Source organism: Sinohyriopsis cumingii, unplaced genomic scaffold (assembly GCF_028554795.1).
Source record: "Sinohyriopsis cumingii isolate HCF-2022 unplaced genomic scaffold, ASM2855479v2 utg001149l, whole genome shotgun sequence".
Classification (NCBI taxonomy): domain Eukaryota; kingdom Metazoa; phylum Mollusca; class Bivalvia; order Unionida; family Unionidae; genus Sinohyriopsis; species Sinohyriopsis cumingii.
This window is the reverse complement of record NW_028315964.1, coordinates 53,509-125,597: the sequence shown is the minus strand read 5'-3', so window position 1 is coordinate 125,597 and position 72,089 is coordinate 53,509. Positions and strand designations below refer to the sequence as shown.

General features: G+C 36.1%; 1 protein-coding gene across 2 annotated transcripts; it reads right to left on the bottom strand.

Annotated features, from left to right (window-relative positions):
- Nucleotides 1–29,814: 29,814 nt before the first annotated feature.
- Nucleotides 29,815–62,742, bottom strand: LOC149772826 (uncharacterized). 2 transcript variants are annotated; one of them, XM_089947233.1, is made up of 9 exons: nt 62,543–62,742; nt 57,652–57,841; nt 45,520–45,689; nt 38,706–38,805; nt 37,772–37,887; nt 35,706–35,829; nt 34,968–35,116; nt 30,709–30,826; nt 29,815–30,341 (listed from the first exon to the last, which is right to left on the bottom strand). In XM_089947233.1, exons 1-9 carry the CDS (start codon nt 62,625–62,627, stop codon nt 30,098–30,100), a joined length of 1,296 nt encoding a protein of 431 aa, XP_089803359.1. In that variant the 5' UTR covers nt 62,628–62,742; the 3' UTR covers nt 29,815–30,097. The 2 variants fall into 2 exon arrangements, with proteins under 2 accessions (XP_089803359.1, XP_089803361.1); XM_089947235.1 differs by having other exon boundaries at nt 57,652–57,838; nt 62,543–62,740.
- Between the last annotated feature and the right edge of the window lie 9,347 nt (nt 62,743–72,089).

Genomic DNA, 72,089 nt, shown 5'->3' with positions numbered 1-72,089 from the left:
ACCAATACCGTCCTTGCACGAGATCCAACAAAATTCTACGACTCCACGTCACATAAAAGCTCAACAGCTAATGATTGCACCAGCAAAAGTGGAAAGCTTCCTGAAAAACTCGCTGCATTGTGATAAGACGACAATAATGTTCTCCATAAACACCCTTTTTGCGGTGAAAGCCAACATCCATAAAATTTGTTGTAATCGGGTTTGTCACTGCAGGCACTTTGCTTTCTCTAGACTCCTTCTCCTCCTCCTCCACTTTCTCTTCTCTCGACTTCAACTGTCTCGGCTATAGTGTCAATTCCGTCCCCAACTCTTGAAGACTTGGGACCCAGTGGAACCGGAAGTTCCCTGTTCTCTTAAAAGCTTCCTTTTGGAAGCTTTGTCTTTCCTTAGAAACTACTTCTAAGTTCTGCGCCAGATTATGAGTGGCTTCTTTTCTTGGAGTAAAGCCTATTGATCTGCAACCCATCCAGGATAATACTAAATTACGCTTTACGACTTTGACAGGTATCATTCGGGTCTGATTTGTAATCACGCATCTATCTCAATTTTTGATTGGATATCGCACTTGACCGATCCAATCAAACGTAGTGGACAATATGCCTCTCGCAGTCTGTCAATATGGTGATGGATAACGATATTGCTGGCGCATTGCATACGTGGCACCGATTCTACCGTGTTGCATCCATATTTAATCACTTTTTATTGACAAATCATGAAAATTCTCTCACGAGGTACCAGGCGCACGTTTTCATCGTCTCGTTGTCTTTGATTATAAAGGTGGCAGAGTTACACAAAACCTATAGGATGCTATGTAACTCCTAGAAATATACTTTGTCGTGTCACTAAAGTTACCAAGTACTCACTCTAAATGAATTTAAACCGAATCTCACATGCTTGGTGGGATCAAAATGTTTTTTTATGCTGGCTCCCGGTACATTTACAACTTAACTTAGCGAAGGGCATAAAAGATGCTCTCAATTAATTCGTATACTCATGATAATTTCTGTATGTTATGAATAATCCTAGATGAAATTAAATACCTCCTTGACCAGAAAGTAACAATAACATGGAAGTCGAACATTTAAGAAGGTTCTGAATTGAAATGAAGAACCTTAAACGTGAAAATAACAAAGCCACATAATTATCGACGATTCGCATAAATCCTTTTTTGTGTCTCGACTATTCTGGAAACACGAACACACTGGCGCAATCACGATCATGTGGAAACAGCAAATTGGCAAATGCAACGCGTGGAAAAATTTGGTTGCTTTCTTGGGCGTAATTTCGTCCGAAATTCGCTACAACTGGATCATGACCAACGTTTCCACTTTTGCTCACCAGTCTCAGAAGTATCCATTTCCGATCGAGAACCACACATATGAGTAGCCGTATTGGACAAAAGGTGGTTCAATCATAACGTTGAAGTTGAAGTTTTAATGTCATATTTCCAGAGTTCCAATTTCATGTGTTGTATCAAAAATGCTTGACCTTAAAATTCCATTTTCTAGGTCAAGATTTTAGATTGTATCTGTTGAATTAAGCAGTAGTGGTTGAAAGTTATATTTTCTATGTCGAGGATTTAGATTGTGTCGTTTGAAGTACACGGCGGTGGTTGAAATTGCAACGTCTAGAATTCCTAATTTAGGTATTGGTTCAAAGAGTGTATGTTGAATGTTCCATTGCATATGTTGAATATTTAGATTTCATTAGATGAGTTACACAGCGCGGGTTGAAAACTGGATGTTCAATGTCGTGTGTTTAGATTGCGTCTTCTGATATACACGGTGGTTGTTGAAATTTTTTAATGTCACATGTCGAGAGTTTCAATTTAACATGTAGAAGTTCATTGATTGTGCTGAAAGTTCCATTACGTATGTTTAGTATAGATTATGAGAATTCACAATTTTTAGGATCGTGTTACCATTATGAGAAGTTTGACGATTCTCTAGTACTTTAAAAGTAACTTTACGTGTGTGTTCAGAAATGACATATGCGTGTTTTCTACGCATAGGTATTCAGTAATGTAGCAATTGTTGCATGCGGAAACATTTGATGGTTGCATTTAACTGAATAAAGTAATAAATTAAAGAGCTATAACACGTCAAATCAGTAACTAAAATTTCGCTTCATTACATCTTCAGACTCGATTCAAAATGTTTATGGTATTAAATCATTAGTTTGCGAGGATATTAGATCAACATTAAAAACAAAGGCGTTCTAGCTACAGTTTTACGCAGTATTCTAGGTGCATAAATAGTACAGAAATATCAGACATAAAAGTATACAAACGTACACATTCTCCCCTATTACAGATATAAATAGAAACGTGTTTATCTTGATATCCGAGATTTATCTAGGATATCAAGACACACACATTTCTTTTGATATATATATAATAGGAGAACATGTGTATATAAATAGGACAGTTTTATATTCCTTCCAATAGCATAATTTATTGATTGCAATGAATTTATCAATTAATGAAGTTTATTTATAATCTTAGAATTGAAACCTTTCATATTGACGATATGTACACACATAATCTGACCTATTTCCTTTGATTGACGTTCCCTTCCAGAATCGATATCGCTTATGAAAATATTGGACAAATGTTTCTTTCACACGCTTGATGCAACTTCTCTTGTGACAATGTGTGCACTTAACTATTTGCAATTTAATTAAACTTGAGCTTGAAAATATTCATTTCAATTCGGTAATGCTAATTATATGTAAAGATTAATGCTGATAAGTGGAGTATAATGGCTCCCTCATAAATATATTTATTCTTGGGATAATTAGAAGCTGACTTACCGTGTAAATGCCCTTTAAAATTAGATGCATGGCTAAGATGTCCGCATGATATATTTATGATGTGAAATATTTCTTTGAAAACTTTTCGACTGCGTTATATTTTCAAGTAAATTACATCCTTCAGTCAAATTTACCATCACAGTGTCAACAAACAGAATATTCTTTTTGACGTACATGTTGAAAACGAGTGTACCAATTCATCAATTAGTTTACACGTTAAAAACAAAAATGGTCATAGATATGTTTAATATTCGTCGTGTCATCCGAAATCCTGTAAATACAGAACACAGTACAGTCCAGGGACCTGATACAGAAAGTGTGGTTCTAATGATGGTATACACCGAAAGTAGCTAGCAAAATAACGGAAATTTTTGTTTTCAGACAAATTATCCAGCAGATGTTATTAATACTGCTCTTGAAAAGTCATGCCTTCTTACAGAGTAAGATGAACTGAAGCGTAAAATTAGGAAACTACAATTCCTTTCATTGTTGAATATAATTCTATTTTGCCTCATCTAGAAAGGATTGTAAATAATTATAAGGACATTGGGCAAGTGTTCACTCACTTTACAAAACTAAGCCTACACTTGCTGGGAAACGAACTAGATTCAAAGATTTAACTCTATTCTAAATTAACCGAATAACTATTTACAAACTTTTCATCATACAATATCTGTAATAAACGGTGCTTGTCTCACCTTCTTTTGTTAACGAAACCTTATTTCGGTAGCAGCAACGTTAACGAAAAATATTAGACGTGTGATGATACGAACTGTGCAGCTTCAGATGTTACCTATTTGGCAGCTTGTTAAATGATTGGCACACATTTCAGAAACTCGTCATGAAGTATCTAAACGGTTGAATGAACATAAATGCCAATAAATATAGCGCCCCGTCATTTTTCATCTCATGTTGCCACACGTTTTACTGTTGGCTTAAATTTGTGGCAAGGATTTTTTTCTCTCATGCCACTTGATATTAATAATACTGAAATAGAACGTCTTTGAACGGAAAAATACTAGTTCAACCGTTTGCACCGTCAATCCAAAATATTTTAATGCTATGAATATATATAAAGTTCATCTATCGACAAATTATTGGGGGTCCCAGGTGGCGAGTCATCTAAAGCGCTCACCTTTACCTACAACTACCTCACCTCTGTTCTCATTAGGTTCGCGTTTCGGGCTCGAATAGCGTGGACATATGAGAAGCTTTCCAGAAGTCTCGCGGTTCTCCATCTGCCAGTTGTACGGGCAGCAACGCATAGTCAGTCATGTGCTCACAAATGTTATTAAACCCAAAAGGGCAATTTAAAGTTTCTAGTACTATAGCAGTTAATGGGGGCTGTTTATCGTCAATGGAAATCCCAGTCAAAAAGGTCGTGTGCACGTACATCATCAAGACTTTACTGACTCCCAAGGCACGTTTAGAGTCAAAGGAAATTTAACATGTGAAATGTTGAGTCTGTAGAGCGACAAGGGAATGTTGTATTGTTGTATATGGACAAGATGAATTGAAAAGGCAATTTGACGTCACGGTACTGGAGATTGATAACAATGTAGCAGGGTGCTGACCTCAATTTGGTGGAACACTGCTAACAATGTTGCAAGTGGCTGACCTGAATACGCGTTACCCTAGGTAGAGCCAAATATAGTGGAGACAGACAAAGACACACAAACACACATATATTGGAAAGAGAGTAAATACCTTTTCGAGGCATATGAGTTTCCCTGAAAAGGGCCTTTGTGTTTTATTTTTGTGAACATCATTCCGTTGACACAGAAGGCATCGCATTGGTCTCCTTCTCTTCCTAAAAGTTCTTCTGACTTCTGGACCGTAGATGAGGACTCTTTTTAAATAGCCTTGTCTCTCCACATACATTTTTCTTTCCCAAACGATCTTATCAGTGATCCGGATGATTGTCCATGATGACCTGACATAGATGGGTAAGTACGTACGGAACAGCATTAACGATACGAGGGTAGGTGACTCAATGTTAGTCCACACCTTGTCACGAGAACAGGTGAATGAAATGTCGTGAACCGCTCTTAGTTATAGTGGAAGAGCGGATAGAAACCGATTGAATATTTTTTAACCAGTCCTAATACACATTGCAAAATTCAATCACACTGTGGAGTCTGTCTTCCATTCCGAAGAGAGCTGCATGTGACGTCACATTCCCTGCATAGATGCTCTAGCGTCTGTGCTCAGTGAATCAATGAGACAAAGTTTTCAAACATGACAGAAACTCAGACGAAGATGAATTGGGCTGCACCGGCCGTAGAGACGCGAAGCGATGACATAGCAGCGGCTACCAAAGTCAACACAGACTTACTTCCAGAAGAGACCGACTTTAATTGGGATTTAGTAGATATTCTATCTTCGCAAGAATTTGTTTCAGTGTCAGCACCTTCGCCACCCTGTCCTTTTTTATCACACGTTGAATATTTTAAACATAGACAGAAGAATTAGAAATTTTTTACTTTCGCAGAAAGGCGCAGAACAAGCTATCCTTCAGCACTAAAGCAACAGCAAGAAAAAGAGACATGAAGAAGGAAACGACAGGAATAAGAATCAGCAGCAGAGAAGAAACAAAGTCTATGAGAGAAGGACGACAGTAGAAGTCAAACGGTGACGGCAGTCTTAGACATTTTGGCAGAGTTAAGGAGCCTGAAGCAAATCTATTAGACTTCTTTATTACGATCCAAACAATGGATATAAGTATAACTACTGTTAGAGCAAGCTGGGTTATCCAAAGACACCCCGTGTGGCATTCAAGAAATGCAAGTATGTAAGATGTCTTGGCTCTACGTTACACCTTGAAGGTGCATTCTCAAGAAGTGCGTGGAAAATACATTCTCAGCTATCACCACGATGAACATTTCGATGCAATTACCATTATCACCATATTCCTGGAATACAGTTATTACTGTGAGAAATGTGAATATGGCTATAACAATCGAGAACAGCACAGGCATTGTGGATCGAAATGTGAGGGATGTTTGGCCTCTCAACACTGTCTTCACGAACGACAAGAACGGGTGCATTGCATTGCTTGGTAGCGCTCTTTTGTCAGCACTGCCTGATATCAAAATATCTAAAGATGCAATGTTCACAGAAGAAAAGTGCTTGTCAGCTAGTGAGATTGTGCCATACTTGGTGACAAAGCATACGTACCAACAGTACGAAGTAACTTTTCAGCGGTGCTTGAAGTTAGAACAACAAGGATACCAAGTGGTGGATATGTGGGAACACGAGTACGATCAACCTTTGAAAACCGATCCTGAGGTTAATAGCATCGTGGAAAGTTACAAACTTGTGTACCCACTGAACCCGAGGGACAGTTCGTATGGGGAGGAAATAATGCCACCTATTTTGAGAAAGGAGAAGAAATGAAATACTTGTTCGTGTGTTCGTTGTATCCTTACGTGTGCAAGTATTGTCACTTTTCCGCAGGGCACCAGCAGTTGCTGACGGAACACATCGATCTGGCCAACATTCGACAATACGAAGGATTGATCAAGTGCAAGGTATAACCGCCAACAGACTTGTACCATCCCGTTTTACATCACCATTGCCAAGGAAAACTGATGTCTTCCTTGTGCCTTACTTTCGCGAAACGTGCAGCCAAGACCGACTATGTCACCACACCCAGGAACAGTGCGCTCTAACGGGAACGTGGGTCAGCGTGGAATGAATTAAAGCTCTGGACCTGGGATAGCTACTGCTAGATGTGTACGAAATGTACCATATCGACAAGACAGAAAATACCACAAGGGCAAAGAAACTCAGAAAGGCAGTTTCTCAGACTACCTGGATGCATTTTTGAGACTAAAACAAGAAGCCAGTGACTATCTGTCCTGGTGCCACAGTCCCGAAGACCAAAATAAATTCAAAGAGAAATAATAGTATCAGGAAGGTATAATTTTAGACCACGTGGAGAAAAACGAAAGAAGGCGATCGTTGGCCAAAGTGATGTTAAATTGATTGTGGATCAAAATGACACAAAGACCGTGTTTCCCAAAGACGGAGTATTTGACAGACCATTTTCGCTACTTCCATATGATTCACGACAAAACTAAATAAGTGAAACCCGTTGACGTCCTTCGTGAGGACTTGAGTTTAGTAATTATGAAGAAGTACTAGTTTTTCTTGAAGCCTACGAATTTGAAAATGTGATTATTACGGATTACATGACAGCTCACGCTCGCTGAAAATTGTAAAACATTTTAGAACTGTTAGGAGATAACGTACTTTACTTTAACACAGACAGTTTCATATACATCGATAGCCTAGTTCACTGTTACTCTAAAATTGAAGGAGACACACCGATATTGGTCAGCATATAAAGAGGAATCGTCCAAAACCGACACTTAATTGAAACTAACAACATCAATAGAGAAAGGTAAAGACTTTTAAGCAGACCTCATTGAAGTTCGGTGATTTTCAAGTGGAGTGCAATGCTATGCCTTGCAACTCCAGGGATGCCGTACGCTGTGACCTTAGGAATTCATTACCACATTACGGGAACTTTGCTATGAGTACGACTACTACCATAGGTACCAGGAAAGTGATGATGTGATTGTCAATCCTGACGGATGCAAAAGTGATGCCACTCATTGATGAACACCTTATCACTTTATTGCTTTTCATTGCCAATGTCATCCTCCCCTCGAGACCATGCAGCTACCAACCTACGGATGTCATTTAACCCTAAGTAAACTCCTACGGATTTCACCGTACCCTCATCAAAATGAGCATGTGAAAAACTATTATTCGTTTCCTGTGCGTTTGTCTGAATACTGCAACTATGAAAGTCGATCCCAAATCTTCAAAAGAAAATGGCCAAACTATTTGGAAGTACCTACCCCCGAATAATTAGCCATTGTCAGATTTATCTCCTTGGGCGAAGGGGATAAAAACAAGGGCTTCATATGCTGACGGCTCTGGTGGCCTAGTGGTTAGAGCGTCTTCCTCGGATGCGGGCGGTCGTTGGGTCGATCCAAGGCCGAGTCATATCAAAGACTTACAAAAATGGTATTATCACCTGCCTCGCTTGGCACTCAGCATTAAAAGGTTAGTGTTAGGACTGGTCGGCCTGGTGTTAGGATAATGTGACTTGCTGGGACATCATGCTACATATCTTCGACGTGATGTCCAAGTGATAGACATCACTATAAAATGTCACACTGCAGATACCGTAGCGATATGATTGAATTTGTTTTAAAGTTACGTTAAAAATCCAAATCACACACTCACACACTGCTTCAGTTGCGGTGTGTCACTTCACGAGTGGGAGCAGATAGATTCGTCTTACGTGAAACGTGCTGTATGGTATCTGAATTGTCACTACCTACCTTTAGTGGAACTACCTCAGTATTCTCGTGATGGATATGTTACCAGAGAACATTTATCGTTTTCGCTGTGGAGAATGCATTTACCGAGATTTGGTCAAAATACAATTGAAATGCAAACTCAAAATCATGTCTCCATGTTTAAGCTATGCTCTTTTCCAAAGTAAACGGAGACTGATCATGGGAGGACACTGCGAGACTGTAAAAGCATTACGAATTGTTCCTAGGAAACCTTTGTTACCAAAAACATATTGTACAGTGACTTTGTGAAACCCATCTGGTCATCTTCGAATACATGTCAGCAGAAGACGAAGAAGAAATTAAACTGTGAATGTCCGCCTGACACTAAATCTGTTGGCTGTTTGCTATTTTAATAAAATTGTTGTGTTTTGAAAACATGTATCTGTCGTTTGTTTTCAATATTTATCATTATACATGTTCTTTGAATTCTCTCTCACCCTAAAATCAACTCTGTAGTATTCGGACCCAACAAAATATCGTAAGGATGTTCTCAAGTCCGCGCTTGAACCATATAAAGCACGGCAGTCTCCATTCTGACCATCCTTTGTTGACTCGTTCACCTATGTGTGTGTGTGTGTGTGTGTGTGTGTGTGTGTGTGTGTGTGTGTGTGATCTGGAATTTTAACGGAGCCATAACAATTTTTCAGTCACACCACTATAATGTCTGCAGTGTGACAATTTATAGTGATGTTTAGCACAGACATGTAGTACGATGTACTACCCAGTCACATTATCCTGACACCAGGCCGATCAGTCCTAACACTTACCTGTTAATGCGGAGCGCCAAGCGAGGCAGCTGTAAGTACGATTTTTGTAAGTCTTTGGTATGACTCGGCCTGGGACTGAACCCACGACCTCCCGCATCCAAGTCGGACGCTCTAACCTCTAGGTCACCGGAGCGGTCGTTCGTTCACCTATGAAGATGCCTTCTAATTTAGCTAAACTAAACGAAGCCTACTTGCATTGGCATCGTGTCAGGCAAAGCCTGACACCCACACATGAAGAGGTAGAGAATATCAAGATGCTGAATGTGCCCGAAAGTCTGAGAGATGAGGTCTTCAGAGTGGAAACTCGACGGAGAAGTACAGACGTCAGAGGCACAGAGATCACCAGCAAGAACAGCAGGAAGCAGACAGAGGTTTTGTCGACTGGCGTGTGGACACAAAAGAGGTCTCCTTCTCATTCTGAACAAGAAGACCCTATCTTGTGGGAAAGCCTCCAGCCAGACGTGGACGCAATCTTAGACGATAAGAGATTCCCATAACTCCCCGTCCACACAAACAGCCCTTTCCAAGGCTACCCCAATACTCTTGAAAAAAAGACTATTCAAATTGCCAATTGGTATGACTATAAACACTCACTCCTTTACTGAAATTTGTGTGTGCCTGTTTGTGTGAGTGTGTAATTGTGTGCTTGTATGCGTTCGCGTACGTTTGTGTGGATAGTAGAGTGTGTTTGTTTCTCTTCCTGTGTGTGGATATTATATTTTTATTGTTATTTTTCCTTCTTCATCCCATGTGTGGATAGTATATTTTGGGTTTGTATGCGTTCGCGTACGTTTGTGTGGATAGTATATTTGGGGTTTGTATGCGTTCGCGTACGCTTGTGTCGATAGTATATTTGGGGTTTGTATGCGTTCGCGTATGTTTGTGTGGATAGTAGAGTGTGTGTTTATGTGGATGTTTGTAAGCGTTCGATACGTTTGTGTGGATAATAGATATTGTGTTTGTTTTTCCCCTTCCAGTGTGTGGATAGTATATTTGGGGTTTGTTTTTTGCTCCTTCCCGTGTGTAGATAGCAGATATTGTGTTTGTTTTTTCTCTCCTTCTCAAGTGTTGATAGTATATTTGGGTTTTGTATGAAAAGAGAAGAAACCCAAATACCCTTTTTAAGGATCACTCATATGCCCCGAGATGATTTGCTTTCTTTTGCCTTAATTTTGTTTAGTCTGTTGCATAGTTGTTTGTGTGATAGCTTGATGTTCATCAATCTATATCTATGTATGTATATGTCTATGTCTCTACTGTATTTGTCTCTACCTAGGGTGCACATATTCAGCTCAGCCACTTGCAGCATTGTTGCCAGTGTACCGCCCAATTGAGTTCAGCCCCTTGTTACATCGTTACCAATCTCCAGTACTGCGACTTCACCTCACATGTTACATTCCTATTGTCCCTATACAACAACCAAACTTTCCCTTGGCGCTATAGAGGTCCAATATTCCCATGTTAATTTTCCCTTGACGTAAAACGTGCCTAGGAGGTCAGTAAAAGTCTTGACGCTGAACGTGCCCACGACCTCTTTGACTGGGATTTCCATTGACGCTAAACAATCCCCATTAACTACTTAAGATAAAGCACGTTTTTGCTAATTTTTATCTATACCAGTGATATAGAAAAGATATTAACTCTCTTATGAGGTCATTGGTGAATGACACTTCTCTTCGAGTTTCTTTACAGTTACAAAATATTATAAACTTTATATAATGCACGGGTAAACTAATGTCTTGCTACTTTTAATAATGTGCTTCGAAATCGGATCTTCTATTATCTACTGTTTAAAAAATAGCTCTTATTGTTGCAACTTCTCTTTTATATTAATAAATTGTTTCCTGTTAAAAGACATATACACTTGGGACTAACACCATCTTCTGATTCCCAATGGACTAAACATATGAGCGTGATTATTCAGAACGCATCTAATTATTTATGTTGTACGCAGCTAGAAAAAATCATTGGACAGAACAACTCCAGCTAAAATCTATAGACTATTTTTTACGTCCAGTTTTGGAATGTGTCTGCAAAGTCTGGGATAACAGCTAAAAGTAAGATTCGGAAAGATTGGGTAACTTAAAATCGAAATTTTACGAATCGTCTACAGGCCTACTCAATGTTTTACGCGTAAACGGCGTGAAAACACGACAAAATGAATGAAAAATGAGAGATTGTTAATAATTTATTCGATTATAAATAACCGAGTATTTAACTATTTAAGTTATGTTGTACAAAGGCAGTACGTAACATCTCAAGATTGTCTACACAATTAGTAAAGCATTACACCAATCCTCTGGAGATTTTTATATTTTTTCTACGTCTTTTTTCACATCTATAACTGTATTTTTGGAACTCTAATGATATCCCAAAGGGGTCTAATCTCTCTAGTGTCATTAAACGTATGTCTAATCCAACTAACAGCTACTGGTAACATCACCTTAATATTATGCACACCAAACTCCTAACTGCACGAAACCCTTTTCATGTACAGTAAGCTTAATTACTCTCCGACGTGTGCAGCTGATTACCATAATAAAGAAATTGAAAACTTATTTTTCTATTTCCTGTTTTTAACACACAAAGAATAAGTTTCTTCGGTTTACTTTGAAATGTTTATCTTTTAATATATGTAATTTTGACCTTGCACATTTTTAAGTTTATTTTTCTCCCCATTTGTTTATCTTTTGTAAAACGATTTTCAGCTTTGGATCATTTTTGTTTTGTGAAAGGAATAAGATGTAATTAGTCACCTTGGTTTAATCCTACATTGTTGACTAAAAATGACAGTATAATGTCTTTAAAATAAAAATAGTAATAATTCTAAAACGTCATCGCAAATGACTCATCCAGGTATTGTGGAATTTTGATGATATCAAGGCGGTAAAGAAGCCTGAGGTTATGAAGGGTGTGACACATTTATTTACTACCCATAAAATTGGCAGGTGGGGAACAAATGACATATTATATTCGACATTTTCATTATGGGGAGGCACGGTAAAAAGCTGACAATAATTGGAGTCGTTAGGTTCTCAAATCGCAGAACGTACATTTTTGTTGTCTTCTTGTTTCAAAGGCGTCAAGAAATATGAAGATTATTTTTATTACACACGGATTGTAAAGTTTACAACATAGGAGATATAGAAGAAAAAGGCTTAAAAATAGTGTGTGACATCATAACATAATGATTAACAGGGAAGAAAAAATTCGGAAAACACAATCTTCGAACCTGCGAATATATTTCTAGATTCGTATGTTACATTAGTTCATTAATGGTTTTATATTTATATAACGTTAGTTCTAAAAATCTGCATATGAGGTACATAATTTAGTATTTGAAAATAAGAACAGGAATGGGGATCGTTATTTTCATCACCTATTAGTTGCGCCCGACATAATGTACCGTATCTTTCTTTACAGGAAACATTAGTCCATTTGCCAGTTTCAACAAGGAACCTATGACCTGCTGTTTTAAATTTAAAAAGCTTATCTTGTTTGTAGTATTGAGAGATATCTTTTCGAGGTCCAAACTAGTTTCAAATAACCTGTGAGACCTTCAGATGACGTATTGACGTCAGATAATCAAGTGTGGCTGTCTATATCTTGTACACGTGGGTCTGGCTTCAGGGAGAGAATATTTACATTAGTAATAATAGGACTAAGAAAGCTTTGCATTAATTTAGTATAGCGTTAGAAGGACGTGCATCAGGTGTTGCAATTACAATATGGCATGGCTCTGTCCGGGAACATTATCATATCAATATATACTAAGATCATAGTTTTCCTTCAATGTATTATTTAACCTGAATTACATATTCAACTGAGTTAAATAGGCCTGGCTCAAGAAAAGTTATTATGGTCGACTTCGGTAACAGATACGACTTTTTCATTAAAGAGAATTACGTACGTTTTTTCTTGGCACGTTTTTCTTACATCTTTACGTAATCTACGGCCCCATGCAAACGTAAGTGCAAAGTTTTTGTCTTAAGTTTGTTTATGGAGACCTAGAGTCACAGAGCAGTTTTTTTTTATAGATGCATCCTGACATTCCAATATATATGTATACATACCGTACAGTGGATCTTTCTCGAACAAAGTCATTTTAAAGCATTTTTGCATGTTCTTCGTAAAAGAATAACATGTAAACATTCATATGCGTAATCGTATATTTTACTTTGTTGATTATTACGAAAAATATAAGCAAGTGAGATATTAAATAACACATTTTAAAGAAATTCCATTAAACATAACGGCAGAAAAATGACCTTTTATATACGGTATGTCTGAGCCAGGAAGTGCTGATATTCAGAGAGGTAATCCTTTCAATGTGATATAAAACATGGGTGTATAACCATTTTATGCGTAGGACCAAGTTGCAGTTATTTTTTTCCTCACTCACGGGACCGATGTAGTGCCGGATTACCAAATAGGCCAGTGATTCTCAAACTGTGTGCCGCGCCACACTAGTGTGCCGCGAGAGATTTGCAGGTGTGCCGTGGGAGTTTTGAAAAATATTTAAAATTGCTAGCGTTTTGAAACCTTGAACATATCGAAAAATTAAATGGTAAATCAATGTCGCAAAAATTAAAAAAGCAACATATATAAAAAGGCAATCTCTGTCAGTCTGCCATTCGTTGGTTCCTTTCGTCACGCGAGACTTGTGCGAGATCTCGGGAGAATTCGATCGCTCTAATTATAATAATAGTCTAATAATAAATACATGCAACGATAAAGTTTTTCAGTCAACATTTCCCGAAAAGAGCCTGGATGAGTTTTGGATCTCAATCAAGAAGTCATATCCTGCAATCAGTTCGAAAGCAATCAAAGCAATTCTGCCATTTGTGTCTTCGTGGTTTTGTGAGTTTGGATTTTAAGCATTGACTGAAATCAAATCGAGAGAGAGAGAGAGAGAGAGAGAGAGAGAGAGAGAGAGACTTCTTAAAATCGACGATGAAATGCGTGCTTGTTTGTCGACTTTGGAGCCTCGCTTCAATCTGATTTGCTCTCGAAAGCAGGCACATCCTTCACATTAAATTTAAAATTAAATATATATGTAAAAACAAATAAGTTCTCCACCACAAAAATTGTTAAATTTTTCAGGTGTGACGTTAAATTGTTTAGATCGTTTTGGTGCGCCGCAAGACAAAAAAGTTTGAGAAACACTGAAATAGGCAGAGTAGGTACCGGCCAAGGGGCCACTTGGCATCGGATCAAAATTATATTGATAAAGCGTAAAAGGAAATAATTTGTGAGGGGGACCCCGGTATTTCGACTGTCTAAGGGTTTAATCCAGCACTGCGCCGGTAAGCAAATTCCGATTGGTAAAGCATTAGAAGGCATATGCTAAGTCATGAGTTATGAAAGTTGGCAGGCCGTGGGCCATATGGTGGACAACGCAGATACAAAATGTATTGATACTTGTAAAGAGATGCATTAAGACGAGGAAAATTCTAAACTAAAAACTATTATTTTTCTCCATGACTGATATTTCTAATATGGACACATTTTGTTGCATGTTGTTTTGATGACAATATTCAAACTCCTTACGGAACTAGATAGTAGCTATCTTTAATAAATCAAATGGAAACAGTAAAAACATTCCTGACTATAATACAGTGTTTCTCCGCACGCCGTTGACATAAAACTTTCTGATATCAAAACTAACCTAGACACAATTAAAAAAAATTGGAAGATGTCGTAAGTGGAATTCCTGATATCGTTAACAAAATTAGTCTGATTAAAATTCCAGCCGGAATAACTCCCGGGCATATTACCAACATAGTATGCACGGTGTCATCTGGATTCGCAACATGGTCACAGCAAAATAAAACTATTAAATATACCGCAACAGTCACTGGCGTGTACAGGCTGTCTGTGTTTAGTGCTGCAAAATTCGAGATTTTTACAACATACCCATGGCGTCATTCCACCGACAAGTTTTCTGGAGTTATGTCTATCATATTAAATAGCGGAAACGTAGAAATATTTATTCTGGAAGCAGCTGATAAGAAATCAACCGCAGCATCTTTCTGGTGGTGTCTAGAATTTGTAGCTGAAACACCTCAATTGGTTACTGTATAAAATATAATGAGTACCTCAGCATCGCAACATTACAGGTACAATCAAGCACGTGAATGGCAAACGAACTTAAAAAATCGAGTCGAACAATATACGGTAAAAATAAAGAAATATCGACGACGACTAGTTATCGTCAACGTAATCATTTATTCAGTATCCGCTGTTGTTGTGTCCACTGGCGTATTATTATCAACGATAACAATGATGGCGCCAGTAGCCGTAACAATTTGTATTTCAGCTACAACATCAATTGCAGATGTGCTCAATATCATTGCAAAAAAGATAAGTACTTGCACGAATAAAAAATTATCCGATTGCATGATAAAGTTGCGCACGGCGACGGTAGCATACTCGAAGTTATCTTCGTTGTTATCAACAGGTCTTAATGATGGAATAATTTATGATTTTGAGTTTACAGAAATGATTAAAATATACAACTGTGCTGGTATTAAAGGCACAAATATATTAAATAATGACATCACTAGAGCTACTCCAGCAGATCGTGACAAACACAACTCCGCTGAAAACAGCGATGATCTCAGTAAGTTCGACTAATACTGAATTTAACGTTAGTTTTCCAACTGCGATTCCAGTAAAAGAAATTGCACTAGCACAATTACGAGTATATCACAGTTGGCCAAATATCAGATCGAAATTATTTAATGGTACACCAGCAAATAATTCGCTTGTATTTGCTAATAAAAATAAAGGTGATGGAACACCTGATTGGGTCGTTGTTGGAATACCAACTATCAGTTATGAGATTGAAGAGATCAATGAAGGTTTTGCGAATGAAATTGATGGGTGGTTGGTACTTAAAATTGTGCAAATCAATCAGATTGTTTGTTTTGATGGGGTGGTTGGTACTCAAAAGCATGCAAATCAATCAGATTGTTTGTTTTGATGGGGTGGTTGGTACTCAAAAGCGTGCAAATCAATCAGATTGTTGATTTTGATGGGGTGGTTTGTACTTAAAATTGTGCAAATTGTAATAATTATTATAATCTGAAATATTTTATTCTGAAATAATTATTATAATCTGAAATATTTTATTCAGAAATATTTTATTTATTCAGAAATTGATGGGGTAAATGGTACTTGAAATCATGTAAATCAATCAGTTTGTTAATTCTGATAGGGTGGTTGGTACTTAAAATCATTTATTTCAATCAGGTTGTTAATTCTGATGGGGTGGTTGGTACTTAAAATCATGTAAATCAATCAGTTTGTTAATTCTGATGGGGTGGTTGGTACTCAAATCGATAGATTCTACGATAAATAAAAAATATTTCAGAATAAAAAAAATTCAGAATAAATATATATATATATATATATATATATATATATATATATATATATATATATATATATATTTCAGAATAAATAAATTTTAACAAAAATAAACAGTAGCAATGATGAGCGGTTATCAATTTTATGGATTTTCCTGCACTGGCCTGTGTGTCTCCATGGGATCCTTTGTTTGAGACTTTTGTCTCCATTTGAGACTTTCGTCTTCATTTGAGACTTTTGTCCCGAGACTCTGTCTCGGTTGAGACCTTTCTTATGGTCTTTTCTCGGAATCCCATGATCGCTTCTTTTAGCCAAACATTCTTTCTAAATGTTTTTTTTGTGGGTACCCATTTGACTTATACTTATACATCCACGCTACTGTTTATTTTGGGGGCGGCATAGACATATATCCGGAGAATTTTTCTAACCGAAACGAAATGTTAGAATAGTCAGAAGATTGTCTATGCGCCATGTACACACACCAGGAGAAAACCCGGGGTTGCTAAAACACACCCACACTACGTGGTTTTCGTAGTGTGAGATCTACATGGGCTGCTGCCGCCCCCACTTTTATAGAGAAAAAACCCTACCATAGGTACCGTCGACAGTATGTCCGTTACGAGATTCGAACCGCCGACCCCCAGAATGAGAGTCAGCTGCGCTACCACTTGCGCCATGGTTCATAATCTGCTTGTATACGCTTTAGAAGTTATTATATAGTTAGCCATTCGCTGTAGAAATCAGTATTGGGCATTTTTCCCCAAATACAACTGATTTTTCAGTTCTGAACACAGATAAAACGTATAAGTCAGACTTAAAAAGTTAGTTGTTTTTCGGGATAATATATGTACCTGAAAAGCGATTTGAAAAACGGCCTGGCTACTTGCTATTATCGCAGAAGACAATCAGTGCTAGACATCACTATAAACTGCCACACTGTAGACATCGAACGAATTTAATAAAATAAAAAAAGTATATTGTTTGTGCTAAATGCAGTCACTGATATAAAATAAGGGAGATAATTGATACTATTCCTGTAAGACAACGGAAAATAACTGATATTCTTCCCGTTAGCCAGCTCTAGACAAATCAAAATTAAATAAGTACGGTTTGTCGAACTCAACTGACTTTAGAAATACACAGAAAAAATATTATTTACAAGTTTATATTTATGTGCAACAATTTTCCGCTTACCATCGTAAACACGTCTGTGTGGTCAAAGGGAAGCAACTCAATTACATGAGTATGCTCAACGGAGTTTTCCCCCTTCTTCAGGTAAGTAGTGTACGAGTACACTACAGACCCAAATATTAAAAAATAGTTAATAAATATAATTCGAGGTAATTACTTACTGACTTGACTATTTATCTCCATGATTGATATTGGAAGATGACTCTTTGTTCATATTTGTTAGAGAAGGCTGATTTGGTTATATTTTCTGCATCGTATTGTACCACACGCGGGTTAATATCAAAATACTTCGCAGCTGAATTTATTGATTGAAACGTTCTCTCTTCGCAAGTCTGTGTATTGAAGGATTTAATCGCTCTAGGGATTTTTGGGTATTTACCCGTTCTTCCCCGTGCAGAGTTCTCGCTTTGTGTAATAGCTTGAAGATTAGATAAATTATTATTAAGTTTATTTCCGTCAATATGATCGATCACAAGACCGTCTTTGATCAACCCCTTGCGATACTCGTATACGAATCGATGACAATAATAAGTTTTCTTCTCAGCAGTAAACATTAAATAACCGGTATTATTAACAGTTCCAACTGGTCTTTTCAACCGACAGTGTGTGATAAGACCATCAGGATTTGATTCATAGTTTGTTATTATATAATGCTTCATAAATTCTTGGCTCATTTATATAATAATAGTATTTGTTTAAATCATAATTTGCCTGAAAACTTAGTTAGATAGTCCTCTACGGATTTTATAGATCTGTCACTGTCATTATTTTTTTATCATAATATCTTTAAAGTTCTCTGTATCTTTTTTCACAACAGCGTGCACACAACTGTGTTTTACCTCGTACTCCAACACCACATCGCAGGCACGGTATTGGTCCTAAGCTTCCACGGTGAACGCTCTGCCAGTGTTGTCCGCAGAATTCTTTTTTACAGGATTTATTACAGGGAGTCAATGAACCGATCATCAACCATTAGCATCGAGACAATGAATATAATATTTTTCATTTAAATACTTGTTTGAAATATAATATGAGCGAGTTCGATAGATTGCCCCGAATCAAACCCTGGAGCTCAGATAAATTTAATCTCGACAGAATATCTCCCGACCTACCGATGCGAGATCTGGTTGATCCGAAAAATAAAAGCTTGATTAGTAAAATTCACGGCGCCAAGAAAGAATTTCACACAAATGGTGCATCTCATGTATGGTCAACGTTCAAGATTATACGCAACGGTGTTATCGACGCTACGATGAATGACGAACGAGCCGCAACTATCATTAACTACATTGATAATCGCAAATATCTTTTCGGAATAAAATTTGTCGTGCTAACAGAAACAGGTAATTGGATTATCCGTGAAAAATATGATCCTGTACACAAGGGTGAAAATACTGTCGTACTAAGTAAAGATTCCAAACCAGGTCTATTGACTGGCAGTGACAAATCTTATTATGAGCGAGCGTATCCTGTGACCGCGATTATTTATGGAATCTATGTGATAAATGAAAAAACCAACGTTCATAAACTGGCGCCGATGAAATTTTCAAAAATAAACTGTGTGGCTGAACGAGTAACAGAACATTTTACCGTTTCGACTCTTATAAACGGTCTAACGAATAAAAGACGCAAAATAATAAACACGTGGGGAGAAATGGTTAAAGATACAGATACGTCAATCAAAGATGTGACTGAGTTAGGAAAAAAACTAATGTTCCCAATAACCGTAGCGACGATAACAGGAGAAATATTGTTTGAATCAAAATATAAATCAAAAGGAGCTTCGATCGAAATTATTGATCTTAACGCACACGCGTGGACTAGCACAGTAACAGTGTTTCCACGAAATCGAACTGTTAAAATTTACCGCGGAGATATGTTTGATTTTATTAACGAAATAAGTAAAATCGATCCTGGGTCAATATGGTTATTTCAGAGTTCTAGCGACGAATCATGCATGGAAGAAAAAAATAAATTTGATCAGTTTGTACAACCTAATGGCGTTATTTATCGAAAAGATCTTCTCCACGAGAAAATGAAAAATCTTGCACTGCAATATACTGATGATACGGACGAACTACTGAGCAACTGTTTTACTGTTCCGTCAGTTGCGTCTCATTTTGCTAGAAAGAAAAATTCGTGAACCAACTAGATTTGATTTTCTCAATGATATAATATCCAATTGTGTCGAATACGGACACGGTGGATTATGGAATACTAAATACGATCACAGAGATGTTATTTCGGCTGATATGGTCGCGTGTTACCCCGGAGGTTTTCTCGGGTACGGAGATTGTTCTGTATACTTTGAGCGATTCGGTCATCCGACGCACGAGATGACACGAGCATCGATAAATGGATCATTACCGGATTTTGACCTGACTGGATTCGCTCGTATCGAGTCATTCGAGTTTGCTATGGGACTTCATCCAATTTGTTATATTTGGTTTGGAAAACAGTTTTCAGATAAAATGTGGGTACCAATAGTACTGTTACGGTATATGCTTGATTGTGCGATGTCAATATCGTTGACGATCAGCGAAGCAATCATATCATATCGGAAACAAACCGAAGTTTGGTTACCACAACAAAAACAGTATTCTGATGATGAAAACCCGGATAAAACAGATTACGAGAATAAAATTACGAAAGATCTTGGCAGAAAAATAATTGGCAAGTTCACTCAAGGAGGATCATACGATCATAAACGACATTGTGCAAGATTGATCATGGACGATGCTGAGTTAGATTTTATAATCGCTGATACAACGAATAAAAGGACGTTTATAAGTCGAGAAATAGCTTTCTTGTCAAATGGAACTAAACTAGGTACAATTGTGAGCTACATGGACGGTGAGTCACCTCAGCATAGTCATTTAAGATCATCGATGCTCGCATATGTTTCGATAAATCTGTTATCGATGATAAATAAGGTTTCTAAGTTTGCTGTCAGAGTTGCCACGGACTCGTTTTATATCAATAAAGAATATTCAGGATTGTTAGAACAACTACATATCGATACTTGTGCACAGTGCGGTTCGTGGAGAATAAAAAAAGAAAACATGCTCGATTATTCCGAATCCGCTGATGTTGCGATTAACGATATTTACTGTAAAAAATATCAAACATTAAAGCTATCTTCTGCACCATCGGTGTACGATTCAATAACCAGACACAAGACCGTTTATCTTAACGGACCAGGCGGTTCTGGTAAGACGACTCGAGCAATCGAATTATTTCAGAATTCAGATATGATCGTTTTAACTCCTACACATAGACTCGCGCGAGAGATGAAACAACGAGGAGTACAATCGTGTACTTATCACAGCTTCTTCCGATGGAAGGGTGATGCATGGACTTCTTCAAGGATGGGTGAAAAATGTATTTCGAGGATTATCTTTTGGGATGAAATATGTACAGTACCGTTAGAAACATTAAAAACGTTACTTGATCGGCTATTAACAAAAAATACTGCTGTGATAATGTGTGGCGATCATGGTCAACCACCACCGTTTGTTGGACCATCTCCACATGATTGGCTGAAAGATTTTGTTGACCACTTCGAAGAAGTGGCTGATGATCATAGAGCACTTGATCCAGAATTAAGGGAGTTTAAAAAATTAACCAGACTACGACCAAATAAAATTCAATGTGAAGTAATGAGTGAAGTGATTTCAGAAACACCCATGAACGACCTTTTGCGCGCATGGAGACCAAACGATTTGATAGTTGCAAGTAGAAAGATAGTCAGAGACACACTTCAACAGCGGTTGTTTCAGTTACAACGAGAAAAGCTTCCAACGTTGCCAGTTCCGTTATGTTATCGACCAGCAGATACACGACGACAAAATATTGACTTTGATATACCAGGACAGACCGAGAAACAAAATCTTGTGTTGAATGATATTGTCACAGTTGATGTCAATGTTGTTGAGGATGTGCTAAAAACAAATAAATCCCCGTGGACGCTAGGATACGCGATGACGATTCATTCATCTCAAGGACTAACTATCTCTGATACAGTTGTTTGGATCGTCGATGATCGTATCGAGTGGTCAAATTTGGTTTATCTCGCAGTATCTCGAGTCAGAAGAATATCTCAACTACGAAGGATTATCCTGGACGAGTCAGTGATCAATGATGATGATGATGACGGTGACATAATAAGAAAAAAATAGCTGGTTATAAACAGTCTGATAAAAAAACTAAACGCGATTTTGATCTTGACGTTGAATTTATTAACACGCTGAAACAGCAGCAGAATAATCACTGTGCGAGTTGTAATTGCATAATGTTATGGCGGTATCTGAAAAATGATCCAAGACAATTTACCGTAGATAGGAAAGATAACCATCTTGGCTATACACGAGAAAACACGATGTTGACCTGTCTTGAATGTAATCGACGTAGGGGTGCTAGTTAAGTGATTGCGGTGGTAATTGTGTATCTTCATGAATCACCTGCAATTGTTCACGTGTAAAACCACGTTGAGGAGCAGCTGAATCCAGTCTGTAGATTGCGGGTCTACCAGTAGATCTTGTTACGCTAGCTATCTTGTGTGTCGTAATACTCCAAATAGGATCAGTCGCTCCTTTTTTACCACCTTCAAGTTCACCTCGTTCATATAAATATCTTACAGTGGTATTACCCAGTACTGGCTGTGTTGAAAAATCACGTCGTTGTACAGGTATATTTTTTTTTTGGTAATTGCGTTAATAGGTTTCATATTGGTTGTTCGAGTAATCTCATTATTTAACGCGGCCATCACACTTGGTAATCTTGCAACCCATTCGCGAGATCTTTTATCTTGAATGAATTCCTTCGCGCATTGATATCCAAATAACCGCTCAGCAAGTGTTCAATTAAATCATTCAACAATTGCCTGATCACGATGAATTGCAGTGTGTCCTCGTCTGATTTTGACATTATGTTGCTTCATCAACGATGATACTGGACCAAGAAATTCTTTGCCAGGATCAACCTGTAATAGTTATGGCCATCGTAATGGTCCTCGTTGATAAATTCGTTCAAACGCATCGGCTACTTCAGATGATGTTTTCGTTGATAATGGTTCCGCTTCTTTATATCTACTTGCAACGTCAATGACAGTTAACGCGTATTTGTATGTTATTTGACGTCTACGTACTTTAATCGTATCATAAGGTAAAAACAGAATATCTGCTTGATGAACTTCATTAGGAGCACTAACATCGTAATACGCGTACTGAATTCGTTTCGGTCATGGTAGGTAAATTTGCCATATTGCTTGTTTGGATAACCACGCTTTAGCAGTAGACTGTTTAACCGCTGCTGCATCAGCGAGTTTACGAATTGCTGCTTTACCCCTCCAATATCCCCTTGGACTATAATAAATTGATTCCATTTATAATTAATTACCAGCCCCTAATACGAGTTTACCTTTCATTGCAGATTTTACTAACCAATTAGCTAATGATTCTCTGATATTTTTATTTTTTATAGAATCTAGCGAATGAATCAACTTCACATCTGCAATATGCCTATGTTGTAGATCTTTATTTTTATAAGCCACATCATGAACGTGACACGCTTTATCAATATCATTTATGGGATTCTCACCTGGTTTTGGTTGATCCTGATTGTCAAGCCTGATATCAAGTCGAGTACCAGGACCACAATAATTATATCCTGGTAGATGTTTTTCTCCAGGGTATTTAGCCCATGGGGTTCCTGGGAACTTTGACATTAAATTTAGCAATATCACCACCATCTTTTCTGGGTAAAAAAGAAAACTTTTTTTCTGTTACATACTGCACACCTTCCACCATATGCTATTCTCGCATTTTTTGTTGTAACCGTAGTAAGATCATTAGTTGGAGTTTTAACTCTACAACGTAAACAATATAGATTCATATTATTTATATATGGATATAATTGATTTCTCAGCGAGACGAAAACAAGAGCCAGTTAAGCACCATCCTGCGTTGCCAAATTCGATCAGAATGATAATAATAGGTCCATCTGGATCGGGTAAGACGCAATTATTACTTAATCTGATAATGAGATGGCTAAAATGGGATAAGTTGTATTTAGTAGCACTATCAGTTGATGATCAACGATGTTATGATGTACTTAAAGATTTTAATGAAAACGCAAGATTACTGGACGAAGATAACGATGTTATAGAGTTTGTAACCGATATTGATCAAGCTCCGAGCGTTGATGTTTTAGACGGATTTATTAATAATTTTGTTGTATACGATGATGTGATGCTGGACAAACAATCAAATCCTGCCAGAATTTTTTCACGTGGCAGACATAAAAACACTGGTGTGATTTATGTTACTCAGAGATACGCATAAATACCAAAAGTAATCAGAGATAACTGTAATATTTTAGTTATGTTTAATGGAGTTGATACGCACACGTTGCGAAATATTCAACAAACTTGGTGTAGCGGTGACATGGATATAATTAAACTCAGAAATTTCTTTTCACAAGCACAATCAACCCAGCACGGGTTTATAACAATAAATTTACATGATCCTAGAACAAGATATCGTATTGGACTTGATAAAATGTTTGGATAAATTGATAGCAGCAGAGGGGGCGGGACCTCCGGTATGTAAACACATCGATAAAAACTCTCGGTCACGTTAGCAGTGACCTTATTTTTTTTTATTTCGGAAGAAGCTTATATGTTAAGCAAATTAGGTTTCAGACAAGTGGTCTGTTCGCCCCCTCTGCTGCTAAACCACGAAGACACAAATGGCAGAACTGCTTTGATTGCTTTTGAACTGATTGCAGGATATGACTTCTTGATTGAGATCCAAAACTCATCCAGGCTCTTTTCGGGAATGTTGACTGAAAAACTTTATCGTTGCATGTATTTATTATTAGACTATTATTATAATTAGAGCGATCGAGTTCTCCCGAGATCTCGCACAAGTCTCGCGTGACGAAAGGAACCAATGAATGACAGACTGACAGAAATTGCCTTTTAATATATGTTGCTTTTTTAATTTTTGCGACATTGATTTACCATTTAATTTTTCGATATGTTCAAGGTTTCAAAACGCTAGCAATTTTAAATATTTTTCAAAACTCCCACGGCACACCTGCAAATCTCTCGCGGCACACTAGTGTGCCGCGGCACACAGTTTGAGAATCACTGCTATAATAGCACATCAACATCATTGTCATCGTCATCGTCATCATCACATATCATTATCATCAGGAAACTTGAATTAATGTTTAATATTGAATAATAAGAATTCTTTCATGCAAATCCTGTCAACAAAAACAAGAAAATAGTATTAAAGGTTGATAGGTTTTAATTTAAGAACATACAAAATGGAAACTTTAAAAAAAAAAACAACTGGTACGATCCACAACATATTTAAAGGGTTGATTCCCAAGTGGACGTTGTACAATATTTAATTTTCACGCAATAATTCGATATTGTCTAGTACACAGTCGCAACTGTTTTATTATGTTTCCAATTAATTCGAATAATTCGAATAATTTAAACCGAATATTAAAATCACAATTTACCAAGTTCAAAAGGGTACACATACATCCGCTAATACTCATCGTCGAACAACAGGGTAATCATTCGAATAGCTGCGGCATATTAGCAGCCAAGTGAACACATAAGATGTTAAAATTTTAAAAACTGTAATTATATTTAAAATTTTAAATTGTACTTTTCTTCAGGCCTATTTTTTCGGGTTTGTAGCTGTCTGGAGAAGAATTTCGTTCTTTCCTTCACCTAAATAAATTTCATTAGCGTAATAAATTTCCTGTACAGGTTTGAATATTTAATACAAGTCTGTCTGTCCGTATACTTTTGAATCAGGTAATTCAGACATATCCAAACAGTAGCTCTCGGCTCTATCCTTAATTGATTGAACTTTATTAATGTATGTGATTTGACTGTAGGTTTTCTTCAAGTGCATCAATTTACGAAGATCATTTAAAAAAATACAACGCAACAGGAAAAAAAATACATAAAAGAAGAAACGAAAAGTGCATCTTACAAGGCATTTAAGTAAATAAAATAATATATTTTGTACAAAATAAAAGCTAGAAATGATTATCGTTTTCTGAGAACTGTTTCCCTGCTGTTCTTTCCTTTTTCTCAGGACGATAAAAGTACCATAGTTTCATGATTGTAAAGGAATGAGTTTATGTAATTTATACACTGTCTTTCCAATTATGTCAACATCCTTGAATTTAAATTTTAACTTGTTAGTATTTCATTTAATTTGACTGACATTTCTGTCAATCTGAGTTAAATAGCAGTTGCTGTGAAAATACAGTATATCGTTGATGGCTGGTGTTCAATGTGTGCAAAGCGACATACTAATATTTGAGCCCATATACTGAGTATTGCAGACAGGGTGTAATAAATAATTTTGTCGTCATCGTTGTCATTCAGCAAATTAAGTTATGTATAAAGTCAACAACATATGTATTTGCAGTCTGTCTCTCTGTCTGTCTCTCTCTCTCACAAACATAGTGGCGGGTTTCCGATTAGACTGTATTTTTTGTTATTAACGTTTTGTTTTGGGCAAGATGGTGGTGGTGGTGGTGGGGTTTGCTGCCACTCTGACAGCGCTTACGTATAGCATAATACAATCCGTCATCGAGCGCGCGCACACACACACACACACACACATACGCACACACACATAGCATCCTACCTTCCTGTATTAGTAATAATACCTATAAATCATACAATATAGCCAAAAGATCAAGCCCTTTTTCGCCCGATATTTTGTTTGGGTTTTCAAGTTATTGTTGTTTTTGCCGTAATCTCCGTCTCTGTACGTGGTAAATATCTTGTAGGTGCCTCCTTAAATTTGATAGCGTTATTACATACCTCTATACGAAAGAGCAGCTAACGCAAAATGTTTCCTTCGACGTATGAAATTTTCCTACGGATATCTTTCTGAAATGTACTCACGAAATAGCCTAAGTTTATTACGCTTGAAACTTGCAAAAATTCTGTGCGTAAACTTCTCTCACATGTAAGGGCAAAGGCCGTTTCAGGAAGCAACGAAAGTCTAAGTACATAATTTTTGTATAAAACGAATAAAATCTTGTTATTAAATATAAACCCCATGAGGTAGTACAATTACATTTCTTTCCTTATATATAAGACCTGACTAAATTTGCAGACAATTTCCATGAATTTGTTTGTTTATTTAATTATTTAGTTTGTATGCATGTAAGGAACGTTTGGACTTCTAATTTATGATTGCAAGCCTTGTTAGAAGGATTAAACAAAAACCATTTGAGATCAAGAAAGGAAAGCAAATATTTCGATTTTCCCCATTTTCTATTTGAAAATGAAGCTCAGACAATAAATATATAATAAACAATAATACAAAATAGTAAATACAATAGAGATAAGTTTCCCTCAAGATCGATCTCGAGACATAAAAGTTCCGTGGAAAAGAGAATCATTCCAATTTTCTATTTTGAACAGTACTTAAACACCCCTTCACTTGGATGTGAAGTAATACGCGCTTTTCTTTTTCTTCTTTCTTCTTGTGTCTTGTTGTTTTGTTTCGTATCTCCCATGAAAACGTTCAATTGTTTGAGATTTTATTTCTTAACATTGACAAAACTGTTAAAAGCAATACTTAACGTACAAATTTGTTGACTGACTTATCAGCCATCCATTTAGAATTTAATTTTTGTTTTACCTGTGATACCATTAGTGCCTATGTACAAGAGCATCTACAGAGATAATCCATAAAAAGGAACTAAAACTCATATACAATCTGTATTAAAAAGTTTTTGTCTTTTAATTTCAACACCTATTTCACACTTGAATGAAAACAAATCTTCCTCTTCTCGAGCAAATGTAGACTATATATTTTATATTACGTTTTATTTGGTGACGCCAGCGACAACTGTCAGTACGATAGCGGAAGTAGAATTTGTTTTGAATTATGGAGTGGACGAAATTCTTGCCACCACCGAAACTGTGGAGCTCTCAGACAATACAGAAAATCAAGCACATGAAGAATTCACAATAAGCTCTAGATCTTGCGAATTCTTTCTTAAAACGTATAGGACATATTTTGTTCTTGTTAATAAGTCATAAAAAGGTAAATGCAGACATACTGAGAAGTAGTTCGGTTTTAAAATAACAAATTAATTATGCAGAAGATCTCAAAGGGGCAATGATTTAATAGAGAATTTATGAAACAAGTTGAATAATGTCCAGCTTTTGTGAGCATTGGCGAGCAAAAGCATATTATTTAACGAGGTTCTTAAATTTAATGTTTAATAACTACCCAATTGGGATTCTGTTTATAACGTAGTTTTCTTAATCGACATTTTTAGAGAGAAAAACAGAAGGAATAATTTCGGTTATTCTGACTGAGATGCTGCAACTTTCATTTGTCGTGCGTTAAAAATAGTCCCAGATGCAAAATACAACCATTGATATTTAAAAGTAGATTTCATTTAGAAATGATCAATCAAAAAACAAGTGTTCTTCCGAATAAACAGAACATTTTACACAGACAAAATCACCGCTCTGTGGCCGAGTGGTTAGAGCGTCCGCATCTGATGCGGGAGGTCGTGGGTTCGATCCCCGGTCGAGCCACACAAAATATTTACAGAAATGGTCCTAATAGCTGCATTAAGAGGTTAGTGTTAGGACTGGTCGGCCTGGTGTCAGGATAATGTGACTTGGTGGGACATGATGCTACATGTCTGCGGCACTGAGGTATGTTAGTCTTTCTACAAGATATTCCACTGTTGAGATATTCGTGTGAATGGACTGGATGCAGAACATCCAGATTTACTGTAATGTGTTTCTAACCGGATGTTAGCATTATTAGATTTGGAACGGTATATTACAGAAAACATAAAAAATTGGGTAAGAATTGCACCACGTGAGACACATTCCTGCAACTCGTTTTGAACTATTTTACCGCGTAAATATGTTGTGGTTGGGTAAAGTTCTCAAAGATGGGAGACCGGTTGATGTCCACATTCGTATGTAAATGAAAGTGAGTTTATTTACTTCTAAAGTAAACATTTAAACCATTCTTGTATATAGGGTGGACTCCATGTTTCGTGTATACCGCCCATCCCTCCCCTTATACCCGCTAAAAAGTGAACAATACCCTTTATTTGTTGTTGTTGTTCTTGTCAAGGGTTTATAGCCATTTTTCCTAGCATGATATGCTATACATGACGTAAGGAGCCCCTGCATGGTAAACTGGCCATATTCTGAGAGACGTGACCATTTCCCCCCAATTACCTTTCGGGAATGAAGTCGAAAATTGACCGCCCAAATGTTTATAGTATTTGCAAAAGAAAAAGTTTTAGAAAGCGGGATTAAGACAATTTTCCCAAGATTACAGCCATACACTAAATATAATACTACGCAAAAGTTTATTTGGACCTGTCAAAATCTCACCTGTGAACAAATGGTCCTCGTAACTAACACAGCTCTCACTTGTGAACAAATGGTCCTCGTAACTAACAAAGCTCTCACTCGTACGCACATGATCCTCGTAACTAACAAAGCTCTTATAAGCACATGGTCCTCGTAACTAGCAAAGCTCTCATTTGTAGGAACATGGTACTCGTAACTAACAAAGCTCTCACTTGTAAGCACATGGTCCTTGTAACAAGCAAAGCTCTCATTTGTATGTACATCATCCCTGTAACTAACAAAGCACTCACTCGTGAGCAAATGGTTCTCGTAATTAACAAAGCTCTCATTTGTAGACACATGGTCCTTGTAACTAACAAGGTTCTCACTTGTAAGCACATGGTTCTCGTAACTTGCAAAGGTCTGACTTGTGAACAAATGGTCCTCGTAACTAAGAAAGCTCTCACTCGTAAGCACATGGTCCTCGTAACTAGCAAAGCTCTCATTTGTAAGCACATCATCCCTGTAACTAACAAAGCACTCGCTTGTGAGCAAAGTTTTCTCTTAACTAACAAAGATCTCACTTGTGAGCAAATGGTCCTTGTAATTAATAAAGCTCTCAGTTGTAAGCACATTGTCTTTTAACTAACAAAGCTCTCACTTGTGAGCAAATGGTCCTCGTAACAAACAAAGTACTACTTCATTTAAAAAGCAAATACAAGGCCGTACATTTATTGATTAGTATACAGCTCTTCCTATGCAAACACAAGATCACACAGCACTGTGTAAGGATTTGAAATTTCATTTTGATCAATAAGGCATTCAACGAAAACTATGGACAATATTGTATTCTTCTGCAATTATGTATATACTAAAATGACTATGATGTAACCCCCACCCCCCAATTTTATTTGTAAAAAAAACTCCCCGCCCCAACGAAAAGAAGAAAGGACAAATGATATAAAACTCACACGTTGCTTGATACAAATTATTGTGTGAAATATTACATTTTTATCTGTGGGTGTGTTATCATCTGTTCTTGAACACAAGCATTCACATTCTGCACAATTAGAATTCTTTCAATCAGCAATGAAATAAATAAAAACGTTCTTCATTGAGTCAACGTCTTTTTTCCATCTCATAACAGATACTCAAGAAATTAAAAACGTTCTTCATTGAGTCATCGTCTTTTTTCCATCTCATAACAGATACTCAAGAAATAATATTCTGTTTCCAGGCAGAAATGCAAGGGACACAATGGCCAGTATGAACAACTGGATGTAAGTAGGCAGATTCACTAAGGCACTGCCTCTGAGCGGCAATAAGCAGTCCTCTTCCAACGTAAAGAAAACTCTTTGCCATTTATTCAAGAAGTCAGATACTTCCCGACCACATTTCACTCCAACTGTATTTGATATACACCTAGCTGCAGCTCTGTTAACGCTAAATGGGACAAAATAATAATAAATTGTTATTCCATGGTATGTTAATGTTGTAACTTGTGTAACAAATATAAGCAAAACCGACTCATTGAAATAAATCTCAAATGAAACAAAAACAGGTCTAGTTCTGTAGGCACGAATTGAATTAGGTTTGAAGAAACTAACGTCTTACTAACTTTAGATATAAAAATCATTGATGAGTCCTTTATCATAACTTATATATTGCAACGATATCTACTAATGTTTAGCAAATTTCTTCTCTCTCTTTGCACACACACACACACACACACTATATATATATATATATATATATATATATATATATATATATATATATATATATATTCATACCAATCTGAAATATATACCTGCAATTTGTTTGTTCAGATACGTTGACGGGGTATTTTCCAATATTAGTTCTGTAACAGTTTATGAACTCTTCTCCGTTTAATGTAGCATTCAAACAATCCATCTTTGACTTTACAGCTAAAAAAAAAGAGAAAAGAAATCGGTTGGAGTGAACTGCAGCTACAAAAGATATATATCAATTTACTGTTTAACAACGAAAAATTCCTTGCTGTTATAGATGACTGTTAAAACACTTGCTACATATAAATATAAGACATGTGAAGGTGGAGTTGTAGTATTTCCCTTTTTAATAAGTATATTTCTTCTATCTGTCATTGGTTGTTATCGATTGATGTTTGTTTTCATTGTTTGAATTTCTACAGACTTCACATGTCGTTTCTTTGCTTTATTTTGTTTTGTTTATGAGGCTTTTGCCATTTTTATTATTTTGTGAAAAGGTAAAACATATTGCGTCAGATTACCAATTAGAAATTATTATCTTCACTCCATTACATTTAATGCACTAATTACAACTCATTCGAGAATAATTATCGAAAATATAGTTTCGCTAGGAGGTATTCTTTCTAGAATGTAATATTTTGTCAAAATTTAAATGTATATATTGATAAAATACGGCATAAAGACACGACGATAATGTGGATGCGCAAATTACACGTGCATGTGATAGGTGTTTCCTCTTTCATCGTTAGGACGAATAACATAATCCACTTTACAAGGAGGGACTCACTGCAAAGGAACAGCATTGTTTCCCATAATATTGTACTTGACTACGTCATAGTGTATTAACATCAAACTGTGTGTTTTTTTTAAATTAAAATGGGCATCAGAATTCATAAAATATATGATGATGTATGTGTTTTCACTCAGAATATCGAATAGACGTGTGGAACACTTGATAGGTAGCGCTTTAGACGATTAGAGAATGGATGGTATTCGAATAGTACACTTTTGTTGGTTTTATCGAACAACTTTCGAAACTGAACGTTGAAAACATTTCGAATCCTGTCGACGAGATGTCGATCATTACAATAATATCCGCGGGGCTTTTTATGTCATATACAATCATTCGGATATTTCCTGCCTCTGGTGCTTCAAAATTAATCCCAAATTTGTGATAATAAGTCCAAAAACAACGATTGTTACGCATGTATTCCAATATAATTAAACATCCTGATGTATCATAATGATACAGTCAAGAATGTCTTTGACTGAAGTATCCATAACTATAAAAAAAACAAAAACGGGTTAATCGAGAGTCAGCGAGGACGTGTAGTTCCAATTAATAGTTAAAATAATTATTTCCTCTATATTTATATCTAAAAACAATAGTAAATTCTTATAAAAAAGATCCACACTGACTGTCCTAAAAACAGCGACAAATTATTTGTTTATCAAGACCCTATTTACATACATTTTCACTTGACCTATAACTTAATAAATAATGTAAGATTTTCAACACAAAAGATTGTTCTAACTGTAGACAAGACCGACTTTGAATTCATGCTACGTAAACATGGTTTTGCAACTTATATTCATGGACAAAAGCTAGCAATCTAAAAATCTGGTTTTCTCTATTTAATGTACAACTTACAATCATGGGAAAAAATGAAGCACTCAATTAAATATGAATAACAATAGCATACGGTAATTTTACCCCAAACCAACATAGCGGCTTACTGCTGGGAAACACATTCAGAAGACTGTCGGTTGGTAAAGAAAAAAAGATGATTGGTCATAGCTGAATTGTTCTTGTCTCATGAGGTGAAAAGATGATTTTTCAGAGGCTGACAAATATTGCTGTTAGATTTGATTTTTTAGTGGAGGTTACTGTTCCTGTTTTTGATTTTGCCCTCGCCAGTTTTTATATATTTAAGCGAGAGATAGAGGAGAAGATAAACAATACAACTGCTTAGTAAAATGATTAACCTATATTTATCGTCCTGTTAAAACTGAAGTCCACTACTTTACTTCTTTGTTTTACATCCAACCCTTTCACGTATGCCTGTAGGTATGAGTGTATGGTGATTTGTAAACATCGGTAAAGATCAGTAAGACTGTATTTTGGATAGGTGGTTTAAGGTGTTGGTTAGTGAATGTGGGTGTTGGTCATTCAGTACGTGCTTGGGAGTATGTGTGGGCAATAGTCAGTAAGATTGCATTTCAGCCAGTAAGTGTGCATAGTGGTGGGTAGGTGTATTTGCTGGCAAGTATATGTAGGTGCTGATCAGTGATACAATATCACTGATGAGGAAGCGTGGATGCAGGTTTATGCATGGCTGTGATAGTTAGCTGTTATTAATCAGTAACTGAGGATGCTGGTTAGTCAGACTAGGTATTGGTCAATTGTTGTGGACGTTTGTCAGTACGCATATGTTAAATCTGTACCTATATATTGTTCAAAACGCTCGCGTAATACTAAATTACCCTCATACAACAAGTAACATTTTCCAAAAATGTTTTATCGATACAAAGGAAATATAACGTTAAAGACTAATGCTATTTTTTAGTTGTACCCCATATATAAACCAACACATGTATGTTACATTTCTTTTGTACCCCAAGTGACATATTTGCGCACCTTGTGACATACTATATTGTCCATATTATTTTCTTTTGCACCAGTTTGATTTAGGATAATTTTACCATTGTGATCAAAGTTTGGATTCAGATAATTTTGAATCACATATCTTTGAGCCCCATTTTTGCCGATAGATCTGATGTTAAGTTCGCAATGGCGTTTGTTTAGCTTGTTATGTTTGAAGCAAAATATGCGTGCAGATGTTGCAAATAGGTTGGAATTGAACGGAGGTACAAGACCCGCGAAATATGGGAGCAGTAGCCTCTGCACGATATTTAGATAGAAATCCTGGATTGCATTTCGGTCAAATATTGCGTAAGATATAAACAAATTATACGAAGGGTATTTTAAATGAATATTTTTTTTTTAACTGTATTTTTATTTTTCAATAAAATTTTTGCCGGTCAATATAATAACGTTCGACAAAATGGTTTGCAGTTGCACGTACAAAACACAAGACATATACAGATACATGCTTGTGACGTATCATAGGTAAATGTAAGTAACGTAACAGTATTGGAAAAAGAGAATGCTAATTTACGTAGAGCACACCGTAAAATCCGGGCGCTCTTAAAGTTGCCTGACTTTAACAAGGAGGACACGGAAAACGTTAACAGATGCAATTCTTTTTCAAATTCTACAATTACGAGGTTTTCTCATCGTTTCAAAGATGGTTGCGAAATGCATGACAGTTGACCCATGTTCTGAAAGACGGTTGCATGGTTTAAATCGCCAAACATGTTCTCGCTAAATTTGGAACGAGGGGCCAAAGACGTTTTCATATTTTTGTTACAGGTGATGAAACATTGGTTATCTCCTTGGAAAACACCTTCAGATGAATCAATACAGATGGGATCGGAGACAAATAGCAGAGACGACGAATTGCTCGACGTAGCCTGACATTCAAAAGAGTGCTATACGCATTATATTTTGATATAAATGTCTCGGTTATCCATGTACCTGTGACACTGGACATTTTTATTCCAGCGAAGTGTTTCCAAAAGTATTGAAACACTACCTAACCATGCATCTGCGTGCCGGTAACCCGGGTATAAATCTACTACAGGACGATTCCCCGGCGCATAAATCCGCCATCATGACATATCTACCAAAGGAGTACAGCATGATAACTTTGCCACATCCTCCATACAGTTCCCCTTTACATTCAAAGTATTTTTTTAGATGAATCCCGTTATCAAAGTCTAACTAGGGACAATTGATTTGAAAGCCGTAATGCTGTTGGAACCTTTCTCCCCCCCCCCCCACCCCCCGACAACAAATAACTTACCAAAACAAAAGAATGCTAAATGGCATTTAATAATTTGATATTCAGACAGAGAATGTGTTCAGAGGCATATTGGGGCCAGGGCTGAGTAGTAATTTTAGGAAATGTTCCAAAGTACAATTTATTAATTACAATCTTCGCCATACGGCGCAAAGATAGTTAGAACCCTTTAAATACACTTCTTAGACATACGTAATGAAATGTAATATGCCAGACATGAGAGAAGAAACCTCTGCGAGAGTTTCACTGTCTGCGTGAAACCAGGTTGATTTCTAAAGACCAATATATTCAGAAAGGAAAGGTTGAACAACACTTAGATGCAAAAGCTATATGAGTCCACGCAACCATTTGTACCACTTAACATCTCTCAATCCGAGATTTCTTTTCTAACTCACCACTGATATCGTCACAACCCACTCTCAGGAGATTTATCAGGACATCGTTTTGTAGGTAGGCGATGCTATTTTGATGTGAACTGTATTTCTGATAAATCGGACAACCTTGTATACCTTCCAACATACACTGGACAACTTTCCGACCCGATCTGAAAGTAAACCGATTTAGGCATGGATACCTTATGTGCTATTTAGATTTTCTATGGGGATTGCGGGTAGTCACATAACTATGTATTGTACATTATTCTTCGGTATTGGAATTATTATATTAACAGTTATATTGCTATTATTAGCATATATGGTTTACATCTTCGTTTCTTTCGTATTCAACGCGAATGTTCCCCATTACGAAGACTAGTCAAACGAAAGATACATTTAAGGTTGAGTCTGAAAATATTTTTAAAATGAGCTGAAAAAAGTAGAACTGAAGCTATTTTATAAAGGAAAATGTATTTTTAGTTTAAGATAAGCAATGTATCTCTCAATGGAAATAGAAAAAGGTACAGATCCTAAAATTACAGCTATATTTAGAATCTATATCTGAGCAAAAACCATTGAGAAACGAAAACTAAGTAAACAATTTGTCACAATATTTCCAAACATATTCCTAAAGACATACTCTGAAATGTTTGTACCATTTAGAAACAATACGTGAATCATGAACAAAGCATCTAAATGTTGAGAGAAAAAACAAAGATAAAAAGAACAAAACAAAACAAACAAACCACGCAAACATACCCACATAAGTAAGCAAGTCTCTGGGCAATTAGTAAAAAATTGTCCTGTACGTCTGGCATGTTAAACAATGGCTGATCGCTTCGATACATTTTCTCACATTCATGATGCTTGATCAGACAGGTGTCTGCAAGCAGAAAATGACATGTGCAAATGATGAACTACTGACAGTTTCAAAGTAAAGATATGTTCATTCTAAGCGTCACAAGAGACATCATCTTGGCCTTTATATCACATGCAAAATGAACAATAAATGAAAAGCTTCGTAAAAAAAAAAAAACATTAAAGACATGGTTTACAAGCCGGTCCCTTAAGACTGTACGTGTGAAATAGCAGTTTTTGCCTTTCAAGGTAATCATACATTTTACTGACCAATCAGACGCCTACCTCAATGCCTGTTCAATTTCAGGTTTTCTTTTCTTTTCTTCATTCTACAGTCATAAAGGGGGACAATATGGGTTAATTTCTCTTTGACTCAATCGGAATTAACATTAAGGCCATCATAGTGAAAATGATGCCACTATGGGCAAATGGGACTTTAACATTAGTCCAATTGTTTAAAATGAATGGCCAGTATAGAATTTTTCATTATCGACCTGTTTAGGGCCTAACAGAAAATGTTCACAACGCATAGCGTGCACACAGTGGGCGGTAATGGTACTATGGAATTGAACGTTAATGATCAGTACTCATTCAGACTGATCAAACCCACATCTGTTTAACAAACATTCATACCTACTGACCAACACAATATTTACATATCATCGTCTTCTCCTACGCAATAGCACTCAGACCTACTGTCCAGAACCTATATATACTGACCAACACATATACATGCAGGACACTAACTGAGTCAGATTGATACGATATCGAAACTGTTTGAAGAATCAGTTATTGTTGTCGGTGCATTATGTTGAGGGAGGTATGTGCTACAACGGAGAATAGCAAAATACCTTTTAAGAACAAGTAAAACATGTAACGGACAGCGTTTATCCAGCATAAAGTTCCTTTTTAGACCATGTGAAGGTGGATCGTACTCAATCAGTACATTTCGGTTTATTGTGTCAATTGCATTGCAAAACTAATGGATGAATACATTCCCAATAGTATCGACAAGATTTTGAACTTTAAAACGTGCCTTGTAAGAATTCTCATGTCCTACACATTCAGTCGGGTACTGACTACCGCATGTGCGTCTGGTTACGTAATATCCGATGTAATTTTTGTATAAGTGTTCTAGTATTTGTTCGCTGTATATTTCTAAGAGAAAAGTAGTGGCGTGGGCGCTGATCAGTAACACTGGCTGCTGGGAAAATGAGTGGGAGATGGTCAGTAGGTGTATCTGCGGGTTTTAAGATGCGGGTGGTGGTCAGTAAGGCTTAGTGTTGGTTAATAGATGTAGATGCCGATGAGTAGGTGATGCTGAAGGTCATTGTGTATTGATAAGTAGATATTGGCATTCATGATGGGCAGTTCAGTCGATAATAAATATGTCAAAGTCCATTTGTTGCTGCTCACCATGTAAAACGAATATACGTTTTCCACATGACATTTCCATTAAACTAAATATAGGCCCACCATGTAATACTAATTGACGAGTTAGCAAGCAACTTACTCCATACCGGCCAATAATGTTAAAGCTATGGACTGATGATGAATTCCTACTGACTCTATCTTGTCGTTCTTGTTAAGATGGTTCTCGTAATGTTAACTCCCTTAGACTTTAGCAGGTCAACTGAAGTCCACATCATCCCCCATTAGTACTTAGGACATATCACTTTTGATTTTTTTATATAAAAGATCATTACCACTGTGTGGTATTTATATCTATCAGTCTTGATTTCAAATAAATTCCACTCGATTCGTACAGAGAGAATATCCCGATAGATATCAACAAGGTCTGGACAAATCAGACAGACAGACAGACAAACGGGTGGATAGCTAGCTAGCTAGCTAGTTAGCTAGATAGATAGATAGATAGATAGATATATAGATAGATAGATAGATAGATAGATAGATAGATAGATAGATAGATAGATAGATTAGCGTAAGACAAATATAATGCCTACCAAACTTGCAAGTATGATGACTCATTAGCTGCAAAATATGTATGTAGATATCGACGAGGTTTGGGCAAACCTGATCCAGTATACTTATGCTGCAGATCCAGATGTTTGCCTCAGGACTGAAACGGAAACAATATAATCATGGCAATGTTTCTCTATATTTATCATGCATACACATTGTTCATTTATAATCGTAAAGAAAGAAAGAAAGAAAGAAAGAAAGAAAGAATGAATGAAAGGAAGAAAGAAAGAAAGAAAGAAAGAAAGAAAGAAAGAAAGAAAGAAAGAAAGAAAAAAAGAAAGAAAGAAAGAAAACAAAACAACAACAGTTGCCATGGTGTTTATATCCTGCATGCAAACACAAAGTATTGTATATAAAAGGATGTACTGAGGAAGTGCAACAGCGAAAATTTCATAACATACATGCAACTGAAATTCTAACCTACTCTAACTAATACAACCCACTCCCAGATCTCACTATGATCAAACAGAGATGCCTTTAAGCCGTCGAGTAAGCAACACACCCAATAATATCAGATACAACTTGGTTTGATTTAAGGAAAAAAGGACAAGAAAACTACTCGTTTATTCAAACAGGGCTGGACCAGATCAAGTGCTGGGTGGGGTGGTGGTTTTCAAAATTTCAAAAGGGCCCTGACTGTCCTCAAAACGGTGTCAAAGCAAACGTTTATGTTTCTATTTACTCAAAGCGTGCGAAACACCCAACAGACGTGCGCAGGGATAAAATAATGGTCAAATTTCAAGTAACAAGTGACTGCACTTTTATGTGTGAGTACGTTTTCCTAGCAGGGAGGGGGTCTGGAGATCCTGCAACCCACAATCCCGAATCAGGCCCTGGCACAATCGTTTCACATTGTGATAATTCGTTTTGATGATTAAATTATAATTTAACCTGTATTGCATATAATTTACTTACTTGCACTCTTTGGAGAGCCTCACTTGGTTGAGATTAGGACAGTAAAAAAGTTGTCCGGAGGTAATCACATGGTCTGCGCATGACACTTCCCTCTCGAGACCTGTAACAATGTACACATTTCCTTAAATACGATCATGAATACTGGAGTTAGAGTAATAAGTTTAAAATCTGTCAGTAGACACAAAATCCTTTGCATTTGAGAATCTATTTATAATCGGTCGAGATACTGAAAGCTGCGTAAAATATCTGAGGTTTGTACAGGGCGTATATTAAACATTATTCCTCTGAAACCAAGACAGGAAAACAACAATAAACCTTCGTACGAACGGTTGGTGGCCACTAATCCGTAAAACAATTGTGGTATTGTATAATTGTAAGCAACAGTCAAGTATTCATTTTCTTAATAAAAACACAAAAGGTGGGTAACGTGTTTGTTACTGATCCCCAATAAGCACATCAATAAATACCGCAATGCCCCCACCCCGGAAAAACATGAAAACGATAAACAAGACATTAATAAAAACTAAAGCTATTCTGATGATTCAAAAAGAAGTTACCAATGTTGGTTGAGGACGCAACATGCATTTGTATAAGTTTCGATTCTATGTGCTATGTATCAAAATTGTGCAAAACCTTTAAGATTTTTCAAATTAATAATCATGTATTCTAGCCTCCCCCGTCCCGGCCCACTCAAGCATTCGCAGAAAAAAAGCAAAGCCTTGATAATAGGCGTCTTCGGAAACTTTGCCATTATTCAAACAGTACCATTTTAATCACTAATTTCCTAGTATACAACAAACTCTAATTAGATCTAATTAGATGAGTTCAATATTTAAAGGAACAAGTGATTACATATATTTTCCTCCGAGTTCAAACACACATACACAAACTCACACAGACACAAGAACATACTAGTATGAAATAAAATGCGGTATTGATTATTTTATAGTTAGAAAGATGAATCACTACATTTGAATATCCTACAAATCGTTTTGGCAAACATAGACACATATATATGATATATTTTCTTTTTTAACATAGAGAGCAATATCGATATACTTGTTTATTAATGGGTAGTCCAACGTTCATAACAAATTATACTGGGAACACAAGAAAACTAAATAAAGGGTTTCATGCAGATATCATGCACGATTTTTAGGATGGGCAATATATTCTAGCAATTCATCTGTGCTTGTATATTTTATCTCCTATTTATTTCCGAGCCACGCACATTTGGATAAGAAATGCACTGAGAAATATCAACATATATTTTAGTTCATTTAAATGTAGCAAGAAACATAATAACGAAAATAATAATACGATAACATTTCTTTCCTCCAATTAACCGCATTATAATTAAATCCGACATGTTAAGCCTGAGCCAATAGAAAACAAAAAGAAGTTTTGTAAGTACTTGTCCATGACACCAGTCACGACGCTGAAAATATAAGTTTTCAAACTATTTTTTAATATTTCTCGGTGTATATTAAATGAGTATGTTGGTTAAAGCATAAATAATCTGAAAGAAAATAATCAGATACATTTTGTTTGACTCAGAGGTAAATTATGAAATATTTCTCATTCTTTCCTCGTTCAGTCAGTACATGTTTATATTCTCTCTCTCTCTGTCTCTCTCTCTCTCTCTCTCTCTCTCTCTGTTGGCTCTGTTACAGACTCATATTTAGTGTTTCACGGTGTATCTTAAATGTGCATGCTGGCTAAAGCATAAATAAGTTGAAACAAAATAATCAGATAAATCCTTTTTACTCAGAAGTAAATTAACAATTATTTATCATTCTTTCCTCGTTCAGTCAGTACCTTTTTATATTCTCTCTCTCCATTGTTCTCTCTCTCTCTCTCTCTCTCTCTCTCTCTCTCTCTCTCTCTGTTGGCTTTATTACTTCTGTCTGTCTGTCTTCCTTCTTGCTAGCTTGATTTCTTTTCTTTCTGGCTGTAAGTCCCTTGTTTTCCCCTATTTCCAAGGAACCGATGATAACAGTCAACTTTTCTCTAATCAATCGCTGACCACAAACAAATTTAACTTCACAGTTAGCTTCTCCACTAAGCAGAAGGCAGAACATTAATACTGTTATATGCAAGGGGTCTCTTTAGTGAACGAATGAAACAAACTACAATAATTTTCCTCTAATTAGTGCATGACCACCAATATCACAACTACACATTTCCATCACAACTTCACAATTGCCTGCCTACGTCACAACTGCATGGTTTCACCTTATTACCTTTCCGCAACGTAGCGCCGGTACTTAACTATAATAAAATACAAGTCATAACTCAAATACCAAATACTGGGAATTATTTTTCCTACGCTACCTTAAGTCAGTCAAATGAGGATTTTAAACGCATTTCGTCTGCAACTCTACACCATATTTACCATCATAGCAAGAATAAAAGGCGTCTCTAGATATCGGAACAGTCCCTTCTAGATCATTCAATTGTCCGATTTACCAGTCTCTATCATAAATACTACACATGGAGTCACACAATTAATCCACATAATTAGATGTTAATAGGGACTATTTGGCGACAGAGTCACTTGTGCGGCTCTGATCCGAGTTCACCAAAACTAAAGCAAGTCATCATCAAATACATTTTTGGCGTGCTTCATATCGAAGAGATCTTAGCATGCATTGGGTTATTAATGAAGGGGATTGCACCAAAGTTGCAAATTTTTGTACACCAAAGTTAAAAATGTGTTATTTTGTGGACAATTTTAAATTTTAAACCATGTTCTTGCCAATAAAATTATTTGAACTGAAGATTGGCATGCGGATCTTTGATTATTTCGTTTTAGAAAAAGGGTCACATCCTCATTATTTTCACACATTTTCGACAGTTCAATTTCCTCAAACTCCTGGAAGTACATTTTTACTTATATATATATATATATATATATATATATATATATATGTGTGTGTGTGTGTGTGTGTGTGTGTGTGTGTGTGTGTGTGCATGAGGTGAGATTACTGCAGTATTTAGCATGAACTGATCCTTATTTAGAATCAAAATGCATACTTATTGAATGTCCCCTATTTGATTGTATAATTTCTAAAAACTGTTTATATTTATGTGTCCCCCGTTCTGATGGTACATATTTTGATACAGTGTTTCTTGGAAATCAACCACAAACAAATTGTAAATGACTTGTATATATCGAATGCATAGTAAACTAGATCTTTATCGCCCATAATTTGTTAAAATAAAAATGTCCCCGTTTTGATGGTAACAATCCATACGTCCCCGTTTTGTGGGTTTTGAAAGATTGCGTGGGTGTGGGTGTGTGTGTTCTTTTATGTTAGCTGGGGCGTTCCCTCGGATCCGGCTCTGATGACCAATAGTGGTTTTGTTTGTATATTTTTGGAGCGGAGGCAGCTCAGTTGTTGGTGTGAATAAATGTGTGTCAAGTGACCTTACGATAGATGATAAAACGCTCCACCTACCAAATCACGTGACACGAAGACTTGTTTACCTCCAACAAATATGCAGTATATGTCAAAGAAATATGTTTCAGTTTAAGTGTGATATGTTTATTATAATTAATTTGTGTTATTCTTATATATGTAAATTGTAAACGTTGCATAAATTTATACTGCTGTAGACAATATTGAAATTCACTTATTTTATGTTTAGCACTGACTTGAGTTCCGACTTTTGGCAATATTCGCCACAAAGAGGACACCGCATGTGTTTCTGAATAATGTTCATCACAAAAAAAGACGTATAAACCATTTGTATTAGTGGAAGTATAACAATTGCACAACAGAAAACTGTTTTCGATCCCTCTGGGTAACTGTATGCATGACCAGCTGACTTGGAGCTTCGTATATAATATCTCCAATCGTATAACAGCAAAAATAGTGGAAATATGATAATTGATTGGTAAGTGTCCGTAAAGACACGGAGATAAATATATTGCTAATATTAACGATATGAGAAAATAGCGCTTTCCGCAGAGGGGACACTGGACCCCTAATCAACGCTGCCTTATATTCATGTTTGCTGAAGACATCCATCCTTAACAATTCTTTAACAACTCTGTTTGTCTCTCTGTCTTTCTCTCAGGAATGAGAGGAATTAGTAAACTGTATTTTGTACTGAGGTTTACCTTTTCAGTAAGTCCTTAGCTTGTGATCTTATATTTGTGAATTGTTGAGACAGAGTACAATCTCTCGTTTAGCCCCCTACTTTAATATTTCTCTTTCGCTTTTGTTCTCTCTCTCTGTCTTTATTTTCGTCTCGCTGTTAAATTTGTTACCTTTTCCCCATTATGATTAATTTAAAATAATGAAATTCACTTTTAGATGTAACTCGGTTTCCATTAGCGACCGGTTTCAACATACTTTCCCTATCTCTTTGATATGACTGAAATTGACAGTTTGTCTAATATTCGTTTAAATATAATAATTTACGTGTGACTAAGGACATCTTCACCAATAATTGGACTATATTATCGATGCATATACTACATATATACATGCTTGGGGAGAGAACCATGTTAAACCAAAGGCAAGCTTATGAAGAGAAGCAACTGTTACGTCGGTAAATTGATCAAGCAATTCTTTTTCAAATAGTTTGCGCATATGAAACTTTCGCATCAATGATACTGTATACTAATATCAGGATCTGTTGTGAAAACATTGCATGTATTGCAAAATCTTGAGTACAGATTCCATTTCTTTAACAGTGGCGAGTAAAGTTTTGTCATCCACCTCATATTCCCAAAAAAGTGACGGTCCATTAAGTGTTGTGATTCCTTTGTAATTCCAATAAATAATTTAAATAAATGACTTCTCGCATATAAAACCTCAATACAACAGTAATATGAACTAGACATAATACAACTGTTCATCTATATCCTTATATACGTCTCCAAAACTCTATTACTTATCATTGTCGCAATTCATCCCTACGTGACATATTTCACAGTTCAACCCCGTGTGACATATTTCACAAAACATCCACAAGTGACACTCAGCTAACAATTAAAAAAATGTTCAAAACTTAAAACAGGTTCATTGTTCAGGCTGAGTTTAAAAAGTCGATAATTTATTTATATCTCTATGTAAAACTAGAATCAACATTAATGTACCAAAAGTTCGACCCACAATATGGATATACATAACAATACATTACAATTTCATTTTAACATTTAGCTGATCGAGAAATTGCTACTTGAAAATTGTATATTCTACATGATATTAAGAAGGCTAAGACACACAGCAAGATACACATGGTACTTTCGTCCTTCCAATAACGCATTAGCATTGCGGGGTTCCTTTTGTAACGTCGTATGTATATTCTTCCGAAGCTAGGCGTGGCAAAGAGTGAATAGTTCGATATGTACATTCATGCTTAAATATCTATTTTACCAGTAATTGCATCCAGTTAAAATGTTCAGATATAGCACATATCATCATACTTACTAATTTCGAGATACGCGATACGGAAGGCTCAGTATACCTGTAATATCATTCTTCCGCAATGATGCTTATTAATTAACTTCTTAATGATATTTTTACGTCTTCTGGAATATATTAAATAGTACATTATTCGCTTCAGCGGTCTGTTTAAGTGTTTTCATGTACGTGTAATTGCCCCTCAAATGATTATTATTATGTCTTAAAGAATGTCTGGTTGTGATTTGTTTAAAGCTTTTACTGCATAATTATATGCACGAAGCTCCACAAATTATAATTCTTGGTGTTTTAAAGACTACTAGGTTAGTATCAATTGATATTTGTAAGGCTCAAACAGCTTATTCAGTGGTAGGTTTATAGGTTATACAGCGTGCATTTTTATGTTATAAACCTGCAAATTTCATGGTGTTTTAAAGGAGTATAAGTTAACTAAACTACAGAACAACCTCTTAAATGTTATTTTATAGTTTCAATGCCATTTGGAAACCCCCTAACTGATATTTATGTCTCAAACAGCCTATCAGAAGGCTTTCTAAAGTTAAATTTATGTAGTTAATTGGCCTACTCTTTCATGGACTGTAAAATTGGTATGTTTGAAAAACCTCTACACTGGTATGTTACTAACATATGATACAGTACTTACAAACTAATGTAATATCAAAAATAGCTTAAGGGTATATAGAGGATATTTAATATATGGAACACAAATGAGGAAAAGATATGAAATCGTTAGATAATATTAGTTGACATTCACATGATATTTGTTCTTACAGTCCGATAATCATGCCGATTTTCAGGATAATAAAAATATACATGTAATATGTAACCTTTCTCAAATCCTCATGGATACCATCAAGTAACTTGACCAACAGATTGTATTTAAATCCAGCAAACTGGTCAATGCTGCATAATTGTCCTCTCGTATACATCTTACTTTAATGCACATTGTACAATATTTCCTTTATATTTTTCATAAACACTAAGTAAATGATTACGAGCTTTAGCATATCTTTAGAATTTGTTTTATATATGCACCATATATAGGCATGTATAACGTTCCATGCACGCCCTAACCCATATATCATCTCGACCATCACCAAACATGATGTACAAAGTAGGAGAAGAGTACATTTTACCTGACGACCTGGGTTCGAATCTCGCATAATATAAAATATAAATTAAATAACCTTTATTAAATTATTTATTTTTTACTTGTAATTGTTCTGTTAGCATTATCAAGTATTCTCCTGTAAGACCCAGGAATAACACTTTCCGTTCTGTTCTGAGGTATGTTTGTAACTTTCTGTCTGTCTCTCTGTCTGTCTCTCTCACTATATATATATATATATATATATATATATATATATGAAACTTACTCTGATATTGGTTGCATTTTAGAGTGTCGGTAACTGCTGCTGTAGCGTTCACACTAAGAGTTTCTAAAATGTTGATATGGTCTCGAGGAATGTCCAAGTTCTTAAGTGTGATGACGTCACAAACTTTCAATCCATTCACAGCGCAGCTCATTGTTTTCTCCACATCTGGGCTGTAAAAATGTTCACGACAAAATCAGTATTAATGGCACTGGAGGAAAGATTAATGATGTCATGGATGAAACCAAAAGACAAGCCTAAATATTTGAAACTTTATAATCAAATCTGTCAGACCAGTCGTCAGAGATAGAACATTTGAAAGATACAGTTCATGTGGGAACAACAAAGAGGTTTTCAATGGGACCTTAAAGGCTATATGTGGTGGGTTGTCGTTTTACCAAAGCTAAATTAGGGATATATTAACACACTTTATACATCAACAGAAACGAACAAAAATGACAATTGACTCGGGGCGGATAACTTTATTTTGCTGAATGACAATTGATGCATTTGGAGCAGCTAAATTTAAAAATTAAGCCTAATTTACGAAAAACAACAGCTTGTGAAGCTATTATAGAAAGGACGTTTTGTTGATCTAATATAATCTGAGTTGAGTTTGACGTTAATAAACTAGAAGACTTTAAGTGTAACGGTATAGAGAGCACATTTCACGAACAAGGGATATTTCTCTTTGATAATCAAGATGACACCTACAACGTTAAGATATTCTAAAAACGAAATATACGAACCGAAAAGTTGATTTATTCGTTAAGTAGAATCGATATGATGAATCGGTGAACAATTAGTAACCCAATTAACATATTTGTTCATAAAATAATGATATACCAAAAATACTACTCTTTCCTTAAATGATATATCAAAACCGTATCTCACCTCCAGTAACGGATACATTAACATGTTTATAAAACAAAGCTGAGCATTTGAAATGTAATTAGTTTATAGAATGAGACACATGTTTGTTGCAGCAGGAAGGAATTAAAACATGCATGCTATTTGAAATATGAGGTTGAGAAAGAAATTATCAAGTAAACAGTACAGGTAAAACAACACCATAGTACACTTAACAAGCGTGATAATGTGATTACAATGCAGACAGTGTACTTGGATGGTTATATATGATATTGTACAAAAAAAAAACAAAATAAGGTAACATTAAAAAATATGAAGTTGATTCCAGTAACGTCTCAAAAAATGATATCGCATAGATGTGAAAAAATACAGGTCAGTCTATGAGATTTTGTACAAAATAAGGGGATAATGAAACAAGTGTGAATTGATTCATGGGGGCATTAATAGACAGTAAATAAAGACTAATTGTTTTTGCACAAAAGGTCAATTTCACACAACTTTCTTAAGCTTAATTACTATAATGAATTTGGCCAATATATATGGCTAGAGTTGGTTCTGAGGCTTTTATAAGCATTGAAAAGATCAGCGTGTTGCTGATGCAAATAATCTTTGTTAAACTTTCGCATTTTCCCAGATACTCTAGCTGCCGTATGACTTGGAAATACCTTAACATGGCGTTAAGTATGGACTTCAGTTGTAAGACCATACATTTGACACAAATGCATTTGATCTGCGACAAGATTTAATTCAAGAGTTAATTAGACAACGATATGACTTGAGAGATCTCAAGTGGAACACAAGACAAACAAAGAAACAACTCCCCCTAACAATAAAACAACAACAAAACCACCAACAAACCCTTGATTATACTGGACCGATCTATGCAAAGCTTACAAATGTAATAATGGAGGATAAGGCGAGCTCATGCGATGAAGTCTTACGTTTGTTGTTTGCTGACAAAGATGAGCTCCTACAGGTTTGACATAGTCCTTTCTACAAAATCGTTACCATCTGGCAGATGAACGAGTAACAAAGTTGCACCAAGTTATAAAGTCAAATAGTAAGAATCAACCTGTCAATCACTGTTTAAAGAACAAACGATGGTTCGAACTATTGATGAATTAACATAAAGATTACAAAAAGAGATAAAGCTTATTACCACGTTTCAACAATACCTAACAGATTCAAAAGGGAAATTAGACTATGCTTGTGGCGATAATGTTTGTTATGACACATCGTTATGAGAATATAGAGCTTTCAACAAATCTGTCTGCTAATTCGGTCACTCGTACAACTTTGCAATAAATCCTATAATTAATAAAACGATACACAGGAACAGTCTTCCAAATGATGATAATCAACTCGTGAGAGGACAACAACAATTGTAGAGAATGCAAGGGAGGATAAACTAAGGATACATGATGCAGAAATGTTATGACGTACCCGCTGATTTGGTTCTCCTATACTCAGATATTCAGATGGATCATGCACATTTAAGACGTTCAAAAGAATATTTGTTTTAAAACAAGCAAACAATAATGATAATAATGGTTGCAGGAGAGGTATTGATTACTTTTAGAAATGTGTTACCAATTGTGCATCTGATGATCAAAAGGGGCAATAATTATTTCATCTATGTCTAAACCAACATCAGGCTTATCAAATCTAACAATCTACTGCAAAGGTCATTTCATTGCTACATATGGAAATGTAAACATGGTACTTGATTTATTCTTTTGTTTTAGTGCTTGTATAATTATATATGGGCAATTGTGAATTAATCTAAACATTGCCATGTTTGTTTCATTTACTCTTTATTGTATTCCCTTATTTGTTTTGTTTTCCCATCAATCCTGTCTCTTGCATATTATTTGACTACGTTTTTTCTGTATCACTTATTTTCGGCAAAACTAATATTAATTAAGTATTCGAAATATTTCGTGTTTGCATTTTGACAGCTGTTCTGTCTTGTCATGTTTTATCTGATACCACTGACATTAATTAGTTTCAATACGAACACTCACACAAATAAGATCCGAAATCTTTTCCTGCTTTTAGTCGTAGATGTATGTCCTGTTCAATATAGAATTTAAGACATATTTTGATTCAATCAAGACAACCATATGTATCTTATTTTACGTTCTTGACCCAGTTGTATATTAAGCTGTAGGTTGATGTAGTGAATGACGCATTTCTCTTATTTTTCAACGTGATTGTATACTTGGTACTGTTGATTTGTAATTTGTAATCATCAATCAGGTTCATCTGAAAAAGGAGATACATCACTTTCAGCTGAGTTCAATTCTCTGGAGCGAATGAGTAGTTTTTGAAAAATGTACGTTTAAAGTCGGTAAAACGTGACAGTGTCTCTGCAGCAATGTTCATTACTTAGGTTTGTAGCTAGCTATTATATAAACGGTTATTTCTTTATCGTGTTTCTGGAACATTTCAAGTAGCAAATCATTTCTAAATGAAATATATTTTTCTTTCTTGTTTCATACGACTTCTAGATCGGCATCTGAGTCATTATTGTACGTCCGTCATTATGCAGAGCATATTATCTTAAGATGTTAATGGTCTGGCCTAATAAATAAAATTGTTTGCTGTCTGTTTTGTAAAACATGGTGGATAAGGTAAGAAAACACCTATCGCTTTGGGGTGTTAAAACCCCATGGAAATAATCGATCTGACCGAAAGAAGACAATAAGTTCAGCAGAGTAACGTTTGGATCTATATAAAAGACCTTGACCATAATTTGTGGATGCCTTGTACTTGTAAGACGGAATGTACTTGACATTGGGTCAAGCGGTCAAAATGTCCAGTGACTACAAAAATGAAACATTTCAGCACTTGACCATCTAACTTCACTAGAGTTTTGTGTACGTCCAAAACTTTGAGTAAGAGGGAACGCTGCTGTCTAAGGGTTAGAAAGGCCAATGGTCAAGGTTGCTGTAAATGCAGGAATATAATGGTTAACGCGTAAGAACTTTAAGTTCTCTACCAGGCGCCACGGCATGAATTTTAAACATGCTAGATGTATGCTTATCTGGTCATAAATTTTAAGATCAAGATCATATAAAAACAAACGAAATTAAAATATTCAAAACAGCTGTTGTCCCAAAGTAAGTTCATACACCAGAACATTGGACGGAGGGCAATATGCATATGTATAGGATGTTGATGTCCTAATGTCGAAGGTCACGAGAGCATTAACTCCAATGGAAAATAGTAGCTTTTTCTAGGTAAGTTTATTTCAAGCCCTCCATTAAAGGTCAACTTCTTTGTGACCTGTTGATCGATGATTTAAAGTGTCCGCTTGCCTTAGTTGTACACAATATAGAAATATTAAGCTTGTAGATGACATATACTGTGCGTATAAGGAGAGTTTTGGTAATCAATACTTTCATAAACCGATGTCAGCCACAACCAAAACGGCCATGAATGAACATGGCATTTATTTGGAGTATTTGTTATTCAAATTATGTCATTGTGCACTAGATTCCAATACTGATCTCTTAATTGATGATGATGTCAAACTTCATCTTCAGTTATTTGTTTGTGATGGCAGATGTAGCATACATTGCCCGAACGAATTTTATTTTCATCTTTCTTTGTGAGCATCATAGTCATTTATTTGATTTATTTATTTATTGATATGCTAAGCTATGTATAGCAAGCAGATCCTGTGCTAAAATTGCGTTAAACCCCAAACTACAACAACTTTATTCACTACGTGTGCACTTGTATTCAGTACATTGTAAATACCCAAATGCGATGCCTGCTTCACTGAAAACTATTGGTTTATATCTCTTGTTGGCATGGAGTATTAGCCTTGATGGTTTGTCTATTTATCTGTCAGAGTTATGCTACATTGTACACATTGTTCTTGATGGTGTATGTTTGTCTATTTATCTGTCAGAGCTATGCTACATTGTACACGTTGTTCTTGATGGTGTATGTTTGTCTATTTATCTGTCAGAGCTATGCTACATTGTACACATTGTTCTTGATGGTGTATGTTTGTCTATTTATCTGTCAGAGTTATGCTACATTGTACACATTGTTCTTGATGGTGTATGTTTGTCTATTTATCTGTCACAGTTATGCTACATTCTACACCTTGTTCAGTGTATTAATGCTAAGTGTACGTGTTTGCCTGACGCACGATGATGCTTTCAAAATATCAACGAATACAATTTGGATTTGTATATGTCCTCGATAGGTTTGACAGTTAAAACTAAGCTCTTTTCAATTAATAAATATATCAAGTTATCTGGATTGTAACCTCACTTTTTGTCTTCTAATGGTTTTTCTTGCAGTATAAATATCTAAGCACATTTAAAGATATAAATATATGTCTGCCATTTATGTCTTTTCCTCTCCCGCTAATACCGATCTTAAAAGGCCATTTCTTATTACAAATTAATTTCACGTTCCATCAGTAGGGTCGTTAGTACCTCCTTACTGAAATATGATTAACATTTCAACATGTCTTCTCTCTCTCTCTCTCTCTCTCTCTCTCTCTCTCTCTCACACACACACACACACACACACAAATAAGTCGAACATGATGGATGTATATTGTTAAACAATATATGCTACTACTACTATTACTACTACTACTACTACTACTACTACTAATGAGGACATTGTATAACGTCTAATCTTTAGAAGCCCTAAGCGCTTTATAAAATTAGATAACACCATAAACATTTTAAAAAACCCATGTACAATGATATGATTACAACAACAAAAACACCATCTTGAAATCAGAAAACATGCTTAAAATATGTAAGGTAAGAAAACTTATTAGGTCTTTAAGTTTGTTCTTGCAATCGAAATAGGTGAGTTTTAAGGGCACTCTTGAATGAGATTACCATGTCTTTGTGCCTAAGTTGATGGGCGATTCGTTTCACGTTGCTGGGCCCTCGTAGGCAAAAAGAACATTGTTCATATGAATTCGTTTTTATAGTGGGAATAATGAGTATACGATTGTCAGAAGAGGAGCATAAACATAAATACCTTGCTGGTGTGTACACATGGGTGAGGTCGGATAAGTATGTCAAACTGGAGTCCGTCAGTGAAACGTAGCACAAAGAACAACTTTTGTATTTGATTCTGGATGGAATTGAGAGCCAGTGTAGGGTACAGAGCAGGGTGGGTGAGGAGGTGTGCTCTGATCGTGGTACTTTAAGGATGATCCTAGCGGCTGTGTGTTGAACGTTTTGAAGTTTCTGGAGTAAATACTGAGACGAACCAGACATAATTCAGTTACAATAACCCAGCCTTAAAAGTACAAGTGAACAGTGTTTTAGTGGCATCAACTGGAAGATATTTGCGAAGGAGCTGATGCCTCTCAGCTCAAGATATGCAGAACTGTATATGTTCATGGCATGTTGGTGCAATGTGAGAGTACTGTCGAGAATAATACATAGGTGTCGTACTGACTGTATGAATGTAATGTTGGTGTTGCTGATATTTCGTTTTTGAGGTAAAGGATGTGAATGAGAAAGTCTTTGTGTTGTGATCAGAATGGCTTCAGTTTTATCGTCATTCATCTGCAGCTTGTTACATGTCATTCATGATTTCTCATCAGAAATGCACCTCTCTACACCTTGGGTGGTAGCATCAACTTCAGTTGGGTAACTAGATTTGTATATTTGGGTGTCATCAGCGTACAATTGGTCAGACACTGGACGATGAGCTATGACACTTGAGAACGACTGAGTGTACAGAATGAAGAGAACAGGTCCAATAGCAGACCCCTGTGTCATCCATATATAATATCATAACGTTCTGTTTTCTTTATATCATATATATATATATATATATATATATATATATATATATATATATATATATATATATATATATATATATATCATACAAATGATATTAACTATTTCAATGGTATTTTGACCATCAAAATACATTCTAATTTGTTTTGCTTAACACATATTCAACAAGATAAAAGAAAAACCCATTGTCATTGCTTTTCGCATTAAGAAAAGCTGTTTTGTTCTTAACGCATTCAGATAAATGTTTGTATGAACATCAGCTGTGTGGCTGTTCGCAATATATGTACAATTGTAGATATACAATTATGTCAAATATCCATTTTATACCGATACTTGATTTAGATTACGTGTGGTATATTTTAAGCTAATAAAGGGAATCATTAAGACGTAATGCAAGTTATGCTTCGTGTCCTCAACTAGAAGTACCACAGTATGATAGACAGTTTCTTACGTCAGAACGGTTCATCGTGGTAATCTGGGAATATTTTGTTAATCGGTATGATTTGTTTCCTTCAGGTTATTGCTTTTTTAATATTAAGCTCTCGCTACAACCACCTGTAAAGTAAGACCACCGCGAATCCGAAACGCATTCGTTACTATAAAACGTGTACGGTCGCTCAGAACATATCCAGTATAGCAGAATGACGTGTATAAGATGGACACTGTGTTGCCTAGGTCGATAAAAATCCATATCGAGTTTTCAGCATATTTAATACGAATAATAAAACATCATGTTGTAATCTACGTTGTAAGAAAAGTTATGTAGTCAAAAAGATCGATATCTGATGCATCTGAACTCAGTTTATTAAACTTCATAAGGTGAATATAATGATTACTCTACAACATAAGATATCTCGAATGCTACAGTTTTGCACCTTGTGAAAACAGTTATGAAATTCGTTTAATGCTTTCAGTCCTTCGCTACCCAGTTCAGGGAAAAACTATTAACAGTCTATGATCTTTAATATGCAACTGCATCTCTCTCTCTCTCTCTCTCCGTCTCTCTCTCACTCTCTCTCTCTCGCTCGCTCGCTCTCTTTCTCCCTCTCTTTCTCTCGCTCGCTCTCTCTCTGTCTCTCTCTCGGCGTCTCTCTCTCTTGCTGTCTCTCTTCCTCTCTCTCTCCGTCTCTCTCATCTCTCTCTCTCTCTCTCTCTCTGAAGCTCAAGCTTTCTTAGCTTGATTTCATTCTTGTATTTTAATTTAAATTCCATACCTTGCAAGTTAGAGTCAAATGGAGGCTTATTAATCAAAATGAAAGCACTTTTATCCCAAAAATTATTTTCTACCAAATACTGGACCTCTTGCTCCGTTAAAGAAGCATTCGTTTCGGAAAGATCCAATTGTCTGGCAAACTGGAGCAATTTATCCTTTTTCAAGGGCTTCGATCATTCCTGGGTTCCCCACTTTAGATGAAAGTGTCAAACATGGTTGGTTTCACTACTGATTTCTCAAATATGTAGACCAATGTATTCCGAAACAAAGTGAATTTAAATTTAAAATCCAAAGTTTTCAGAACTATAAACTTGCATCCCGTGCACGAGCCTACAATTGTCTATCACGACTCTATGGTCTTACAAAATTTTTGTATAGAAAAGAGCGAAAACCAACAAGCTTTGTAAAATTCAACAAACAGTTTATCTCCCAAGAAAACAAAGTGAAAATGAAAAAGTAACATAAGGTATAGGGAATTAAATCCCAATAGTCACACAATTACCAGCACAAGTACTATTGAATAAAGTTCTGAATAATGTTTACCGGTATTACATATAAATTCCAACGCTGAAGGTGTTGATGTGCCTGTAGTGGCCGGTAGTGTCTAATCTACTAATGTACTAATGGCTGAATTGTATTCATGTACTAATAGTCATTTGTTGAATCAAATTAATATAATCCAAGGTTTCATTGACTGAGTTCATTATAATTCCCAGTTAATGTTTCTTTCTACGAAAATGATAGAACACTTTGTATTTCTAGAGAATAATAAATAATGTCACCCACATCAAAATCAGAATAGAACAAAATGAAAGATTTCTGTCCAGATTTTATCGTATGAATAAAACATTTTTATTATAGTAAACACTATTATATAAAATCTAAGACAAAAATAATAACTTGTATGAGGGCAAAAATCTAATGTCAGGAAAAATCTTAGTTATAATTAAGAACCTAGTAAAAACAATATCCTTGACTGCGACTAAAATAAACAGGTTTACCTCTATTGATAAAGATCCTAATTCTAAACCCATGCTCATCGAGAAATTATTAGCTATGTATAAGTTGTTTACGGAATAAAAATTCAATGCTTCTGGTTAGGTGGACAATGAACTTGATTCTGGACAAGGTCAGCTACAAGATACAATATGACATAACCAACACCAAATAATGAATTCAAAAACGAACAAACAATGGCAATTAAATACACATAACGCTAGTAAATTTAAAATTAAATGAAAGTCATGGAAGATCCTTTATGTACTATATGTGGAAAGGAGAAACGTTTGACGATGTTTTATTGGAAGCCATTTCAATCTTTTGTAAAATGTTCGATGGAACTGAAATGATTCTTAAACTCTTTAATATGATATCATCATACAAAATATGCTATAATCAATCCCGTTTAAAAACTTTAATTTTAATTCACCTCTACAGTTTCTATACCTTTTGCCATAAATTGCTATTGTGGTATAAAATGTAATACGCATAAATCCCTAACAGAGGCTCAACTTTCACTTGGTAGCGAGTGACAGTCTTGGTTCTAAGGTATTGTAGTATGTTTAGTCGTTTGGTCCAAGAGAGTTACACCCAACACGCTGCATAGGGACAAAATGGGAGTCTACAACTTGGTCGACATAATGGAAGAAAAAAAAAACATAGTTATGATTTTTGCAGTATTAACGTCAAGATATCATTTGCTTTCAGTTTTGCCCAACAAGCAAAAAAGGTGTAAAACTTGCGGCAAATATGATCGATGTCGCTGATATTGCAAGACATTTAACATCTAAAAGGCCTCGCCTTTACATGAAAATTGATTACTTCATAACACACCTGGATGAGTTGTAAGGTGATTAGTAAGTCTAGTACTTGGACGCCCAATTAGTGCAAATATATATGCATTGTAACTTGTCAGATCAAATGCTTGCCGAAATGCATAAGTTATTATACGAATAATTATAATAATAATATTTAAATGATTTAAATAACCTCTGGCAAATAAAGAATTGTTGCATATCTCAGCACAATAATACTAACAATACTAATACTAATACTGCTAATAATAATAATAATAATAATAATAATAATAATAATAATAATAATAATAATAATAATAATGATAATAATGTTATTGTTATTTCCAAATAATTAAATTTAAGTACAAGTTTGTTTAGAAGTAAAATTGATTTTGTTTCTTAATATCGCATGCTAAATGAACCCTAAATTACAAACACTTGAGCTATGTCTTCTTTGATATACGTATGTGCTGTAAAAGTACGATTTATATAAAGACCACACCGCTCCTAGTTGCTTGAGCTTCTGCACCGGATGCGGGAGGTCGCGGGTTCGAACTCCGGCTGAGTCATACCAAAGACTTGTGAAAATTGTACTAACAGCTGCCTCTCTATGTGCTCAGCATTAAGAGGTTAGTATTAGGAATGGCCTGCCTAGTGTCAAGAAAATGTGACTGGGTGGGACATGTCTGTGTCCTGATGCCTCAGTGCTCACTATAAACTGCCATGCTGAAATTGTTTACACATACATTTAAGAATCCAAATCACACACACACACACACACATACACGCGCACCATCCCTTCCTTACGACATTTCGTCGCCTAAGGATTACAGTAAGTGACCTTACTATTTTGACTAGGTGTCACCTTCGACATTAAAGAAATCACTTGACAAACATTAAACCACTGACAAAATATTTCAACAATGAACTGATAAAATAAATTTCTATTATGTAGTAAGAATTATCATAATATAATTGGACTGCCCCACTTGGCGCTCACCTTTCCGGATCATTGCCATCTCACCTCTGTCTGCGTGGGTTCGAGTCTCAGGTTCGGCTAACGTGGGTATGTGAGAAAGCCTGCCAGTAGCTTCTCGTGGGTCAGTGGTTCTTCCCGGGGTTTTCCAGGGTTCTTCCTCCACCAGTCATACTGGCCGCCATGTATAGCCTATCTTGTACTGAAAAATGGCGTTAAACCCTATAACAACAACATCAACGTAACATAATTGATAATAACTAATACAGTATAGAGTTCATTCAGCTTATTTTGACTGATGGTCTTAAAAAAAGGTGTCGATTGGAGTGAAAATTATATTAAAACGGACTTATTTAGATCAATTGCACATGGCAATATTGCCACTGTATGCTCCACTGGACATGGCAATCATGAGCGTGTGTTCTTAGTTGGACAAAGTAGTCAATGTCCAGTATTCTTCCATGTACATGACAATTCTCTTGAATTTTCTTTTCTTCGGGTTAATCACGGTCACGTATGCACTTTACAAGGGTAACTACTAGCCTTGTGTTCTCAAATACAGTAGATAATCCTGAACATGTATAATACCGGCATTGTATCTCCGATTACACATGTTAAACATGGGTCTGTATTCAAAATCATTTATAGCACATAACTTGAAAACGATCTCACAATTGACGAAAAATTGCTTTCGGTGTATTCAAGTTTTAACCATAGGACTGTCGTGATTTTCTCTATCCTTGCGAGCAGAAGCTGAATGATATCGATTGAAGGCAGAAGTTTTAACTGATAATCGGAAATCTGAGTTTCGTCTTAATAAGTTTCAAAATGAGAGAGCTGGGCGCGGATTTAAGAAACCAAATATGAGTCTTATCCAATATATAAGGCACGATTCCAGACCTGATTAGACGAAATTTTAGTCTAAGTTAAGTGCATACCTTCCAAAACTCTATATACTAGACATAGACATAAAATGTGATGGTGACATTATGGTGTCGCTCCAGTTTCGCTAAACTTTCAAAATACATTTCCTCAAGCTGATTTCTTCACATTATGATAATTAATTTGTTTGCACCAGTATCATTTCACTAAATATTCAATGGTTATCAGTACGATTACACCAGTATCATTTCACTAAATATTAAATGGTTATATAGGATTCAATAGTAGTGATGCATTCTTGATTTGCCTTTGGGAAACAAAATTGTTTTATATTCAAAAGGAAATTTAAGCCTTGATTCAATTTTGAATAATGAATTTTCTTTCCAACGTAGAATAATTACCATGTGTACGTGAAGAATTGCACAACTACACTTATTGTTGTAGTATTGATACCTTTGGCATGAAACTATTTATTGTATGAAGTAACGTAAGTTAAGTCATGCATGACTTTGATCGAGGGAAACTTTCCAGAAATTTAGTGAAACAGGGACCTGCTCTACCAGGTCTGATGAACCGCAGGCAGTATATTTTCGAACTTACTTGCTACACAGCCCCCTCCAGACGTGAATAGGGTTCAGGAAGTCCATGGTGACGTTGCCATAGATATTCAGGTGTAATGGAATGGATGACTGTGAGATCACGTTGGCCATCATGGAAGAGTAGGATCTTAAACACGTTCTCACATCTGTGTCACATGTTGGAGATGCGTACGTCGTGGACATCATGTCTACTAATAAGAATGATTCGATGTGAAGTTAAATCCAGCTTGCATAATACAAGTGTTCATAGATTGCATGGAAACTAAAATATACATTCTTGAAAAGTTTGGTTACATTTGTTTTTTAAGACATTAAGAAATGGAGTGAATTCAGAAATAGTGTAAGAACATAAAGCGAAAGTTATGATTTGATTTCTTTGAAAATAAAATGAGTAAAGTAGTTGTTCCACGAAAAAAGACGAGATTACAATTAAATGATAATAAACGGTATTTCAGGAACGAACCGTGCGAATTTCAGCACGCAAACACTTCGTGCTTACAACAAAGAAACAAAAACCAATAAGACAACAAGAACAGCAATAAAAAAAATAATAAAGAAACAGAAAACGCATACACGATTGTAGTGGGAAAATCTCGTAATGGCAAATTGAAATATATGCAAAACAGGTATGACTATATGAAATACGCACCACTTCTTGAATTTCTTTTTATTTAATTGCATCAGATAATGAGTTCATGTCGCGGTAGGGAGGGACATGACTAGTTTTTTCATGATTATTGAAGTCAACAAATGTCGTCTTTTTCAGAGAAACAAAAACCAATAAGACAACAAGAACAGCAATAAAAAAAATAATAAAGAAACAGAAAACGCATACACGATTGTAGTGGGAAAATCTCGTAATGGCAAATTGAAATATATGCAAAACAGGTATGACTATATGAAATACGCACCACTTCTTGAATTTCTTTTTATTTAATTGCATCAGATAATGAGTTCATGTCGCGGTAGGGAGGGACATGACTAGTTTTTTCATGATTATTGAAGTCAACAAATGTCGTCTTTTTCAGAAATATGGAAATTCTATTTAGATGTGTTGATTAAATGGCGGACGGAACTTCATCTCCTATCAATTCCAATCAGACCTAGAGATCTCGATTTATATCCGAATAATTAATGCAGTACCAGATTATACTGCTATAAATAAATAAAAAAAAACTGTGTATGCAAGCTAGCAACAGTTCATAGAATACCATATACCTATTATACATACATCTTAATAATTGATCGTTGTGTTTTATTGTAATGGTTTTATGACCATACCTTAATAGCCATATATTAGTTAAGAACATAAATAAATGACGTAATCTGCAATATCGTGTGAGCCGATGGACACCAACTACACAAACGCCCTAAAATTCCTGTTTCGTACGAAAGTTTAATGAAAATTTAGTTTGAAAAGGGACCAAATATTGATCTCTGTCGAGAATTATGTAATTAAAGCGAGGGATGTTTCTGATATTTTCAATTTGTCAAACTAACATATTCCTTTGCCAACGCTGAATCGTTTGTTTTATAAAGATATTGTCGGATTTATGCTAGATTACAACTAAGCAATACAGCTTAATTATTAAAGTAATACTCATGTAGTTTTTGATAGCGACAATTTTCCAATTTCCGGAAGCAATTATTTTCAAAATTAGAAACAACGAATGAGCTTACTACTTGCCAAGGAAAGTATTTCAATTAAGTCCAGAAATTATCTTTGAAACAGACGAGAGTAAATTTAACGCCATTTCATTCGTCGTTGCTTGTAATTTTCTTAATATCACGAGTAATATATTTTCGTGGACTGATATATCTATAAAATCAACGAACAAATTGTCAGGTGATACGATAATACAAGTCATATCCGCCATTAGTTGCCGATAATTACCCATGATGATTTAGTAAGACTCAGTTTGAATTAAATAATGGTTGCGGTACTCGAGAAGCTTTAGCTGTGATTAGAACCCTATTTGAGCGTTCTTATGTTACGTGTTTAGGTTCGAATAAACAGTAACACAAGAAAGAGTGAAAACAACAAGCTTTGAAAAAATATAATAATTTATTTCCCTGAATTATTCTGTAAAAATGATGAAAAAAAAAATGAACTTACGGTCTTAAGAATCAAATCCAAAAATAATCCAAGAAAAACAAACCAACACAATTTTTGAAGTCCCGATAACAAAATGTTCTAATGATTTCAAGTTCGAGTCCCGACGAAGAATCCAAGATTCGAAGATGGAAGACGATGACGTATGCTGTAATCTGTAGTGTTGAAGTCTACAGTTCCTTGTAGAAACAAGAATTATCACTCTGGTTTTGGAAATCTGAATAAATGGTTATATGAACTGTCTTTGATTAAGAATCTCACAGGAGCACACGTATTTTCCAGGAAAAAAGAATTAATATTTGAATACAAGTGATTTGAAATATCTCAAAAACAGCACCACATATAACTTCCAGTGTAAGAGCCCAACTACTAACTGAAAATATCTCTCCAAAACAAAGGTCATATCTTATTCTAAAACGCAAAAGGGGGTCACGTGATCATGCTCCAGAACCTCGTTTAAATTATGTACTTGTTAAAGATCACGTACACTCAGTGTGGCCCTCACGAAAACCAACCATTTTATTCTAAGATTTTTTTTACATCGTAAATCAGTAGTCCCATCATGACCTCGACAACAACCAATCATTTAAAAAAAAGAAGTTATTTACATGGTTGCTACTATTTCTGAATCAAGGGTAGGATCTAGATCAACACCTCGTGTTTACAAAACGAACAGTCAAGGTCAAACTATTTTCTGGAAAGAATATTATCTCTAGTGAATTAATTTACATTACAATAGCATGTAATGAAAAATAAAAAAGTCAAGCTGACAAACAAATAATTACATTGAAATAAATATATACCAAATCAGACACAGTTAAATTAAATATACATAACAGCGTAATCTAGAACACCATGAGGAACTTTTCGTTGGTTTTTCCAGACTTTGAAAAGGCTTTTAATAGTCTACTATGTTAAACTACTTGAGATACAGAAGATCAGAATTGACAGATGAGACAGGAGTCACATCCCCAAGATTCCGAAATGAGAGTAAAAGTGTTTGATTCAGAACCAGGACAGATAGAACGTGGAGTGATCAAGTAATATTCTTGTCACCCTTGCTATTGTTTATATATGCACAAATGATGATAGTCAAGGAGATGGAAGAAGTAGAATGAATAATAGTTAGAGGACAAGTGATGAAGGGTGTGATATTTGCAGATGACAAAGGTGTTGTTGCTTGGTCAGAAGATGGATTACACAAACTAATGGACTCCTTAAACAAGAACTGTAAGCGGTATGCTATAATGATCAATGTAAAAAGAGCGGGAAACAAGCATATGAATGTCATAATTGACGGTGAAAAACTTGAAGAAGTGGGAAAAGTAAGATATCTAAAATACCTTATTACAGAAGATGGAATGTGAGAAGAAGAAGTGGAAACAAGAATTGGAATGGAGAAGGATGTATTTAGCAAGAAGAAAGAATTACTAAAGCAGAAAATTAACAAAATGTGTAACAGAAGATTGTAGAACTCTGGGATGGATTAGAAATTTGGACTCTTTGGAATGAAGAATGAAGTCTATAAGAAGTTTTTGAGACGTGCTTTTTTGTGACACGTGGAGAAAGTCAGCTGGAGGCATATGGAGACAAACGAAAATATACTAAGTTTAGTAGGTGAAAGGAGAAGATTGTTGCGAGTAATTCTGGAGAGGAAGTAAAGATAAATAGGACAATCTTAAGATACATTAAGTGAAGTATTAGAAGAGAGAATGGACGGAAAGTGAAAAGGAGGAAACGAAGAATTTCTATCTGGGTGACCTCAGAGACAGCCAGTCTGATGAAGCGATGAAGCAGCGAGCGATGAGAAGAATGAATGAATGAATGAATTAATGAATGAATGAACGAAGGAACGAACGAACGAACGAATGAATGAATGAATGAATTTTTACAGGATTTGTATTTAATGATTATATTCGTCTTCTAAATATTTGACTTCTAATTGAATATAGGATATTTGTGCACAGCTGAAGTAAATTAGAGTACATATTATGAAATGAGTGATTGCTACTTTAAAAGTGCGATCTGTTCATTTGTAAGAAGCTCCTGCTAAAACTAAAAAAGTAATATTGCAATTCGAATTAGATATGGCTGTAAACAAATCATTTTTCTTTTCTTACAATTATGAGATGATAAATTCTATCATCAATTTTACAGCTTTATTTGAAATTGTATCTTGTTATTATCCGCTTGGGAGATGTATTACAAATTCATCCTTACAAGTGACCTAGACATATGTACTAACTATGCGTTTCGTTCATGCAAAAAGTGTTTATTTACTTCATTTTATTGGTTTGTGATTAAATTATTAGATGCGGGAACAATTAAATATTGTAAATTCAATAAAAGAGCGCAATAGCCAAATATCTGTCATATATATGTTTTCCATTTTTGAAGGGGGTTCCTTCGGTTGTGGGGCCCCGAGTGGCCGAGTGGTCTAAAGCGCTCACCGTTCCGGATCACTGCCATCTCACCTCTGTCTGCGTATGTTCGAGTCCAAGGCTCGGCTAGCGTGGGTACGTGGGAAAGCCTGCCAGTAGCTTCTCGTGGGTCGGTGGTTCTTTCCTGGGTTTTCCAGGCTTCTTCCTCCACCAGTTATACTGGCCGCCATATATGGCCTATCTTGTGCTGAAAAATGGCGTTAAACCCTACAACAACAACAACAACCTTCGGTTGTTACTTATATCTTATGAAAATGAATGTTTAGATTACCACGAGGCAGCCATGTTTCTGACGTTTACTTGCTCAATTTTGTTTAGTAAGTAGTAAATGTACTTACCCGAGAATGATAAGACGAGCATGTGCAACACCCACTTTGCCATGTTGGCGTGCTTTGTTACCTTGTGATCTATAGTCTCTCTCATTTATTCATGACTCAGTGAGTAATCGTACTCACTTTTTTCAAAAGCAGAACGAGAACATAAATGTTGATAAATTGAATATCTTGTATACTTGTTACATGTACTTCATGGTCTGGTAAATGCTTCATGGACCAGCTCCTCGCCTACATCTTATTTTACAAGACTGTATATTTGTCTATTATATGTCTGTGTGACACGCCTTTTCTATTAAAATTCCTGAGCCCGTACTAATAATCAATCTAACAAGATAACCCATCTAATTTAAACAGTCAGTATTAGCTGATTCTGAGTTTAGTAATCGCTCACTTTAGCAAGTTTAATATGCACAATAACATGATTTGTTCCTTATTTTTTATATTTAAACTTGCTACAAAAATATTTCCGTTCAAGTGTTTGTATTTACAGTTATTGTCTGTGCTCATATATCCCTCCGTACTTTCATCAGAGCAGCATCACTGTTCTTTAACCCGTGAAACTCGTGCGCCTTAGTCTAATATACTTAAAACATAAAACTATCTGAAAAGGTTTATATTATCATTGGTGTACTTTCTTTTTGTACAATTAGAACATGCACTTATTTTAACTGATATAAGACAGTTTGCCATTGTTCTCCCATTATTACGCTCTGCGTTAAACTATCTAATTTAATGAGACAAAAACCTATTGATCTCTTGACTGTTAAAAATGTTAGTTTGAACGCAAGTGCAACACATAAATTAGTAGGCTATTTTCAAACTAAACAGCAAATCCATTGCATTACAGAAGTCATATAGTGACCATTAATTGAGAATGAACAAACAACACCGATCCCAGAACTGCTGTGTTTTTATAGAAAGCTATTCGACTAGTTGTATTTTCTAAGTAATTTTAGGTATATCCATTAGCGTAGGTGTCCATGATTGTTTTTGTATTTGCTGTTTTCGTCGTGTTCTGAATAAATACACCTGCAGCGAGATAGACTTAAGGAACATATACGTAAGAATAATAACAACTAGAATGTCTCCGGTGATCGAAGACTATATCGTTTACGTACCTGTTTACTAATAAATCAACGTTTTTTATAGGTTAAGTTTGAATGTTAGGCTTCTTAAGAACTAATTAGTCCTTGCTGTGGGATAGCTAACATACATGATCGAGGACAATCAAATGATCAAATAGTTCAATTCACAATTTCCACTTATTGACGCTATTTGCATTAATCCAATTTCTCACAAAATTACAGCGTATACTGATGTTTCAAAGACAGAATTTTATATTTATATAACTAGTAGGTTTTTCTTTCAGTCGTGTACTTCATAAACAGATTCACAATTTGAAGTTTGCTATATTAGATGTAGACAAGTCATAGCGGTGAAAATATACACAAAAGCATATAGACACGTCAAAACAGTGAAAATATACAATAGGTATATAGACAAGTCAAAACACTAAAAATATAAAATAGGTATATAGACAAGTCAAAACTCTAAAAATGTAAAATAGGCATATAGAGAAGTTGTTGTTGTTGTAGGGTTTAATGCCATTTTTCAGCACACGATAGGCTATACATGGCGGCCAGTATTAATGGTGGAGGAAGAACCCGGGAAAACCCTAGAAAGAACCACCGACCCACGAGAAGCTACTGGCAAGCTTTCTCACATACCCACATTGGCTGAATCCGAGACTCGAACCCACGCAGACAGAGGTGAGATGGCAGTGATCCGTAACGGAGAGCGCTTTAGACCACTCGGCCACTCGGGGCCCCTCATATAGAGAAGTCAAAACAATGAAAATATACATAAGGCATATAGGCAAGTCATAAAAATGTAAATATGCATTAAACAAAGTACATTATATAAAATTATACTGACTTAAACAGAAAAATACACTTTTGATTTCTTAATTTATTGGGCGAAATCTAGCATTTTTCATGCTCACCAAATCAGTTCATCATACAAGGATGTTCCTGAGGTAGAAAATACTTTCATTGGGTTTATTTAAAGATAGAAGAAAGAAATATATCAATGTAGCAAATGCAAGAGATACACACAATCTCCCAAGGCATCTTTTGCGAAATTTACAGAAACCAAGACTTGTATAAAACTATTATTTCTGAAGAATTCAAAGAACTGCTTGCAATAGTCTTTGCTTCGATTAGAAAACTGATGGCTTCGAGTACGTGACAACAACCTTTTATTCTATAGGTGCTGGACTACAGAAATAAATTTCTCGTTTATTGATAATATTATGAACATCATCCCATGAAAATAAGACACCCATGTCAATATTCTTTAAACCGTAGTTTATGTAGAGATGATTACGGTTTGTAATCATAAGGTTGATGGTATTCAACACCAAAGTGGAAAAAATTGAAACAAATTGCTCAGTTGATTACGCGTGCTACAAATATCGACGATCACAAAACAAATAATTATGCGAGGAAAACAACAGCATGTACCCTGGATAAAGCTGGTGTGCCTACCCATAAAACTGAAGAAATAACTATCACTAACAATGCCGCCTCTGCAATCCACAAATGATGTTTTTTTTTTTTGTTTTTTTTTTTTTTTTGTTTTTTTTTTTCACGGACAATAATGAAAAGAGAAACGGCAGTAACACAAAGCTCTAGATCTCTACAAAATATCGGATGGAATCGGCTCACAATTAATACTTCCAGTTCAGTACCCACGAATGTAGTTCTAGTCTATTTTTAGAACATTTTTCCTTCTCTCATTTTGGTGCTGATAGAAGAGTTTTATTTATGCTTTTTTGGTAGGGATTTAAAGGTAATTGTTTATTCTTGAGAATATGCGCTCAGGGTATTGTTGTCTGTGTGTATTTCGGCGACAGTGCACAGTGAGTAATAAGGCCTTGGTGATGATCCGGAAGCGAAATATGTGTTCTGTTTACATGTTGCTCTGTTGACAGTCCAGCATCTCAAAAACGAGCAGGTCAACTTTTGACGAGAACTTCACCGTGAAGTCATCTTTGAAGGTATTTTAGATTAACATATGATTTGTATTGATTGTCACACAGCGGAAAGGTTAGTACTGAGAAACAAATGTAGAGAACAGTATAGTAAAATTAATTGTGTTCTATGTCCTGTCATAGCATCTTCATTAGATACAAGTTACATCTTGGTAAAGAAGTTATCCCAAATGAGACAACTCATTATATGCCCATCACTCAGGTGGGAGTTGTTGTTGTTGTTGTTGTTGTAGGGTTTAACGCCATTTTTCAGCACACGACAGGCTATACATGGCGGCCAGTATTAATGGTGGAGGAAGAACCCGGGAAAAACCCCGGAAAGAACCACCGACCCACGAGAAGTTACTAGCAAGCTTTCTCACATACCCACATTGGCCGAATCCAAGACTCGAACCTACGCAGACAGAGGTGAGACAGCAGTGGTCCGTAACGGAGAGCGCTTTAGACCACTCGGCCACTTGGGGCCCCCTCAGGTGGGAGACCCCAATGACAGCTATGAAACGTTGCAGCTATAAATAATTGCATTTTCAATTTTAATATAAGTCAGAAAAAAATATAATTTACCTTTACGATGAAGCCTTGTGCATCAATGTTAGATATATCCATTTATCATGAATACATTGATTCAGAATCACGGTGTACTTGTACAGTTCTTGAAGATGGTAGTGTCCCTTTGTACTAGCAGAGGACTAGTTCTCATACCAATACAGGAATGCTAACTTAAATGTGCGCACGTAATGTCTAACGCATTAAGTCTTTCTTTTTTATGGTACAATCCAATTCTGTGTAAACTGGAAATGTGAAACTGTAATAAATCTTGTCATCGTTTAAAATCTACTCCAGTGATAGTACAACAATAAGAAGTGTCCTTTTTGAATATCATATGAGAATTTGCACAACATTCGTTCCCGTACACGTAAATGAAAACACACACACGGACGAATGTATAATGTCTAGATGAAAATTATTTGCATATTCGTGCCTGGAAAAAGAACATTTTGGAGATGTACAATGTCACGGTAGTTTTTGTTTCTTAATTATAGTACGACCACTGATGAATGACAAATTAGCAATTTGTTTGCTCGTTTTTTTTATAAAAAGTTTCCTTGCGCGCGCGCGCGCGTGTGTGTGTGTGTGTGGAGGGGGGGTATGAAAGAACCTCGAACGCAGGTGAGTTGGTTTAGATTATATAAATGCAAATACTTGACATAAGTATATATTTTAGTTCGATTGCATGTCAATAGTAGATTACTTACACCAAAAAGGTATCACATACATGTGTGAGAACTAGTTACTCTATGAAATAACCTTAAACATCAATCACGTCATAAAGCTACATCAAGCATTCAGCGAATTAATAGACTTGGGATTGCCTAACCCGTTGTCTGTCACAACGAACCTCTGTTTCTAATCCATCTCAATGCCCTATTTCATACATAGATACATACATACATACATACATACATACATACATACATACATGCATACATACATCCATAAGAATTCAGTACCTGTACAAGTTATTTACCCTCCTCATTATTCAAGTAGCTAATTGTAAAAGAAAATAATGAAACGTTTATTCAAATAGTACATAATTTAGTTTTCATGATTGTCAAAGATGTTGATTTCACTACAGTGGTCTTAATGATTACATCTTTGCGATAAAAACAAAATTAAAAGGAGAACGAGATTACATCTGCAATTAATAATAAAGGTACAAAAAACTGCCTGACGTGGAATGCACTTTAATGTAAACAGATGACTGACGAAGCGTAGACGGAATAATCTGTCATATTTATAAAGGTCAAAGCGGTGATCACCTTAAACAGCTTATATCTGATGTATTTTGAAAATAATGCAATCACGTGTTCAAAACAATTCACATTTACTCGATTCAGTCCCTGTTAAGCGGCGTTAGGAGTACGTGGGGCCTAGGGCCGACCATGACCGCACGGGGCCAGAGTATCGGTATCTCGACTGGTATGCTACTGCAAACACTGATTATGTCTATACTAGATCAACTTGTGCGATTTGCGTGCATTACGTGCGGCCTGTATCAGCGTTTCCAATTTACCGGAGAATATAGCTTGACAAGCTCTCATAAGGACGACCTTAGGCCTGAAGCGCTGCGCCCCCTAAAGAGCGGGGCCTGGGGCGGTCGCCCCAATTACCACCCCCAAACGCCGATCCTGAGCATGGGTGTCACACTCTGTCATAGAGAACAATGCTAGATTGTCAATTTGACAAGGACAGAACAGATACGCCGCTGTATTTAAGAGAGATAACTGGAAGTAGTTAAGGAGGTCGGATTAGCCTCAATGGGAATTAGCATTAAAAACACCCTTGGGTAGGATTAGCCTCAATGGAAATTTAACATGGAGAAAAATCGTGGGTAGGATTAGCCTCAAGGGAAATTAACATGGAGAAAATTGTGGGTCAGATTAGCCTCAAGGGAAATTTAACATGAAGAAAAATCGTGGGTCAGATTAGCCTCAAGGGAAATTTAACATGAAGAAAAATCGTGGGTCAGATTAGCCTCAAGGGAAATTTAACATGGCCAAAAATCGTGGGACAATATAGGGTCTATGGGAATTAACATGGCCAAAACCCTGGGACAATATAGGGTCTATGGGAATTAACATGGCCAAAAATCGTGGGACAATATAGGGCCTATGGGAATTAACATGGCCAAAAACCCTGGGACAATATAGGGTCTATGGGAATTAACATGGCCAAAAACCCTGGGACAATATAGGGTCTATGGGAATTAACATGGCCAAAAACCCTGGGACAATATAGGGTCTATGTAAATTTAACATGGCCAAAAACCCCTGGGACTGTATAGGGTCTATGTAAAATTGAAACAGGGAGGGACTCTATTTTTTTTAAAAAAAAAAAAAAATAAAAAACAAAATAAAAAAAGGGGTAGGCAATGGAAAGGCTATCTCTTTTCGAGAAATATGGCTGGCCCTGAAAAGGGCCTTTGGGTTTTCTTCTTCTTCTTCTTCTAATTTCTTCTTTTCCTCCACCAAGTTCTCATTTTGTCTCCTACACTCTTCTTCTCTTTCTTTTTTTTCTTCTCCTCCTCTTCTTTCTTCTTCTCTTCCTCCTCTTCTTTCTTCCTCTTTTCATTTTCTTCTTCTTTTTCAATTTTTTCATTCCATTCTCTCATCCTTATCCTTTCCTCTTCATCCTCCTTCTCCTCCTTTATTTCTTTCAACAGATCACTGATGATTACCTTCATTTTTCGTAAATTGTTTATCTCCATCTTCACTCTATGGGGACTATATGAGTAGTGATCCTCGTTTAGGTTAACCAACATTTGCTCAAACAGTCCTAAATTGTCCATGACGTTTTGCAATTTTTCCATTTTGTTAAGGTGGTTTGAAGCCATCTTCTTTTTTATTCTTTGCAGAATGGTTTGAACCACGAATACTGTGGGTTCTTATACAAAAAGCGCGGACGTGATTGAAAACATCCCCCGACATAAAAATTGATCTTACCTAGATCATGACCAAACAACGTGCGGACGTGAAGGAAAACATCCCCACTTTTCTCATTTCATATAATCAAACCCAAACTATACTCTTCACATACTCTAAGAAACAATAAAGAAACCCATAATCTACTATTCACACAAACATACCTGAGCTCTTACAAACACAAACACAAACACACAATCACACAAACACATACCCTCACATTTTTTGAAAAAGAGTTAGTGTTTATAATCACACTACTCTACCTACACACATTGGCAAATTGATTGTTATTTCTTTTCTAGAGTATTGGGGTAGCCCTGAAAAGGACTGTTTTTGGAACTTCAGAGGCACCTGGCTAATGGTGGCACCTTCCGGGTCTGGCACCACAGACACAACGCCTACTACAGTCATTGGTCCAATTGACTGAAGTTGTTGGAAGAGCTGACGGGGGGTGAGTGGCTTCACTATCCCACTCCTCCGTTTGCGGAATAGTGAACACTTCTTCTTCTTCCCTTTGTCTTCTTTCTCTTCTATTCCTCATTCGAGGATGAACAATTGGTCTCCTTACCTCTTGTTGTGGTTGTAACTGTGGTGCAGTCATTGCCTGTGGAGGTTCCATCACCCAGGGCTTCACCTCACATTTCTCTATCATGAACACGTGAGACCTTATCCCTCTCTTTTTTTTCTTCCTCTTCTTTCAGTTTTCTTTCTTCTTCCTCTTGTTCTATCCTGGCTTTTCCACAAGGGCCTCTGCAGCCAGCTCATTCAGGAGGCATCTGGCATACTCCAGATGCATCTGAAGTTCCATCAATTTACTCAGTCTGCTGCTCATTTTTCTAGTGTTGAACAATCAACAAGGGTAGCTAGACTGTCCAGCGACTTTCAATTTATACTGAATGCGCGGACGTGAAGGAAAACATCCCCCTAAAAAACATAAAATTCATCTTACCTAGATCATAACCTAAAACAACAACAACGCGCGGACCTAAAAGAAACACTCACTCACTTTTTTATGCTACCCATCACCATTTTAAATTTTTTTATAAATCACTTCAATAGACTATCCACATACGCAAAGCAATCCAATCTAACTCCAAATATACACCTCAAACACCAAAAAGACATCATTTTAATCTACTATCCATACCAACGTACTTGATCACTTACTAACACTAACACACAAACACATACCCTCACATTTTTTTAAAAAGAGTTAGTGTTTATTTTCACACTACTCTACCTACACACATTGGCAAATCTATCGTTATTTCTTTTCTAGAGTATTGGGGTAGCCCTGAAAAGGGCTGTTTTTTTGTTTGCTATGGCATTCTTTTTTTAGTTTCTAAGAATGCGATGTCCTCTGAGGATAGACTTTCTGGCGATAGGTCTGCTTCTTCGGAAAGAGAAGAAGAACTCTTTGGTGTCGATACGGCAATCGACAAAGCCTCTGTCAGCTTCAGGTTGCTGCTGCTGCTGTTGTTGCTGTTGTTGCTGTTGTTGCTGCTGTTGCTGCTGTCTCTGAAGTCTGTACTTCTCTGTCCATTCTTCTTACTCCCTGTTCATTTCTTCTCTGAAGAGTTCTTCTATCAGGTCTTCAGTGATTTTTAACATTCTCACATTCTCTATTTCTTCTGGCTTCGGTATCAGACTGTGTCTGACCCTATGCAAATTCACGTAGGCTTCGTTGAGCTTAGCTAGTTTGGAGCACATCTTCTTAGGAGGATGAGTCGACAATGGATGGTTAGACTAGAAACAACCCCGGTTCTTAAAGTCAAAGCGCGGACGTGAAGGAAAACATCCCCCACACGGTTTTCGAGCCGCAACGTTCAGTGAGTGTCATGAGAGGGATAGTAAGAAATGAAAGAGCATCAATCCAACATTCTTATAGCTAAACAAACCACAAAGGCATTTTTTTCAAAACACAACATTTTTTATTCAAAAATCACTTAACACTTAACAACAACTCTAACATTTTTTAACAATAATCCAACACTATAACATCAAACAATTTTTTCAAATCACAAACATTTTTTTTCTCAATGGACAATCTACTTTAAACAGGGCTGTGAATGAAATCGTGATTTCCACTGTTGGAAATCATTATGCCATTGATTGACACTACGTTTCCTAGCTTGAGACAAAAGATAAGCATAATGGTCACAAAACCATCGATCTACTTTCACATCGTTTCTAGCAGAAGAACGAGGACCGAAATGAGTCACTAAATGTTCTAAGGAATAGCCCAGGCTGCGATGATGCAGAAAATACACACAGTACTGTCCACACACCAAGGAATCTGTGCCTTGTAATTTCACATTATTGAATCGGGTGGTTTGAGCATTTCTTCTCATAAAGTCGATGATATCGTCTTCCAAAGGGGGCAATCCGTACGAATCGAAATATTCCACACATCCTTCTTGAGGAAAGTAGACGGCTACCCAGTGAGTTCCTGGGAGATGACTGTCGTCCGTGTTGATCACGTAAGCTTGATGGTCTTTAGGTTTGCGATGAGGGAGTTCATCTTTAGCACAGACGACAGGATTCCAAGAAGCCGTATACGAACTGTGGTTCAAAAGGTAATAAAGTTCCCAGGTATCCACGTTTTTTTCTTCTTCACAGGTAATAATAAGTCGTCAATTCGATCCTGACTTTTTGCTTGAAAATGTCTGACGAATAAACGGTTATTCGTTCTGTTTCCTCACTCTGATTCAGGAGAGCTTCGATACGATGGATCTCTTGAGTGGTTAATGGTGGACAAGAATGTTCACGCAAGTCTTTATACCACTGGTGCAACACGTCTTTGTTCGAGATGAGACTCCAAGCTTCGTCCAGATACTCGTCCAATTTTTCTTCTTGACTCAACATCAGGCATTTATCGTGTTGAATTTGACTGGGATGATCGTTTTGACATCCATAACAATTTTTCTTGATCAATTCCGTCATTTTGTCGACCAAGTGTTTGGCAAAACAGGAGACTAAATGGGTTTCTTGTTCTGGCCATCTTGACTTCATCATG

Bases quoted from the DNA above. Each gene is read 5' to 3' on its own strand.
- LOC149772826 (XM_089947233.1), bottom strand. From the start codon at position 62,627: ATGAGAGAGACTATAGATCACAAGGTAACAAAGCACGCCAACATGGCA. The intron at 57,842-62,542 runs GTAAGTACATTT...CATTCTTATTAG, and splicing joins GCTCGTCTTATCATTCTCGG to TAGACATGATGTCCACGACG. The intron at 35,117-35,705 runs GTATGTTTGCGT...GTTTACTTTCAG, and splicing joins AGACTTGCTTACTTATGTGG to ATCGGGTCGGAAAGTTGTCC.